The following is a 72089-nucleotide window of genomic DNA, read 5'->3' as shown; positions in this document are numbered from 1 at the left end:
TTCCTTAATGTCACTAACCGTCGGCACGTACAGACGCCCTTGATAAAGGAGGCCACCTTCTGCTGACACAGAGAATACGCTATCATGGCCTGACTCCACTCTACGAACTCTCTCCTCCAAATAAGGGTCATCTCGCTACGCATCAATAATCTTCTGCCTTAGGCTTGGTTGCACCGACAACTATGCTAACTTTGCCACGACCTATTTTTTTGTATATACTAGAGTCAACTTAATTTTAGGACAAGTCACCTTATGAAATATTTCTAGAAGTTAGTGGTTTGCTAGCTTTCTTTCAAACTGACCCTTTACCAAACTTCCTAAGAACATTGCATGACTTCTTTCAGTCTTTTGGCAATGGGGACATTGCCGTATTTTAAATTTGGGGGTGATGTATTTATTTTTGTCCTTGCTATTTTTAGCTTTATCTAAAAAAAAAGAGGAAAATTTTGAGAATAACAACTCCACTGTCAATGCTATGGGGAAACCCATGTTGATAAGAGTTAAGATGTGAAGGGCACTTACCCATAGTTGGATGTCCGCATGACACACGTGGGGGCAAGCCAAAACGAAAGTAAGTCACCAAGATCAATGCATAAATAAATGACCGCAACTCCGCTGCCAAGTAGGTATGAGTTTAGTCTGAGAAAGAGTGTCTGGCTCGTAGTTGGATGTCTGCATGACACACGTGGGGGCAGGCTAAAACGAAGGCAAGGCACTTGGATTAGTGCAAGGTCAGAAAAAAATAATAATGTAAAAAATATGCAAGTATAAAAATCATTTGATACACCGGTGGAAAAGTTTTTTGAAATAAATCATGCGATGTCCCGAAATTTAGTAAAGCCCTTTTGAAGGTTAAACTTGCGGTCCCTAGGTTTTAGAAATATTTTAAGAAGAGGCTTGAATAAAAATTAAGGAAATTTTGGTGTATAAGATTTGAATGAAATATCCTTGAGAAATCTAGGAAAAGAAATTTGTGGTCGACTTGCTAAAGGAAATCTTTAGCTTATGCTTGAGGACAAGTATTGTTAACATTTGGGGGTGTGATAACGGGCAGAAATGCACGTTATTACAGTGCTAAGTTATTAAACAATGAAGGTTTGCGTTGATAAAATATGTTAGATTGCGTCCAAAAAGCATTAAGTTCATAACATTGCGGTTACATGCGTTCATCGCATAGAAACAGTTATTTTTTTTAATTTTTATGTAGAATATGCGTTGATGCAAGGCGAAAAGCGCGATCACAAGAAATCAAGGGTCGAGCGCAGCATTACTGCAAGGCTTTTCAGTGATTTGTGCTTGCAAACATCTGCTCAAGAAGGATTGCCGCATAGAGCCGGCGCAACTTGGTGGATGCATCTGGGTGAAAGGCATAATTAATCACGATGGGACAGAAAGCTGATGACGGTTAAATCCGAATTAAGTTGACAAGTCGCTAACGATAACAAGTACATTCAGCTTTTTGGTGACAAATATTCGGCGCATCAGTCAGAGAATTAAAGTCATCCCACCTGTGCAATCATAAGAGAGAAGCCATTTTTCACTCCGAAGCTCTATAAATACCGAAGGAAACCTTTAGAAAAGGGATTCAGCTGGTTCAGCAAGTTCGAAGAGTTAGAGAGTTTTGCCTTAGATAGATTAGCTTTGTTCTTAGATTTTCTTTTATTTTAAGGTGGAAGCGAGAGAAGAAGATTGTGCCGATAGATCGTTTCGGTGAACTTGGGAGAGTGCCGGAAGCTTCAAGATCAGAAAGAGAGCCAGCTCCTGCGGAAGCAGAAATATCTTTTGAACCGAATAGAGTTGACAGTGTAAAAGCCTTGGGAAGCAAAGGATTGCTACCAGGCTCTTTATCCTTATCTTCCATTGTTGTTTTGTACTCAAACTCATTTATAGAAATGGAATTTACTTCTCTATATCTGTTCACTCTCTGTTTATTACGCATGAGTAGCTAAATCTGTTGAATGGGCTGAGAAGCACTTAGCTAGCATAATGATAACGGGCATAAATACATATTATCATAGTACTAAGTTCTTAAACAATGTTCGCCTACGTTGATAAAACATGTTAAATTGCGTCCAAAAAGCATTAAGTTTATTATATTGTGGTCGCATGCGTTCATTGCATAGGAATAGTTGATTTTTTTATTTTTATGCAGAATATGCATTGACGCAAGGTGGAAATTGTGATCATAGGAAATCATTGGTCGAGCGCAGCATTACCGCAAGGCTTTGCGGTGATCGTGTTCGCAAATATTTGCCCGAGAAGGATTGCCGCAACTTGGTCAGCACAACATGGTGGGAGCATCTGGGTGAAAGGCTAATTAAACGCGATAGGACAGAAAGCTGATGATAGTCGAATCTGAATTAAGTTGACAGCCAATAACGATCACAAGTACATTCAGTTTTTCAGTGACAAATATTCGACGTATCAGTTAGGAATTAAAGCTGCCCCATCTGTACAATCATGAGAGAGAAACCGCCTTTCACCCTGGATGTTCTATAAATACCAAGGGCATCCTTCAGAAAAGGGGTTGACCAGTTAATCAGTTCACCAGTTTATGAATTTGAGAGCTCAGCTCATCTTTTTCTTACTTTTCCTTTCATTTTAAGGCGAAGAAGAGAAAAGTGGTGATGCCGGAGATCGCTCAGGGAAACTCGAGAGAGAACCTTGAGGCGTAGAAGCAGAGAGCGGGCTGACTCTCGCGAGAGCAAGATTATATTTTGAACACGAGTAGAAAAATAGTGTAAAAGCCTGGGCAGCAAGAGATTGCTACCAGGCCCTTTATTCTATACTTGCATTGTTATTTTGTACTTCATCTTTATATTTATACAATGAAAGTTCTATTTCTACATCTTTTCACTCTCTTAGCACGTATGAGTAGCTAAACTAGTCGAATGGGTTGAGAAGAACTAAGCTAACATGACCTAGGAAGTTCATTGCTTGCGATTGTCTTGTTTTATGTCGTGTCAAATACCTTTAGAGGTACTTGAGAGAGAGTCTAAAGAAAGAACCTAATGACTCAAGAGAGCTAGGTTAGAATCTGGACTCGAGAGAGAAAGATTAGAACTGCATAAACAAGAGATAGGGACTTAGAGATAAGCTCTGTTTGTTAACCTGCATCGCATGCATCTTAGAGATGGGAATGATATTATGTAGTCGCCTTATTTTTATGTGTGTCATTTTATCATCGCATAAATAAGAATAGAGGCTTATATATAGGTCCTATAGACTTAGCGCATATATTGCATGCGTTCTAGCTTTAGAAGCTGTGGCATTCGCACCGAGAGGTGGTTTACTATTATATGCATGTTGCATGGTCGCATAGCATGAACGCATCCTAGGAAGTGTTAGCCAAAACTTTTCTCAACTCGTTCACTGCATACTCATCACATTTCTCGTTTAATCAGGGGTATCCTATACAAAGAGTTTGTATAAGTCCGTACCACGAGATGATTCGTCTTTATATATAACACCGTTGATACTAGAGACTTACATCTCACCTAAACAACCATAGGTGACATGACCTCAATCCTGATTGTTTTGGGAACTCTTGCCTTTGAGGGCGGTCCTTTGATTAGTGTAAGGTGATGAAATGATGATTCGTTCTTTGATTGTGTGAATAGTCAAACAACTTATGAGGTTGCGGACGTATGCGCTTTGCAATAATGATAATATGCGATACTACGTTCTAAATGATGTATGTGGTGATGCTTGGATGCTTTCGTAGTATGCGTTCGTTTAGTGTGCGCATGTCACAAGTTTTCTTACACTGGAACCAAGTATATTCCAACGCAAGTTTCTCAGAGTGATCTGAGGTCGAACATAGGGATTACGGTGATTAGTGCGATACTAATGTGATATATGCGACTGGGAAAACAAAAAAGAATAATAAATTGGATTTAAAAAGTAAAATGCGATGAAAAGTAAAACGCGATAATAAAAGTAAATGCGATGATGAAATAAAAAGTGATGATAAAATAAATTGCGGTGATAAGTAAATTGCGGTGATAAATAATGTGCGATAATAAACAAATGAATAAACAAATAAGTATACAATTTGAGGACTAGCTGTGAAGATATGCAAAAGTATCTGATGAATGCGGTGGCAAGTCTTGTGAAATGAGTCAGAAAGAGAATGGGTTGAGGGAAGGGACATCGCAAGTTCGTTAATCTTGTGGAGGATGCAACTAAGGTTCCGCTTTCCATTGGTTTACACCTTTCAGTGATCAGCCACGTTCCCATATGTCTATGGTGAAACAGAGATGAACATGGTGAACACAAGGTTGTTTCCATCTCTGGAAATACTTCTCGGTTTAGTTAACGCATTCTTCCAACTTTCTTTCGAGAGGCAGAATAACATCTTCACTTCTGCTCTCATAGGTGAAGATGCCGTTGAGCATGCTTTAGCTAAACTCAGTCGATTTCTTCAACAACGATTAACTTACTCGCTTAATCCTTCCCCCTTACCCCGAGGGATTAGTTACACATGGTGAAGGAAATGGATGATGAATGTATGGTGAAGAATAGAGAGATGATGATGAATACGATAATGATATTAAAATCTAGATAAGCGTTTGTTACAAATTAGAGATGAACACAGTTGATGAATAGAATAGAAAGTAAGAATAGATAAGGAAAGCATGTCAATGTCTTGACACGGATCCCGATCGGAGATGATGTACTTTCCGGCGTGTGGGAGGAATGGAGTGGAGAACTTCCCTCTCAGGCTTGTTTTCCAGGTAGAAGTGATCTTTGCACAGAGCTTCTTCTTCGGGAATGGGAAAGAATTGCTTGCTCTAGAGACTTACCTTTCGGTCTTGTCTCATCTTTCTCCCCATATTTTCTCTAAGTTTTCTCTTCAAACCAGCCTTGTTTCTTTGAATTTGATGTAGCTATTTATAGACCTTGGCATCTTCTGCATCAGTGGTCCTGCTCTGAAAAGCTGATTTTTCCTGCCATGGCTTTGGAAACGTCCGCTCTGCTCCACATTTAATTTGTCAGAATCATACAACAGAAAAGCTGTACAATTTCAAAAGTCCTTGCGAATGCAGCGCTCTTTCCATCTACGATCGATCGTCGCATGTGGTGTAATTTCTTTGATCATTCTATCGATTGCTGCATGTGGTATAAATGTGTTGATCATTTACGTCCATGATCGATCGCTGCATGTAATGCAAATGTGTTGTTCTTTTTGTCCTCGAGCGATTATCGCATGCTATGACCTGTTTCCTGCAAAACAAAGACTTGGACATTCCATTTTGCCATCGCAATGGGGTTAGTGGGTGTGCTTACGATACTTTACAATTTTCCGTTTTTAAGCCAATTCTATACGGTCGACGCTACTTTTCCTTCTTTTTGTTGCATAATCTAAATAAAATAGTATAAATAACCTGTATTTCTACAAGTTATCAATTAGTATGGGTGAGAATGGCCAGATTGTCAACTCAACATACTACCTTTTTGGGGACTTGTCCGATTTGGGAGCTGGGAACTCAGTTACACAAGATGGAATCCACTTTTTCCCTGAAGTAGGGGTAAGCAGATAGATTGCTTCCTTAAGGGCTGATTTCGGGGCTTGAACATAGTGGCCACAACTTCTTTTTGGAAGAGAGGACTCAGTCATAATAGGACTATGACTTATGTTCATTAGAGGGATCCGTGGTACTTAAAGAGTTAGATATAATTACAAGGGCATAACGGATATTGGCTGAACTGTACTTACGAGCGATCTGTAAAAGGTTGTCGCACTGTTGATTGGTTAAGATGGAGACATAATATATCTGTAGTAAGAAGAGTTCAGCTGTCGGTCTTTAGTGGAGTGCCTGATAGTTAACAGATGGTGGATCTCGTGACTAAAGAGTTTAGTCAGTTATTCACGTACCATTGGAGCTTTAAGCTACAGGTCCATAAGGTCCCTTTGGTAGCTCAATGGATTCAAGTTGAGAATCAGTTCTTGGTGTTGATTTGAATTGTTCAAATTGACAAGAGATAATTTATTTATATATGATATGATCGGTATGGTGTATGAGATACATCAAGTGGAGGGTTAATGTAAATGAGATTTACATTAAGTACCATGGAATAGAAAAAGAGCTATGGTTTGTAGGTTTCATGAGATGAAATATTAAAACTATAGGTTATAAATATAGTATGATAAGTTGGTTATCATTTGTATTTATAATAATATTAATTATTGGATAATTATCTCTTTTTCTCTAATAATCAATTGAGTGAGAGGTTATTGGTAGTTTCATGGTAACCGTGAGATAAAAAGAAAAATGTTTTCCTAATTTTAGTAAGATTTGCAAAAATTGTTAATTTGAGATTTCCAATCTTAGAAAGTTCTCACGGAAAAGACTGTCAAGTAAATCAGATTTACTAAACAACAGATTGAAGAGACTAGATGATCGTGGAGTGTTCCTACATGATAGACACTCAACTAGACGATTAGTTAAACGATCGCATAGCTTTTGATAAATGATTGGGCATTGACCTATACGATAGGCTTTATCATCTCCCACTTGCTCAATCGTTTACACGATTGTTCTCCTCCGGTCTCATCCTCTAACCAAGTCCATACAGAGCCTATACTCTAGATTCTCACATCGAGAATACCAAGGTAACCTTTTTTGGTGGTGTCATACTCAACTCGACATAGTCGACGTTCTATGGAGGCCGTTTGTGGTGTTCGGAGTGTTTGTGACCTTGGTGATCGCTTTGTTCGAGTTTGATGTGATTGTGCAGTATAGCGATCATGTTGTACGAGCATTCAAGTGTTGCAGTGTTGTCGATTGTTCAAGCGTTCGTGATCGAGGGATCTTGAAAATGAGTCTTCAAAGGTATGTGAATTCTTCCCTTGATCGTGTAGTAAAGCATGTTGTAATTTCTGTTTTGCGCATAGCCTGTTGTTTCCGTTTGAGATTGTAATTGTGTATGTTCATATACGATTGAAATTTAGAACGATCATTCCGTTGCTCATTAAAATTCTCATGTCCGATTTCCTTCACAGCCCCACCAAAGGAAAAAAAATAACGAAACAGAAGGAAAGTAGGGTACAACTTCCTTTGGACAGACCAACAATTAAGTACCCTCTCTCTGGAATACATACGACATTATTTAGAGCGACGATCCAATACAACTTAGCACATGAGGTTCCACCTGCCATCTTTACAGAAATGGTGAATTTTATTTTCAATAAGAATACAGATCATGAGGTTTGGGGAAATGCACTTAGGCCATTATTCAAGTCATTTTTTCAAAAATTGATTGAACCTAGTTCATGGGTTGAGTGCGATGTAAGTTTAGATTCCTTGTTTTCTTACAATTGGATATAATGAAATCCTCTCTCCTAACTTTTACCATATTCTGGATGCAGACCATAAATATTTTGTCTCAGTTCATAAAAAATAAATTTTATAGCCGAACGGACATGTGCATGAATAAGCTCACCATCCTGCCAATTGGAATAACAGTAACTATTTACTACACTAGTGAAAAGGACTATGTTGGTTGTTTATTATGTGCTATTAATATTAAATTCGTTGTGTAGAGCCACCTTAATGCTCGAGATGGTTAAACGAATTAAAAACAAGTCGACGCTGCACGTTAAATCTTTTATTGGATAGTTAAATCTTTTATAATAATATTAATTATTCTATAATTAATTTTTTTCTCTAATAACCAATTGAGTAGGAGGTTATTGGTGGTTTCATGGTAACCGTGAGATAAAAGGAAATTTTTTTTCCTAATTTTAGAAAGTTTTGCAAAAGTGAATTTGAGATTTTCTCTCTCGGAAAAAGAATCTCACGGAAGTTGTCAAGCAAATAAGATTTACTAAGCGACAGCTTGACTAAAGTAAACGATCGTGTAGTGTTTTGTAAGCGACAGACACGGAACTAAGCGATGAGCTAAACGATCGCTTAGCTTTTGCTAGACGATCGCTTAGCTTTTGCTATACGATTGGGCATCGACCTATACGATAGGTTTCAGCCATCTCCCACTTGCTTAATCGTTTACACGATTATTGTATCCTCCGTCTTCTGCCTCAAACGAAGTCCACATAGAGCCCACCCTCTGGATTCTCACACCGATACCAAGGTAGCCTTCTTGGTGGTGTCATACTCAATGTGACATCGTCGCGGTTCTGTGGAGGTTCTTCGTGCTGTTGGGGTGTTCGTGACCGAGGCGATCACTGAGTTTGGGTGCGCGATGTTCGTGCTATGTAGCGGTCGTGTTGTTCAAGCGTTCGAGGTTGCTGTGTTCGAGCGGTTGTGATCAAGGAGCATTGGCGATGAGTCTACCAATGTGTGTAGATTTCTCCTTGATTTTTGTTTTATCATGATGTAATCTCTGTAATGAATGCATAACCATTTGTATCTATTTATGACTATAATTTGTAAAGTTCATACATGATTGTAATTTGGAATGATCTTTCCACGGTTCATGGAAATCCTCGTGATCGATTTCCTTCAATTGATATCAGAGCTAGGTTGTTCTGATATTCCAAATTACAAGTCTGTTTTGAACTTCATTTTATAGTCGTGGTGGGTTTCTGCGTTTGTGTTTAACTGTTAAGTGCATTTGTGGATGAAGTTGATGAATGTTTTGGGTTTAATTGCCTTTAGTTAAAGCTTTCTTCAATTACAAAATGTTCATTTGTAAGGGCCCCTGTGTTTTTTGGCGTAATTAATTTGAAATCGAGTATGTAATTCAAAGTGTTTGAGTCAGTCGAGTCATTCGTGATGAAGTTTCGAAGCTGGAGATGCGGTTCTCAACGAGGAAGAAGACCAAGTGTTGGTCGTATCATGTAGCCTAAAGTAAACGATCGTTGGGATTTAACTAAGTGATTGTTTAGATTTTTCTAAACGATCGTGTAGTATTTACTAAATGATCGTTTAGCTAATGCTAAGTGTTGGGGTGAATCGTTTACTCTATCGCATAATGTTGGTTTCCCGATCGCGTAGGCGTTGGAGGTAGACGAACGTAGTGGGAGCATGTGATGATCATGGTCTGTCTCTTATACACATCTAGATGTGTATAAGAGACAGAACGTAGTGGGAGCATGTGATGCTCATCGTTTAGTAAAAGGTGAACGCTAGACGGTCGTGTAGTTAGCAAGCCTCATCGCTTAATTACTACCTACACGATTGCGCGTATACAATACGGAGGCACTAGTTAAGCGATCACTTAGGCGATGGTGCTTTGCAGCATTGTAGTTGTTTAGACAATCACGGAAGGCAGGTGTTGTACGGAGCACGCTAAGCGATCATGTACCTCAAGCTTCATCGCTTAGTAAAAGGTACACAATCATATAGTATTTGCTAAACGATAGTTTAGCTCTGGGAGCATCGGTAAGCGATAGAATGAAACATTTGTTTTATCGTGTAGACGATCGCGGGGAGTTTGGTACACGATGGTTGGAGACGCATTGCTTTGCCTGAGCGGTTCAAGACCCAGTTCACCTGCTTGAACTTGAGACTCCTCATCTTTGTAATAGTTAGCTTTAATTTTGTGTTTTTAAGACAATTTTACCTGGTTCATCAACTTTTGTTGCTTATACATGTGATGTATGGTACTTATATGCCAAAATGTTTGACATACAGTTTAAAACCCACCTTAGGTTGTGCAATTATTCATACATCATGTATTATAATTGTTATAATCGAGCATGAAGAAGTTACTTGAAAGCATTCATATGCATCATGAAATATAAGAATTATATTTTGCATGTAATGAGCATTATCATGCATCATCTTTTTATTATAAGTGTTATAGTCTAAGGGTAAATGGAAGCATGTTTTGCTTGTTTCATTGCTGTTTTTGTATAAGTGTTATATAAAAGAAGTAGCAATGAATGGAAAATGCATTGAGCATGACACTTAGGCTGTTTATAAACGTTATGAATGCCTTGTATGTGTTAGCTTAGCATTGTGGTTATGGTTGTTTCCGTTTATAAGTTTTATAAAGGAAATTAGACCTAAAATCTATAATTCAGAGTTGCATGCGGACTTAGGGTGAACTTAAGTTTTTTAAAAGGGTTTTAAAATTGGATTGAGATAGATCTAAGTTCAAGTGGTGCTAAAGTGTTTAGCAACCTAGGTTAATCTTTTAAAATCGGTTTAATAGGATTAAATTGGTTGGCATAAAAGATTAAATTTGTTTTAAATCTATCTATAAGGGGCCTTTTGTCTAAGGTGGGTTCTGGCTAGGCTAGCGTTCTTAAGTTGATAGAAACATAACACCCCTACCTGGGAATCTACCTGGAAAGGTGAATTAGATAGATTTTCAACAAGCATGCAACAATTTGATCAAAGACTCTATTAAAGAGTTTAATGGATGATGATCAAAAGTTGTTTCACTATCCAAGGTAAAAGTTACTCTTAGGCAAACCTAGAAGTCACTTAGTTAAAATCCTTAGTCGTGTTTTTTTCTAAGTAAGCTAAACCCTAGGTTATAAAATACTCAGTGGGAGGAATAGATGTATCTGATATATCTATGATTCCACTCATGTTTCTCCCTGTATGGGTTTTATGCAGTTGGTCAAGATCAAGGTGAACTCCAGAAATGGATAGGGTTGCTTTAGGTTTTTCCCCAATCGGATTTTTCCCTTCGGATTGGATTTTTGGGGCGGACCTCTAGGGCCTAAAATGGCAGGTTACACTTACGGGAGATTGTTAAGTAAGTTAATGATCTCTTGGTCAAATCAATGATGACTAATGATTATAGGAGCAAGAGTTTTTCTAGTATTAATTACTGGTTGAGAACTTCTCAGTTCAGAGGAGGGATAACTGACCTCCCTTCGACGGCTTTTGTCCTAAACCTTTGAAGCGTCATTGCGAAACTAAATGTCACATGGGGTTCATATTAGTTTTGCTAAAGCTTTATTGGATGTTGTTTTGTTTTACAACGAGTATTTGCTTAAAACCTAATGTAGGTCAATGTGTTTTTTCTTTTTAACAACTCGTTAGTATTTCTATTTATTACTTTTAATATAACAGACTACATATAGTGGAAAGAATCGTGCAAAACATATTTCGTGGCAAACGACCTCAATCTCACTACTCTTCAAAAGAGGAAACAAGACAGTAAATCTGATTTATTGGTCTTGGAGACGTGTTTGGTAGAGAATGATGATTCTGCCTGGATCCTTGATTCGGGTGCTACCAATCATGTCAGTTCCTCTTACCAAGGATTCAGTTCCTGGAAAACGTTGCTACAAGGAGAGATGACTCTATGAGTCGGTACTAGTGAGGTTGTTTCAGCTGTTGCTGTAGGCAAGCTAAAGTTATTTGTTGACAAGAAATGTTATTTGTTACTGGATAATATTTTTATAGTTCTTCATATTAAGAGGAACTTAATCTTAGTTTCTTGTCTCATTGAACAAGGCTATTTCGTCTCATTTTCTGAGAATAAAGTGTTTATTTTCAAGAATGGAATGGAGATTGGTTATGGTTCAATGGAAAATAACTTATATGTACTAAGGCCGTTAGTCATAAAAGCCTTATTTAACACTGAAATGTTCAGTACGGCAACAACAACTAAAAGGCAAAAGGTTTCTCCTAAAGATAACGCTCATTTTTGGCATCCAAGGTTAGGTCATATCAACCTCAATAGGATTGAGAAGTTGGGAAAAAGTGGACTTTTAAAGAGTTTAAAAGAAAACTCCTTGCCGGCATGTGAATCATGCCTCGAAGGTAAGATGACTAAACGACCTTTTACTAAAAAAGGTTACAGAGCCAAGGAAGCCTTGGAGCTTGTACATTCAGACCTTCGTGGTTCGATGAATGTTAGAGCTCGAAATGGGTATGGATATTTCATCTCTTTCATAGATGATTATTCAAGGTTCAGGTATCTCTACCTAATGTAACGTCTGAAGCCCTTGACAGGTTCAAGGAGTATAAGGCTGAAGTTGAAAACTTGTTAGGTAAAAAGATAAAAACACTACGATCTGATAGTGGTGGAGAGTATATGGACCTCCAATTCCAGAACTATATGATAGAACATGGGATTGCGTCCCAACTTTCAGCCCCTGGTACACCTGAGCAGAATGGTGTATCAGAAAGGAGAAATAGAACCTTGTTGGACATGGTTCGGTCTATGATGAGTTATGCTCATCTTTTAGACTTGTTTTGGGGTTTTGCAGTGGAGACTGCATGTTATATCTTGAACAACGTTCCCTCAAAAAGTGTTTCTGAAACACCTTTTGAGTTATGGAGAGGCCGTAAAGGTAGTTTACACCACTTTAGGATTTGGGGCATTCCGGCACATGACCCAAAGAAGTTGGAACCGCGTTCGAAGGTTTACCTATTTGTAGGCCACCCCAAGGAAACGAGAGGTGGATATTTCTATGATCCGAGTGAGAATAAAGTGTTTTTTTTCTACAAATGCTATCTTATTGGAAGAAGACCACATGAGAGATCATAAGCCATGGAGTAAGCTCGTTTTGCGTGAGATCTCTAATGAGACTGAGACTGTTGAGGGTTCAACAAGAGTTGTTGAATAGGCTGACAGATCAACAAGAGTTGTTGAGGTCGGAACATCTAGTCAACCAGCTCAAGAGTTAAGACTACCTTGACGTAGTGAGAGGGTTATGAACCCACCAGATCGCTACATGGGTTTGACTGAAGCCCAAAACTTCATTACGAATGATGGGGTTGAGGATTTGTTGTCTTTTAAGAAAGTAATGGAAGATGTTGACAATGATGAATGGGTTAAGGCCATGAACCAGGAAATGGAGTCTATGTAGTTTAATAACATCTGAGAGCTTGTTAATTCCCCTGATGGGGTAAGACCTATTGGGTGTAAGTGGATCTTTAAGCGAAAGAGAGGTGTAGATGGAAAGGTGCAAACCTTTAAGGCTAGACTCGTGGCAAAGGGTTATATCCAGGTTGAGGGAGTTGACTATGAGAAAACTTTCTCACCTGTTGTCATGTTCAACTCTATCCGGATTTTCTTGTCCATAACCTCATTTTATGATTATGATTAATGGAAAATGGATGTCAAGACTGCCTTTTTTAATGGTAATCTTGAGGAGACCATCTATATGACTCAACCAGAGGGGTTCATAGTTCCAGATCAAGAGCAAAGAGTTTGCAAGCTTAATAGGTCCATTTATGGGCTCAAACAAGCATCTAGATCTTGGAACATCATATTTGACATTGCTGTTAAGTCGTTTGGCTTTGATTATAACGTTGGTGAGTCTTGTGTATACAAGAAGATCATCAACAGCTTAGTATCTTTCCTGGTAATGTATGTGGATGATATCCTACTTATTGGGAATGATGTAGGGTATCTGACTGACATTAAGAAATGGCTAGCTGCCTAGTTCCAAATGAAAGATTTGGGTGAGGTACAGTATGTTCTAGGGATTGAGATCATTCAGGATTGTAAGAACAAACGGTTAAACCTGTCTCAGGCATCGTACATTGATAAAATATTAATCAGGTACAGGATGTAGGATTCCAAGAGGGGTTTGTTACCCTTCCGGCATGGAATCGTTTTGTCTAAGGATCAATGTCCTAAGACACCTCAAGAGGTTGAGGAAATGAGACGGATTCCCTATGCTTCTGCTGTAGAAAGCTTGATGTATGCAATGTTGTGTACCAGACCCGACATTTTCTATGCAATAGGGATTGTCGGTCGGTATCAGTCCAATCCAGGATTTGATCACTGAAAGGCGGTCAAGACGATACTCAAGTATCTTTGAAGAACGAAGGACTACATGCTCGTGTATGGAGATAAGAATCTGATCCTTATAGGATACATGGACTCTAACTTTCAGACCGATAGAGATTCTCAAAAATCGACATCGGAGTCAGTGTCTACTTTGAATGGAGGGGTTGTAGTCTTGCGAAGCATCAAGCAAGGATGCATCGCTGACTCCACTATGGAAGTCGGATACGTAGCCGCTTGTGAAGCAGCTAAGAAGGCTATTTGGCTAAGAAAATTCCTTTCAGATTTGGAAGTTGTTCCAAATATGAATTTACTATCACTCTGTATTGTGATAACAGCGGGGCTATGGGAAATTCAAAGGAGCCTCGGAGTCATCGTCGGGGTAAGTATATCGAACGAAAATATCATCTGATTAGGGAGATTATGCATTGTGGTGATGTGATAGTCACGAAGATCGCGTCAAAGCACAACATTACTGATCATTTACAAAGGCCCTCACGGCTAAAGTGTTCGAGGGTCACCTGGAGAGTCTGGGTTTGCAGGACATGCGACATCTTGTCTAGGGTAAGTGAGAGATGATACTGGGGTATGCCCTAGTTTATTATATATTGTACATTAGTCTCCAGAGTTATTAGGATAAGTGGGAGATTGTTGGGATTGGTGTCCTAATTCTCCCGAAGTCTCGTTGTTTGTAATGATACACATTATTTGATGAATAAAATAAATGTTATTTCATTCTGGCATTTACTCATATCCAATAAACAAAGTTCCTTGGTTATCTTATATGAACTTAAGTATGTATATGTGATATACAAGTAGATCATGCCTTAAGTGATAACCTAAATAGGTATGTAGTATAAGGATTAAGGTGGGATGCCTGATCCTGGTGACACTACAGATACGGCTTGTTTTGTAGAGGTTTGTAAGTGTTGTAAACTACTACAAATGGTAGATCTTGACCATTCATGTGGAGACGTGCGAGCGGGGGTGTCCTATACAAAGAGTTTGTATAAGACCGGACCACGAGATGACTAAACTCTATATATAACGCTGTTGATACTAGAGACTTACATCTCACCTAAACGACCATAGGTGACACGACCTCAATCCTGAGTGTTTTGGGAACTCTTACCTTTGAGGGTGGTTCTTTGATTAGTATGAGTAAGAGTGGCCAAATTGCCAACTCAACATGCTTACCTTTTTTGGGACTTGTCTGATTTGGGAGTTATGAACTCAATCCACAAGATAGAATTCACTCCTTCCCAAAGCAGGGATAAGTAGAGAGATTGCTCCCTTGAGGGCACATGTAACGACTCGACTCTCTAGGACTCGAGCTAGGCCGTTACTATACACATGCATGCATAGAATTTAAAATGATACATTTTCACAACAAAATAAATGCTAAATAAATAAAGTCAAATAAAATACTTTCATTAAAACTAAATAAAAGTCAAATAACAGGGTACCCATAAATCATAATTAGAAATTTAATGAGTGTAGAAAACTGTAAAAGTTTGGAAACGAATACTAATCAGTAAGTTTCAAACATGAAGACTGAAAGTGGAAAAACATGAAAGGAATCTAAACATCATGAGCAGAAGCATAAAACTGGTCCTAGTGGCTCGATCATGGATTCCACTTGTCATTCACCAGAGCGTCCCTACTCTTACCTGAAACATAAACATGAGAAAGGGTGAGTATAAAAATACTCAGTAAGTAACCCCACTACTAGGGTTAGGCTAGACATCTATGTCCTCTAGATGCCTACCTCTAGTGGAACATATAAACTGCTCTAGTCCTCATGGGACACATACATACATGAAAAACTTATTTCTATCCTACTGTAGTTAAGTATGCCCACTACCTCTAATAAGCCCCATAGGACCCACAACCTCTAGTGAATCCCGAAGGAAACACACCCTCTGGTGAATCCCGAAGGAAACACAATCTCTTACGTACGCATAGTTATGCATGCACCTCTTTCGTATACACATAGCCCATTTTATGTGTACCTCTTTCGTACACATGGTTACATATACACATATCCCACTGAATGTGTACCTCTTTCGTACACCTGGTTAAGTATACACCTAACCCACTAAGTATGTACCTCTTTCGTACACCTAGTTATGTATACACCTCTTTCGTATACACATAACCCATTGAGTATGTACCTCTTTCGTACACCTGGTTATGTATACACCTCTTTCATATACACATAACCCACTGAGTATGTACCTCTTTCGTACACCTGGTTATGTATACACCTCTTTCGTATACACATAACCCACTGAGTATGTACCTCTTTCGTACAACCCAGATCCTCTCTATAAATGTAGGTATGCGTACCTCTTTCATACACATGGTTATGTATACACCTCTTTCGTATACACATAACCCACTGAGCGTGCACCTCTTACGTACACCCCAGTACCCTCTAGGTACATATCACTTTCATACACACCAGCCCTAGTACATCTCTTTCATGTACTAGCGCCCTTGGACGTGCATCACTTTCATGCAGTCACATAGTCTGGAAAGGAAAAGAGATTGCATCTAATTTCATATTACATATAACATTCACATAATCATGAGTCCTCTAAAATATCCTGATCAAGGTCATGTTAATTAACCTCAACATACGTAATTAATCTAGTGTTAATGATCTACACTAGTACATCACTTTCACGCACTAAACTATGTAAACAATCAAGTATTCGAGATTTCATAATATATAGTACGATTTACACATTCTCATAATAAATCGCATAACTATATGAATCAGCAAATGTCGAATCCTCATCTAAACAGTCCATTAATCTCATAACGGTTGAAATTATCCTTGTAACTAGTCTTAAAATCCTCAAAATAAATCATAAATTTATCTCCCGATACAAAGGCGATTCCAGTAGTAAGATTAGTCGAAATCCCACAACTAAATCAAGAAACCAAACACCAATAGCAACTTGAAGCAATTCCCATAATCACAGAAACACAACCTTCAAATTCAAAGCAAAAACATCGATTTTTAAATCTTTAGGCTTAATTCCAAAACACCCAATTTACATCAACCTTTGAGTTTTCCAAATAAATTTCAAACATCCATTTACTCACTTGAATAAACCACACACACCATCAGTTAGTGGGTATTCCAAAATCCTTAAGAAACTGCAACAACACTACTCAAATCTTACCTCAACCAATCAATCTATCCAAATCCGACAACCAAGACAACAGTGGCTATGAAAACGGACTGGGCTTGCACAGAACCGGTGATGCACTGCAACTCCAGCCGAGCGGATACGGCCGATCTGGGACCTGCGGCAGCGGCTCGTCGAATGGAAGCTGCTGGCCTTCGAATCCGTGCTCGATGCGAAGAACGGCGGCGTGCAGGTGAGGGGGTGCGAGGGACGGCAGACGCTCGAGACTGGAAAGGGGCGGTTGGTGGCTTTGGTCAACGGTAGTGGACATATGGTGCGGCTGGGAGAGACGACCGACGCGAGGGCAAGTGAGCAATCAGCTGGATGGCGATGGTCTGGACGAGCGGCTGGCGATGGGTGATGGCGGTGGGAAGGGAAGTTTTTTAGGGGGGCAGACGCGATGAAGGAGAGGGAAATTAGGTTTTATTTTATATAATAATAATAATAATAATAATAACTAAAAAGGAAATAAAATAACTATATTTTATTCTTTTCCTTATTCCACTTTATATTATTAAATTTATTCCCTTCCCAAAATGAAATTAATTTCTGCTATTAGTTTCCAAATTGAATGATTTCAACATCAACAATTAAATTCTCGCAATTACACTTGAAGTCCAAAATTCTAAAAATTCCGTCAAATAATAAAAATTACTAAAATTGTATTATTACTAAAAAAATGCGGGGTGTTACAGCACACACCAATGTGTGTAGATTTCTCCTTGATTTTTGTTTTATCATGTTGTAATCTCTGTAATGAATGCATAACCATTTGTTTCTATTTATGACTGTAATTTGTAAAGTTCATACATGATTGTAATTTGGAATGATCTTTTCACTGCTCATGGAAATCCTCGTGATCAATTTTCTTCAGGTTGTTCGTGTTCGATTCACTCCCATCCAATGGAATATTGTCCTCTTCTCGATTAAACTCATATGGCACCTCGTGTCGTCTATCTTCACCTGTATAATAATCATAACTCATATTCACATTTTCGTCATGGTTCAATTTTAGCGTTACAAATAGTTGAAATCTAGAAAGAACTTCCCTAAAAAGAAGGAAGCGAATATCACCGTCGTTCCGTATATACTATAGAGGGGTTTCATAGTCAAACTTATATTTAACTCTCATGATGACATCAAAATCTGAAGAACTTACATTTGTAACCCTGTAAATGTTAGCTTCAATGTAATAGGCACAATGATTCCTGTCAGCTCACCTCCAATGTACAACCTTTGTTTCTCATCCCAATCACCTGCATATAGAACAAGTACACTTTTCTGTCATCCTACAAAGCAAGAGAACATTTGTCATTAAGTTGTACAAGCAGATGAATATCAGTCCAATACACAATTTCAATGCTACTTCGCTCTCTCACACTCTCACCCTCACTCTCTCTCGTTGTTGCCCTTTCTCGTTGTCGCCTTTACTCACTCTCGCTCTTTCTCATTGTCGCTATAAACCCTTGGTAATGATCTCTCACTCTCACTTTCTCACTCCTTTTATTATGCTATTTACATACCTTTTTTGATAAATCACACAGCTTCAATGAAACAACATTCTAGAAAAAATTCGTTCTGGTTTGAAAAACCCCGTTCTGGAAAACCTCATTCAATAAAACTCCGTTCAACAAAACACTGTTGAAGTGAACCCCGTTCAACAAAAGCACAGTTGAAATGAAGTATAGATTTTAAAGAATTCACCATTGTATGTTTAGGGTATTAACAATTTTAGGTTTCGAACAGATTATTTCATGAAAATTGTCAAATCATTCATACACTGACAAGCAATTGAAGGAACTCTTATCAAAGAGAACCTATGAGCGGAAGCAAGATCGTACCAAATTCATGGTGAAAGAATTACAAGCATTCACAAATATACAAACGAGTGATGCATTTCAGAACAAATTACGGCATGCTTCCATAAATAAATAAAAAGGGACGAGAGATATACCTTTTGAAGAACTCTTCTTCTAACTTTCTCTCGCTCTCATGAAGCCTTGGACCAACACCTCTCGCTGTTGCTACGAACACCAACCCAATCGTCTAGTGTATCGTCGGGTCAATCACGAACAACCTTCTCCACAAACAAGAAGCCTCTCAAACACCACCACTCAACGAGTTTGGTATTCTCAGAGTGAAAATCCAGAAGGCATGGGCTATGTTGGATTTGGTAGAGGGAAGGAGGAATACACGATCGCACTATATGACCAAGCAAGTGGGAAAGGGAAAGTGTCTATCGCATAGACTTGTGCTTGATTGTTTAGTAAAGGTACACAATCGTTTAGTAAAACAGATTTGATCGTTTAGACGATTGTTTAGAGAAGCTCGCTTATGCACGCGATCGCTTAGTAAAATCTTACCCAATCGTTTAGTCAACAGCGCGTGTATACGATCGTTTAGACAAACACTTAAAGCTATCGTGTAGTCTCTCATGAGCTAAACGATAGGTTGTGTACTCAAAAGAAGCGATGCAACGATTCCATTCCAAAATGAAAATGTTTTTCATTTTATCCTTCAGTTATGAAAACTGAATAAAACCTCCCACTTTCACGCACGGTTATGGAGAAACCACCAACAATTATCTCATGATTGTTTTAATTATAAATAAATATAATAACTAACTTATCATATTATATTTATAACCTATAGTTTTAATATCACATCATATGCAACATTTAAACCATAGTTCTTTTCTCCTTTACTTGATATAAATCATATTTACATCAAATTCCTCCAATTAATGTATCTCATACATCACATCAACTATATCATATATAATTGAACCAGTTTAATCATAGCATATATAATCAAACTCCCTCTTGTCAATTTGAACACTTCAAAGTGACCCAAAAACTGATTCTCAACTAGAATCTATTGAGTTACCAAGGGGACCTTATGGACCAGTAGCTTTCAGCTCCAACGGTACATGAATAGCTGACTAAACTCTTTAGCCATGAGATCCACCATCCGTTAACTGTCGGGCACTCCACTAAAGACCGACAGCTGCACTCTTCTCACCACAGATATATTTATGTGTCCATCGGATATAACTAGTCAACAACACGATAACCCTTCACAGATGCTCGTAAGTATAGCTGGGCCAATTTACCATTTTGCCCATGTAGTTACATCTAACTCCTTAAGTACCATTGATCCCTCTAATGAACAATAAATCACAGTTCTATTATAAGTGGACACATCTCGAGCCATGAGAAGGTGCATGGTGCCACATCGTTCAAGCCCCGGAATCAACCCTTAAGAGAGCAATCTATCTACTTGCCCCTGCTTCGAGGAAGGAGTGAATTCCATCTTGTGTAGCTGAGTTTCCAGCTTCACAATCAGACGAATCCCCAAAGTGGTAAGTTTGAGTCGACAATCTGGCCACTCGCACCCATGCAAATCAAAGGATTGCCCTCAAAGGTAGGAGTTCCCAACTCACTAGGATTAAAGTTATGTTACCTATGGTCATCCTAGTGAAGTGAAGTCTCTGTTATGAATGACGTTATATAACGTGACTATACACTTCGTGGTCCGATCTTATACAAAATCCTTTGTATAGGATACCCCCGCTCGCATGTATCCACATGAATGATCAGGATTAGACCATCTGTAGCACGTCACAACATTTGTAACAATCTACAAAGCGAACTGCATCCGTAGTATCACTAGGATAAGGTATCCCTCCTATATCCATATACTATAGACCATTTTGGTTATCACTTAAGACATGATCCACTTGTATGCCTCCACATACATGCTTAAGTTACAACGACAACCAAGGATTTTAGTTTATTGATTTTGTGATAAAGCAAATAAAACATCTCATGCTTCATAGACAACAGTGAAGAAAATATCTCATATTATTACATCACAAGCATTTGTTCAATACAAGTGTTTACAAACTACAGGACCCAACGAGAGTTTAGGGCATCCCCAACAATAATCACATCAAAAAGGAAGAGCGAGAGCGAAACCATATTGTTGAAGGAGTAATATAACATGCAACGGAAGAATTTAGAATCAATAAGCACTTAAACTACACTTAATTTGAGTTTTAAACGTTCTACTCATGAGGTTTTCATAAAAGAATTTGAACAAGACAATACCTTTGTAGTTCTCTCCATGAATTCAGCAGAATTTCCACAAATTTGAGTTTGATTCTTCAGATAGACCACCAACAAGATCTTCTCCACTATGCTCAAGAAGGAATGTGTGGTGGAAACACTCTAATTAAGCTGAATTGAGGATGAACTTGAGAGGGTGTAGTAGGGTTCTTAGTTTTGTGCAACTTAGATAAAGTTCTCAGCCTTTTTTTTTCTCAATTCCATGCATGAAGCTTCATTTTATAGACTGATTTCATGCATTAAACCATGGTTGCATGTAGGGCAGCTCCTACTTAGAATTGATTGAAGATCTAATGGTGGATTTGGGTGCTTAACCACCCAATGTTAGTGGATTTTTTCAATTTTTGGGAAAATTCCACTAACTCTAATCAATTTCCATGAAATTAATTTTTCTTTTAAATAAAACTATTTTATTTAAAATTTAGTTTTATAAAATTAATTTAAATAAAACTAATTTCATTTTTTAATTAATTTAATATCTTAATATTAAATTAATAAAATACCAATTCCACCAATATGATTCAATTTCATGTAATCAATATTTAAATATTAATTGATTCTCCAATCTCATTTTAATTTCAACTAAATTAAACGTTTTAATTGCATCGTATATAATCAATTGAAAACCCTGAAATCGAATTTGATCATTTCAAATTCATAACCCTAAATTCAAAATTCATCGAATAAACACTCAATTCATTATTCCAATTTATGAGCTAGTACAGGGACCTACTGGACCTACAAATCATGAGCTCCAACGATTTGTAATCAATTGGTTAAACTCTTTAAATCGATTTAATTACTTTTCGTTAACAATCAAGGCACACTACTATAGCTCGATAGTTGCAATCTCCTCATTGTAGATGTGTTTCTGTCCATGTTAACCATAATCAGTAAGTCGATCCTTCACAGGTCGTTCGTATTTAAAACTGGATCAAAATTATCGTTTTATCCTTGTAAATACATCTTGTTCCTTAAGCTCTCATTGACCTTATAATGAACAGCTGATTTATAATACCACTTATGAATTATGTCCCTCTTTATCACAAGAGGGCAGGGCCCCGATTGTTTAAGACCAGGAATCAACACTTAAGAGAACAACCTATCTGTTAACCCTAAGACGAGTAGGAGTGAATTTCATCTCGCAAGGCTATGTCCCTAGCTATCTATCTGGTCTTATCCTCAAATGGAAGGCTTATTGAGTAGTGTTGTTGGACTACTCTCACCCATGTAGATCAAAGGATAATCCTGAATATACAGGAGTTCACAGGTAGCTCAGGATTAAGATCGAGTTATCTTAGGTTACTTTAGTATGAAATAGTCAGTTTTAACAGTAAACGGTCGTTATAAAGAAAAGTGACTATTTCGAGATCCAGTCTTTATGCAAACTCATCGCATAGGATGTCTCCACTCACATGTCTCTACATGAATGATCTGTGGATCACATCATTTGTATTACCTATATACAAAATAGGTCGTATCCAATAGTGTTACCAGGATGAGATACCCAGTTTCATCCATATACTTATAGATTATTTAAGCTATATACTATTAATTTGATCTTGTTTATGTCACCACATAGAGTTAAAGTATTCATACTATAGCCATGGATATGTTTATTGGATTTTCATAATAGAATGCAATATCAACAACTTTATCGAATAAGATACTCAATAATATGTTATTGATAAATAGAATGTACACGAAATTTACGAACTGCGAGTTCTAGGACATTTCCAACAATCGTGAGGGAAAAATTCCCGTAATCTAGTATGACGATGATGTCAGCAAAGGGTCATTTGATATATTTTTTTTTTTTTATAAAGAGGTCATTTGTTATTTTGGACCCAAATATCGGGTCATCCGTACAAATTATCCTTTTTCTTAATATCCAATATAAATGAAAGTGAATAAAATGTTTTTAAATATTAGTAAATTAATTTTTTTTAATACATAATCATATAGTAAACTGTAATTATCATAAAAAAATTATAATTATAATAAAAAGAATTGTAACTATAGTGGTTTTATTATTATTATTATTTTGTCTATTTCAAAATTACTTAATTAGTTGGCCTACACTCTTTTTATTGATATTAGAAGTTCGGTCTCACAACTCTAACCCCCATTCTCAATCTCTACTGTTATCATGCTAAAAAAATCTAGAAAAATTATTTAAATGATAAAATTATTGAAAATATTTACACATAATAGCAAAATATCACTGTCTATCTGCGATTGTACGTGATAGACTACTATTTGTGTATATCACGACACAGATAGACACAGACAATAGTCTATCGTGATCAATCTTAGATAGATAGTGAAATTTTGTAATATTTATAAATATTTTAATTCATTTTTCTATTTTAAAAATAGTCTTAAAAAATTATTAATATATATCATCCATTGGCGATTATACGATATCAATAGCTACGTGGAAAAAAGGATAAATAATTCTACTTGATTACTTTTCTCTTAAATGAAATTAACACGTCAAACTAATTAACAATTTACAGCTGACGTGGGGACTAACTATTGCTGACTAAGAATACAACTCGGACTTAGACTTTTTAAGGGAAATATTTCATTCAAATATCCAAAATTAATAAATTAGAGTTAAGTAGCAATCATCCAACTCTTCCTTTGTCATTTTTCCCCTTCTAGTAACTTTTATTTTTTATTATTTTTTTATAAAATACGTGAGATGAGAGGATCAAACCTTTCTAATCTTGAGGTCGTACAAGTTTTATGTCAATTGAGTTATCTTTGTGTTGGCTTCTATTGAACAACTTTGCTAGATTAAAGATTTGAACATTCGACTCAAGAAAACAAAAGTCGACAGAAATGTTGAGAACTCAATACATAAATGTCGATAATATCAATAAAATATCAATGTCGATGAAAAGTTATGAAAGAAAAAATATAAAATTAATTAATAAATAGGAAAATTATTTCAAACGGTAAAACTATTGAAAATATTTACAAAATATAGCAAATTTTTCGAATTATCAATGATAGACGTTGATAGACAATGATAGACTTCTATCTGTGTCTATCAATATCACTGATAGACACTAATAGAAGTCTATCAGTGTCTATCAACGTTTATCATTAATAGTTCTAGAATTTTGTCATATTTAATAAATATTTTAGTTTATTTTTCTATATTTAACAATAGCCCTAATAAATAAACATATTACATTTTTTAAATAAGTTAAATATCTATTAGTTATATTTTATAATTTGCAAAAATGACATTTTTGTTTCTTAGATGTTTTTAAAAATATAACGAAAATATTGATTAACTTTTTATGTTGATATCGAACTTATAAGTATGTAAAAATATCGATAAAAATGTTGACATGTTGATGAAAAATTTAATACCATAATTCTAATTGAGTCTTGTACTTTCAAATATCTAAATTAAATTCATATACTAATTGCAAAAGCTAGTTCCTCCCATTACTTAATCTTAACTTTTTAAAATAAAAGAAAAATTTATTAATCTGTTTATAAATTTTAAGAACATGTGTCAAACAAACCATTTTTTAGATTGGAAAATTAAATAAAAATTAATCTCAAACAAACCATTTTCTAGATTAAAAAGAAAAAGCAGATTAATAATAAGAACTTTTGTTAGTACAATAATAAGAACTTGTATTAATATTTATTGAACTTACGAAAATTATTTTTAAACATTTAGTTACGAAGATAATATTTTATGCCATTTTTATTTAATGGCTATCGTAGAATAAATATATAAATATATGTGTTTCTCAACTAAATAATAATAATAATAATAATAATAATAATAATTTTTTATTATGGCACGTGGTTCACAATCACGTGGGGACCATCGGTCGAGTCCCATTGAAATTGGAATGTCTTAACTATTTAATTAATCATTTCGATATTATGGTTGATTTAATTTCCATAGTCCATGCATGATTTATTTGACGATTTCCAACCCCTATTATTATTATTAGTATTATTACTATTATTTTCTTCTTCTTCTTCTTTTCTTTTTCGCCATATAATATAATCCAACGTCTAAACAAAAGCATCCATTTCTTGAAAGTTTAAATCGTCATTCTACATTTCTCAATTCATTTCCTATTATTTTAATTCTTTAAAATTTTTTCTTTACTAATAATTAATATTTGTATTGTTTGGTGATTATTCTATGCGATATAGTTTTTAGTGAAATATCGTAAATTTTTTAATTGTGTGATTATTAATTTTAGTTTAATAATATATTGTGGTGAAAATTTGAACATCTGACATTTTGATTGGGGTTATCAATAATGTATTTATCAATTAATCTTAATATTTAATTATTTTATCATGTAGTTAAAATTTACAATGATTTAAGACATATCATGTAAACTCTTATTAAGGTTTAAGAAAACACAACACACATCTACTAAAATGAGTATAGCTCAACTACTATACGAATATATTAACTACCAAAATGTTTGAAGTTCAAATCCTCCTATCTCTTATTGTACTAAAAAAACATAAATACATCTATGTGATAAAAAGACAACATTTAAAAAAAAAAAAACTTCATCCTCAAGAAAATTGCATAAATGACCTATTTTAGAGGCCCAACATGAAAAATGACCCACTTTTTTTTAAAAACAATGTTAATCAATCTTCTGCGGATGTGATAGACAAGTGAAGATACGAATTTGTTATTTCTTCAAAATTTCTATCCTTTTTTCTTTTCTATTTCCTTCTTTTCCTTCTTGAATGCGGTCAATTTCGGCAAAACCAAGCACCAATTCCGATAAATCCACATGAATAGTTCTGATCATGGGAGAGGACAATAATTCAACCAATTCCGACGTAACTAGAGTGCAAGAGCGAGAGTGAGACAACGAGAGAAAAGAGAGTGATATGTGAGTGAAGAAAGGAAGCAATAGAGGAAAGAGAATGAGAGTGAGATGCTTTTAGCTTGGTCAACAAAAGGTTAAAATAAAATCATTTTCAAAAAACAGGCAAACCACATTTTTCTCCCAAAATTTGGATCATACTGAAAAAAAAAAAACTAATTTGAAAATTTGAAAGATCAATTTCAAGCTAAATCAGGCAACTAATTTAAAATTTAATGAAATGTAAAAGAGCTAAAGTACATATTAAAAAATATATATAGAAAAAAGGACGGCAGAAGATAGAACTTAGAAGTCAGTCATCACTGAATTAAAAAACAAATGGAGGGAAGAAAGTCAGAAATCTGTAACTTGCAGCGGAAGGAATTAAGTGTAATTGTTTCAACTCTTTTTTTCTATAAATTCAATTGCTTCTCGAAGTATAAACGATCTTGCATTTGGTTAGTTTTCAATCTCTGTTTTATTGTTGTTTTTCGTTCAAGAATTAAGTTTCAAGTAAGTAGCACGATTCTTTAATTTTCTTCGCAATTTTGATCGATACATTTCTTGTTTGATCGTTTGCATTTGATAGTTTTTACCTAATTCTTGTTTTTGTTTTCAGTAGAGTTCAGTACAATGTCTCAGGGAAACAATGACGAAGTTGCTGCTTCTGAATTTGATGATGGATTTCGACCACTTTTGGTTGTTGCTAGAACCTCCTCTACCCAATCATTCACAGCTGTTGAAATAAATGAGGAAGATGAAAGGGAAATGAAGAAGCAGAGACTTAAGTGGATTGTTAAACATAAGGATTTTAAGGCACTATGCGATTTTGGCGGTCTTCACGAGGCGGAGGCCACATTTTTGCCTTCCGAGTCCCAGGTAACTTTGATCAATATCTTGTTCCTGCTTCTTGTTCTCAATTACGATTGCTTGGAATTTGAAGTTTGTTTCTCGTGATTAAAGGGTTCTGTAATTGTAAATGGTAGTGAAGTTGTGAAGTTGTGATTTGTGATTTATATTCATGTGTTTTTGGAATTCAATTTTGTTTCTCATGATTTAAGGGTACTGTGATTGTAAATGATAGTGAAATTGTGACGTGTATTTTTGGACCCAGGCTTTGTTTGGAATTTGAATTATAATTCTTGTGATTAATTTGAATTAAGTTGGTTGCCGGTGGTCGCTAGAGTCGATCATTGGAGGTGGCCGTGAAATTGGAGTGATGGTTGTCGGAGTTGGCCTTTGGTGGTGGCCACTAGTGATGGTCACCAAAGTTGGTCATGTAGGTGACCACCAAAATTGGTGGTGGTCGTCATCAGAGGCCATCAGTGGTGTCCATTTGTTATGGTTGTCAAAATTTTGCTGGACTAGGTTGCCAATGGTGTTCATTGGTGGTGCTTCTTGTAGTTGGCGTCGGTGGTGGCCACTGGTGATGGTCAGTGGAGGTGGATGTCGTTGGAGATGATTGTCTGGAATAGGTTTTCGATGGTGGCTGGTGGAGGGAGGTGCTAAAACACTTCTAAAAATTGATTTCAAGTATTTCTCTTTTTTTAAAAAAAACTACTTTAAATGGTTGTCATATTGTAACTTTTTCCAAACATACAATTGTGGTTTGTGATTTTTGATTCAGTGTTTTTGGAATGAGGCTTTGGCATTTGAATTATGCTTCTCCTAATTAAAGGTTCTTTAATCTAATTGTAAATGATACTGAAATTGTGATTTGTGATTATGTGTTTTGGAGTTTGAATTTAGTTACTTGCGTCTATAGGGAACAGCAAATGATGGCTTAATGGAACTATTAGTTGCCTCAGCTCCTGATCGACGCTTTTGGGATTCTATATTTTTATTTTCAAACGAGTTCTGGCACTCTTTATGGCTGTCCCTGAACAGCTATAGCATAATGCTGCTATTAGTCGCTGCTGGTTTGACTCTTGCAATTGAGTCATTGGAACAAGGTAAACATGGATGGCATGATGGTTTGGGGATACTCATTGCAGTTTTCCTACTTATATTTTTCCCTTCGGTTTTCGACTTTTACCGGGGAAGAGTAGAGGAGAAGGCGCAAAAGATTAAGAGCAAGTTGGAAGTGATTGTGGAAAGAGGCGATTTAAGACATAATGTCTCTGTTTCTGATATCAAGGAGGGAGACATAATACATCTGAAGAAGGGTGATCGTATTCCTGCAGATGGGTTGATGATAAGAGGCAAATATCTGCTCGTAGATGATTTTATAAACCAAAAAATTGACCCTAATCAAAATCCATTCCTATTTTGCGGTTCTGTGGTTGAATATGGTCATGGGGTCATGATTGCTGTATCTACTGGTGCTGATATAGCTTTTGGAAAGGCGTTGATCGATGCGACTTCGCATCCTTCAGAGGAAACGTTCTTTCAATCTCTTATTAACAAACCATATGAATTTGTAGGAATGTTCTCTCTTATGTTGTCTGTAACTATTCTCATTGTAACTCTTTCACGTCTTTTATCTGGAAAACATGACAAATACTACAATGATAAGGTTGCAACCAAGGGGAAAGTCACAGTGGGAATCATAGAGAATGTTTTAGAAGGAATGTTTCTTAAGTTTAGGTGGGAAGTTTCTTTCTTGTTAACGGCTCTCTTGGCCATGGTAATAGGAATACAACATGGGATACCTTTTTCAATCTCAGTTTCCCTCTTTTGGTGGGGAGAAAAGATTAGAAGATCTTATGGAGGGAGGTCTCAGAATCTGTCAGCTTGTGGAACTTTGGGCCTTGTTTCAGTAGTTTGTATTGACATCACTAGTGCTGGTGGGCTATCATGTGACGAGATAGAGGTTGATGAGTTTTGGATTGGGGAAGAAAAGATCTATCCTGGTATGGAATTTCATCCTGATTTTCTTGAAGTTTTTGAGCTAGCAGCCAGAGTTTTACGTTTTTATTCCAACATTTCTGTTGATTTATGGAGTAATCTGGTCTGTTTCTGGGATTATTCAGGATTGAAAATCAATATACAATCTCTTGATCAGAATCTTGACATTGTTGATCCTAAATTTTTCAGTTCAAAAAAGAGTATTGGAGTGTTGATGAGAAAAAGTGGGAACTTTGAAGCAAATCTTCATTTGCACTTCAATGGGGATGCACCAACTGTTTTGAATATGTGTTCTCAGTACTATGATATCAGTGGGAGAATACATGACATGGAAAATCAGAGAGATTTCTTTGTGAAAGTGATCAGTGATATGAAGACTAAAGGATTAAGGCCTATTGCCTTTGCTTGTAAACAGACAACTCACCACCAGCATTTTGAAGGAGGGTTGAAGTTGCTGGGATTTGTGGGTCTCAAGTACTCACTTCAAAAAATAAAAATGACTTTGAAAGATCTCAAAGATGTTGGTGTAAGGATCATATTAACATCAGAAGGTGAACTTTCTGCAGCAACAGCCATGGCAGTTGATTTTGGAATTCAGTGTGGTTCCCACCAGGTGATTGAAGGTGAGGAATTTAGGAAAACAATGAACAGTACTGAAATAGAGAAAGATGAGCTGATAAAATCAATAACTCTCATGGGGAAGGCCACTCCTGAAGACAAGCTTCTCTTACTACAAGAATTGAAAGCTAGTGGTCATGTTGTTGCTTTCTTAGGAGGTTGGACAACAAGTGATGCTCCAACTTTGAGGGAAGCTGATGTAGGGATCACAGATGAAAATTGGAGCACTGAAGTATGTCGAACAGCTTCCGATATCACTATTGCGCCGACTCCATCCTTGAACGAAATACTGAAATGTGGTAGATGCATTTACCTTAATATTAGAAAATTCTACCAGATTCAGTTTACTACCTCAGTCTCTGGGCTGCTAATACTCTTGGTCTGCAACATAGTTTCTGGAAAATCTCCCATAACTGCAATACACCTTATATGGGTGACTTTTATTATATGCCTTCTTGGCAGCCTGATGATGGTAATGAAATTGAATGATGAGGAAGTCCGAAACCGTGTTCGAGGTCGCGATAGGAACCAATCTCTGATATCTAGATTCATTCTGAAGAAGATTGCGATTCATGTCCTATGTCAAGCTCTTGTTTTCTTGGTGCTAGAGTATTTAGGACAGAAGATAATGCCCCAAATGGAGGAGGATGTGAGGCATACAATGATTTTTAATACTTTCATTCTTTGGCAGATCTTCAATTTGATGGCTGCAATGGGATTGGTAACAAAGTGGGTAGAAGTGTTTAAGGCTATGCTGCAAAGCCAATGGTTTGGGATTTCTTTGGTGGGTGTATTGACTGTGCAAGTGATGGTGATTGAGTTTGCTGGAAAGATTGTCAATGGTGTTAAACTAAATGCTGTTAATTGGGGCATTTGTTGCATTTTTGCATCACTGCCTTTGACAGTTGAATGGGCCAAGAACAAATTCTTGCCAGTACTTGCCACTTTGCTCACTGAATTTGAGTATGTTGATTTCAACATTACACTGTTGTTCTTTGCAGCTTTGATGTTTGTATTCTCAATTTCATTTGGTTTCCATTTGTTTTTATAGCATTCAGAAGAAACTGTGCAGTTCAGTTTTTAGTGCAATATGCATAGTTTATGTTTTTTGAGTTGTAAGTTTCATATTTTCATTCCTTTTCCCATTTGTAATGTACAAGAATAATGATCTGTTTTAGCTTAGAAAAACAGAAAAACACCCTTGTACCATCATTTTATTTAATATCCATTTATTCTTTTGTAGTAATAGAAATATTATAATTTATCCGAATCTAAGCTATTTACTACTTTGAGTTCGAAAGTAAAATAGTAAAATAAACCTTTTTTTATACCTTTAATTTGAAGTTGATATTTATTTAGTTTTTAAAATTTCAAAATAAACACTTTTGAGTCTTAAAATAAATAAAATGATTCTAAAAGATTCTTGAAGCCAGTTAACTAATGGGTGTGAAATGATTATTTATTATTGTTATTATTATTATTATTAAATATTGGAGAAAAGAAAAAGATTTATGGAGCATTAATCAACTAACCACACGGACTATTTGCAACTATTTTTAAAACTTTAGAGGCAGAAAATGTCTAAAATTATTTTTTTATGTTTAGAATTACTTCGAAACGAGCATTTAATCACTCAAAATCAATTCAATATTTAATTTTACACTTCCAAATGTATCTTTCATACACTCAAATTGATTTTAAACAATTAAACTCATTTTGAAAATGACAAATATGATTTTAACTATTTTATAATAATTTCTTTTAACCTACCTTAAAATTCTGCCCCACTATCAATTTCACAAAACACAACAATATTTATAGACCACAATCAAATCTGTCCAAAAAAAAATATATATATTACCAAAATTTGCATTAATTACATGCCATATTTAAAATGTCAATGCTGATGTGGATAAATATATCGTGGTCTTAATTTTTATGGAAATCTTGATGGAAATATCAATAAGATATTGATTTTTATGAATATTTTTGGAAAAATTATAAAAAAAACAAATTTAAATTAATAAATAAACATTATATAATTTTCAAATAAGTTAATATATCTATTATTTATATTATATTTATATTTATGGTATTTTGATGATTATTTTTTATGTTTCATGGGTTTTTCTACGATATAATAAAAATATCAATTTATACCTAATGTCGATGTCGAACCCATAGAAATGTAGAAATATCGACATTTCGACGAAAATTTAATACTATGATTATATGAAGGGTTGATTGTTCCATTTATTGGGACTTTAAACTATGAGAAATAACGGGAATGTATATGACCTACATCTACATAGAATTATATAACTTTATCATGAACTCACCAACAATTAGAGAATTTCATCAGCTAGTTAATTATAAAAACTAGTCTATAATCAAGGTTTAAAATGTCGATTTCAATGAAAATATCGAGGTCATAATTTTACAGAAATTTCGATGAAAATATTGATAAAATGACGATGTCAATGGATATTTTAAGAAAAATTATATAAAAAAATTTTTAAAAATGAATTTAAATTAGTAAATAAATATTTTATGATTTTTAAACAAGTTAACATGTCTATTATTTATGTAACGATCCAAATTTTTAGTATGTTTCTAGGACGCATAGGCTTGGCAATACATTTTCTCAAAGAATAAATTAAAAAAATAAAAGAGATAAAATTTTTATTTAATTAAGTTATGCTCAAATAAGCAAAGAAGAGAAAACCTAAAAAAATACTGTCCGGGATACCCCTAATCCAACTTTAAAATAAATAACAATTAAATAAATTAATAAATAAAATCAATGAATATTTCATAAGATTGTAAAATGTCTGACTCCTAAACCAGATTCTAGTACATGAAACCTAAGTGCGGAAGCAATAATCCATCCAAATGACCAGGTCACGGTCATCCAGTCTTTATCCTGAAAAACATGAAAGGAAAATATGAATATAGTCTATTGGGCCCACTCAGTCCTTTCTATTGGGATAGAAGTGCACAAAGGCATCATAGACATAGGCATAGGCATAAGAGGCGAACCCAAAGACATGCTGTCATAAGTAAATGAATCATTTGCAAATGTATTTTACATGATTAAAAAATAAAGTATTGTTTGGTAATCATTTGATTTTTTTATTTTTATTTTTAAAAATTAAGATTACAGACATTACTTATTCCTTTAAATTTCTTCCATAGTTATCTACTTTTTACTATTAGTTTAAAAAGCAAGCCAATATTTGAAAAAAAGACTTTTAAAAACTTATTTTTTATTTTTGAAATTTGGTTGAGAATTCAAAAGAAATAAAAAAAATTTATAATTTTGAAAAATAAAAATAAAAATAAAAATAAAAAAACGAAAACGTAAATAAATAAAAACTATAGTTGGATAAATAATGGTTAAAAAAAAAAAAAAGTGTGGAACCCATAGAGTAAAAGCGTGCTGTCACTGTCACGTGGCTGTGTGTTTTCTCTCTGATCTCGATCTCTCCTCGTGTCCCTTTCGGAAGAGGAAAATTGAAAAATTGAAAAATTAAAAAATTAAAAGAGGAGAGAAAATATCGAAAAAAAGGGGGGCGGGGTGGGGTGGAAAAAGAAAAAAAGAAAAAGAGGACTAAGCGCTGGTTTGCAAGTTACTCGGTTAGTGGGAACTTTTCTCCTTCTCCGCCCACAAATATATATATATTCCAAAATCCCCTCATTGCTTATTATTTATTTTTAAATCAAAAATAAAAAAGAATAAGACGGATTTTATCTTACATCTTTAGAACGTCACAATTTATATTATATCTACATTAATGACATTTTTTTTGCTTAATTTTTTATATTTCACGAATTTTTCTACGATGCAATAGAAATATCGATTCACTCACATGTCGATGTCAAATTTATAGGAACATAAAAATCTCGACGTATCAATAAAAATTTAATACTATAAAGAAAGTTATGGGTGGAGAATTTTCATCATTCTATTTTACCTTTCATTTTCAAAGGCATTCCTATTATAGTCTCACTTTAATGGTTAGTTATTAGTTATTAATGGTTCTATTTAAAGGCAACCAATGAATGAAACCTTTTTTTTTTTTTTTTTTTGAGAATTGAGTTTATCAATTTATTAATAACTTTTTTTTTTTTTTAAAAAAAAGCATACTATTAAATTTAATATACAATTTTTTAAAAGTGAAATTAATATACAATTGTTTTGAAACCTTTTATAAGAATAAAAAAGAGAAAAATATTTTGGTACTTGGGTTTATCTATTTATTAATAACTTTTTATAAGAAAACATACTATTAAATTTAATATACAATTTTTTAAAAGTGAAATTCATATACAATTATTTTGAGGGACCTGTTTCAATATAAAAAATATTTAACATTTTATAGTAAAAAATTCCAAAAGTATAAAATACTTTTAGAACTTTTTGCTATAAAGTGTAAATATTTTTTTTTTATTTTTCTATTTATAAAAATTTCTCTTATTTTTTAAAACCTTTTATAAGAATAAAATTAAAAAATATATTTTTTTTGATACTTGAATTTTAAATAATAGGTATATTTAATCCTTTATATTTTAAATTAGTCAATTTAGTTGTTCTCGATTTTTTAGAACGAGTTTAAAAGGTCATTCCATTGAAAAAAGATCATTAAATTTTAAAAAAAAATGATTAAATGGTGAGGTGACAAGATAAATTAGAAAATAAATTATTTAAAAATATTTTTCTTATCTCTTCTTTCTCTCCCCTCAATTAAGGAGTGTGATTCTAGAGAGAGAAAGAAAAGTGAATTGTGAATTGTTTTCTTTCTGTCTACATTGAAGTAGAGCAAACAATGGAAAAAGAAATACAAATACCTTTTTTTTACTTCTAAAGACATTCCATAAAATATTTATAAATGGTATAGATTTTATAAAAATTTGAAAGATGTTCCTTTCTTTTTTCCAGGTTTTCTATTTAAAAAAAAAACTTTTAATTCTAATAAAAGACAGAAAGAGGGGAACTATTTGAGGGGAGAGGGAGGAGAGAGAATAGAGATGAGAAAAATATTTTTAAGGGAAATTGCACTGTATGATAAATACATTTTAAAAATTTTTGACTTCAACTTTTTTGTAATTACAGGTGTGACAATCACATAGAAATAAGATAACAATAAAATTTTCAAGTAAAAGATTTTTGACATGTTTGTAAAAAAACAAAACCTAGGGATACGTGCTCGATTTTCAATTTTTTTTTTAATTAAAATTGTAATTGTCCCTATTTTAAAATATTTTTTTTTAACTCATCTTGCGAACTCACTATTTAATCAATTTTTTATTTAAATTTAATAATTTTTTAAAATAACGAGGCCTCTTAAATTCATTCTTAAAAATTAAAGGATTAAATTGGTCTATCTAAAATGAATAATTAAATGCACCTATTCTTTAAAATTTATGAAAAAAAAAAGTGGTTTAAAAAAAAAAAAAACCTCGTTTTTTAAATTTATTGGGACAGGAGGAAAAAAAATGATTTTATGTTTGGTGGATGAGGTGTGATTTTCTTTGTTTTGACTAGTGAGTGTCCCTCAAGTCCTTAAGGCGCATTGGCCGTTTTACTTCTCTCACACTTTTTTTTTTTTTTTAATGTTGCTATTTTTTCGTTTCGTTTTGTTTTGTTTTGTTTTTTTTTTTTTTTTTTTTTACATTTTCAAAATAGCATGATTATAATATTTTAATTCTTTTGAAAAGTTGTTATATTGTAATTTATTATAAATAGTTCGAGGAACGCCTATAAATATATTCTTCCATTCGTGAGATTTTCCAGTAGAATCAAAACAATGTTTCAAGGAACTGATGATGGTGGTGCTCAGCCGCTTCTGGTTGTTTCCGACGTCGGCACTTCATACAAACCGGCCGGCGTCAAGTTCAGGCAACTTGTTTTAAGCATACGCTTCGTACTCTGCCTCAACAGAACCAGATCCCCGGCGTCACTTCATACGGTCATTAACATAATCTCTTCAGAATCCGAAAGCGAAATTAAGAAGCAGCGTCTTAAGCGGCTTGTTAAAGAGAAGAATTTAGAAGCACTAAACGATTTCGGCGGTGTACAGGAGGCTGTCTCATTTCTGCAGTCGGAATCGGAACCACCGGTAACCAATTTCTTTTCTTGGAAATTTTTGTACGAATACCCAAACTTTTTGTGACAAAATGAAATTTGATAGTCTTTTCAAAACAAAGCTTTCTAATCTGAACTTGGGTCGTACGACATCTGAAAGAATACCGAGCGTTACCTGAGGAAGAAGAAACAACTCCACTAGATGTGGCCGTTATCATCGCAGAAAGGGGAGGAAGAAAGAGTTGAGAGAGGGGGAAGAAAAGTAAATATTAAACTAAAGTTTGAATAGGGTTATAAAACTTATTTTAAAAACGAGATCAAATATTATTTTGGCTGAATTTTTTAGGTCAATCTATCAAAGTAATCGTTTCTTTTTGCTGCTTTTGTTTGGTTTGGTGATTGAATTTAGTTTCTCTTTAATACAGATTGGTGTGGTTGGGGATTTAGCACAAACAGTTCATGGGCTGGGATTCTGGGGCTCATTCATCCTGTTTGTAAAAGGATTTTGGTCTTGTTTGTACAACTCCTTAAACAGCTGCACAATCTTGGTCTTGGTAATTGCTGCTGATTTGTCTTTTGCCATTGGATCTTTAGAACAGGGACTTGAACATGGATGGCACGATGGTGTTGGGATACTCCTTGCAGTTTTCCTACTTGTAATTGTCCCTTCGGTGTCAAGCTTTTACCAGAAAAAAAGACAGGAGAAGAAGCTTTTGAAGATTAAGAACAACGTGGAAGTGACCGTGAAAAGACATGAAATACTCCAAGGGGTCTCGGTATTTGATGTTAAGGAGGGAGAGATTATCCATTTGAAGAAAGGTGATCGTGTTCCTGCAGATGGGTTGCTAATAAAAGGTGAAAATCTGATTCTGGATGAAGCTATCAACTCCCACATTGACCCTCATCGAAATCCATTTCTGTTTTCTGGTTCTGTGGTTGAATATGGCAAAGGAGAGATGATTGCGGTGTCTATCGATCACGACACGGCTTTTCGAAAAGGGCTGCTTGATGTGATTGTTCATCCTTCACAGGAGACGTTGTTCCAATCTAGGATCAACAAACCGTATGAATTTATTGAAAAGTTCTCTCTTGTAGTGTCTTTGATGCTGCTGCTTGTTGTTCTAACCCGTCTCCTATGTGAAAAGCATAAGCATGATGATTACTACAATGATAAGCCTGAAAGTAAGGGGAAATTAACGGTGGGCTTTGTAGCAAATGCCTTTGAAAGGATGTCCTTTGAGTTTGGGAAGTTCAGAGTTTCCTTAGTGGCAACTGTTCTCTTAACCATGATAATAGGAATACAGCATGGGATGCCTCTTGCAATCACTATTTCCCTCTCTTTATGGAGAGAAAGGATGAGAAGATCTCACAAAGTAAAATGTAGGAATCTCTCAGCTTGTGGAACTTTAGGCCTTGTTTCTGTAATCTGTATTGACGTCACTGCTGAGTTTTCGTTTCACGAGGTAGAGGTTAGAGAGCTTTTTGTTGGAGAAGAGAAGATCAACCCTGGTATGGAATTTCATCCTGATATTCATCAAGGCTTTGAGGTAGCAGCCAGAGTTTTATGCCTTGATCCCAACACTTCTGTTCTTTTAAGGAATAATCTGCTCAATTTCTGGGAAAAATCAGGATTGAAAATCAATAAAGAATCTCCTGATCAGAGGTTTGACTTTATTGATCATAAATTTTTGAGCTCAGAAAAGGGCATTGGAGTGTTGAGGAACAAAAGTATAGGAGATACTGAAGCAAATCTTTTTCATGACCATTTTTATGGGAATGCATCAACTCTTCTGAATATGTGCTCAAATTACTATGATATCAGAGGCAGAATTCATGACATAGAAAACAGAAAAGATGTCTTTCAAAAAATGGTCAGAGAAATGGAAGAAAGGGGTTTAAGACCCATTGCATTTGCTTGTAAACAGACAAATGATCACCAGGTGTTTGAAGGGGAGTTAAAGCTGCTTGGGTTAATGGGTCTTAAGTTCTCGCATGAAAAAATACTACTTGCCTTGAAAGATCTTGAAAATATTGGTGTAAGAATCATATTAACATCAGAAGATGAGCTTTCTGTGGCCATAAACATGACTGATGGTCTTGGAGTTCAATATGACCCCAACAAACAGGAGATTGAAGGTGAAAGATTTAGGGAAATAATGAAGATTGATGGAATGGAGAAAAATGAGCTAATGAAGTCAATTACTGTTATGGGGAAGGCAACCTCTGAAGACAAGCTTCTCTTAGTAAAAGAATTGAAAGCTAAGGGAGAAACTGTTGCTTTATTAGGAGGTTTGACATCAGGAGATGTTCCAACTTTAATAGAAGCTGATATTGGGATTGTACAAGAAAACAGAAGTACTAAAGTATCTAGACTGGTTTCTGATCTCAGTTGTGAAGATGTTACATCCTTGAACCATACACTAAAATATGGCAGAAGCTATTACCTCAACATTCAAAAATTCTATCAAGTTCAACTCACTGCTCTAATCTCTGGGCTTCTAATAAATTTGATCTGCACCATGGTCTCTGGAAAATCTCCCATAACCACATTTCACCTTATATGGGTGACTTTGATTATGTGTCTTCTTGGTAGCCTGATGATGGTAATGGAATTGAATGATGCGGAAGTTCGAAACCGAGTTGGAGGCAGCGATAGGGAGCAATCTTTGATAACTAGAGTTATTCTGAAGAAGATTGTGATCCATGTTCTATGTCAAGCTCTTGTTTTCTTGATGCTGGAGTATTTGGGACAGAAGATTATGCCTCATATGGAGGAAGATGTGAGAAATACAATGATTTTCAATACTTTCATTCTTTGCCAAATAGCAAATCTTCTTGGTGCTATCACTATGGGATTGGTAACAAATGAAGTAGCTGTTTTTCATGTTGTGCTGCACATTCTTTGGGTTATGATTTCTGTGGTGAGTGTATTGGCTGTGCAGGTGATGGTTATTGAGTTTGATGGAACCATTGTTAATGGTGTGAAACTAAGTGCAGTGCAATGGATTATTTGTTTCCTTTTAGCATTGGCACTTGGATGGGCTTCTTACATATTCTTTCACTTTGTCCTTCATTGAACATTATGATGGTTTTGTGTTGTTTTGTTTACCTAGGTTAGTTAAACAAGAGTAGGGTGAGGGATTCTGACAGAAGTCAAGTTGCCATGCTCATGCTGGCCTGTAAATGGAGGGTTTATTTCTTGTATTTTTACACTCTTGAATAAATAAAATAAATTCTTTGGTGTATTTGATGATTTTTTCTTGATGTAGCCTATCTATTTTCACCATGAATTTTCTGTTTCATATAATTGTATTTTATAATTCAATTAGTGGAAGAATTGCAAACCTTATTGGATAAGTTTTGCAATTCATTCACTAATTTTCACAAAAAGTAATGTAGAACTCTATTAAATCAAATTGCTAATATCTAGCTTTAATCTCATTTTTATTTGAAACCCATGTTAATTTTACATTACAATTTTATAATTCATTGAACACGCATCTTTTTCCTTTTTTTTTTTTTTTTTTTTTTTTTTTTTTTTTTTTAAATTCATAAGAAACAAAAAACTATGGTACAAAAGGTAGACATTTTAATAGTTATTTAAGTTTTCTGTAAATTTTAGAACATTTATCCAAGTATAAGATCAAATTACATGAGATTAACGCGCTATTACAAAAACCATATTATTCTAATAGTATAATTTTAATAAATTAAAAAAAAAAGCTTGACAAGCAAATCGTGTCAAGTATTCTTTAAGTTTGCTAGTTTTTAGGTGTTAAAAATAAATTACATTTGACAAGTAAAGACTATCAAGTTATGAAAAACTTGGACCATAATAAATGTCAATAAATGTCAAGAATTTAGATACTCAACACTTAAAATAAATCAAGAACTCCCATATACTTGACGATATCAAGTAAATTACAGCTTGATACTTTTAGCCAATAAAAAAATTTCTCTTATTTTTGACACTGGATTAGTTGACATTTTTAAAAACGTCAAGTAACACTAATACTTGACTATGAAAAAACGTCAAGTAATACAATTTTTGTAGTAGCGTCAAATCACATTTGCATTTTTTCTCACTATGAAAGCTAAAGATTTGTTTAGTTGGCAATCTAGATTTTCTTTTATGTTTTCAGATTCATTAAACTCAACAAATATGTGTTTGGCAAATTTTTTAATAATTGTTCTCGAATTTTGTGACTAAAACAGTACTAATCATTTTCATGTTTTCGTTGTATCCAAATTTTGAAGTTTAAATTTTAAAATACATAATTATATTAAATAACATAAGAACATTTAGAAATACATTATCATATTATAAACTCGATTCATTTTTAAAATTAAAATATATATTCTGCAATGTATTGTAAATTATATAATATTACAAAATAATAATTATCTAAATTTTTTAATATAAAATATGTTCATAAATAAATTAATAATAGTTTATCGTCGACTAATATTTAATGGATAATTGTAACTAATTTTATGATTTATAAATATAATATTAAACGTATTTTAGACCATTGTTTAAATTAAAATCCAATTTTTAAATCTACTACCAAATACATGTATGAAAACATGAAATACAACATTATTTTCTATTTTCAGAATTTTGTAAATCATAAAAATATAAATCAAACAGGCCTTAGATATTTGTTTCTCAATATATAAAACATATTTAAAAGTAATTTTGGAAGAGTTAAAATTACTTATGTATTTACATTACAAAAATATGATAGAATTGTAATTACATGTAACAGAAAGTCTAAAGGTCAGTTGGCCCATTTCAACAGAGTATTGGGCTTTCAAGTCTCATTGGTTCACTCGGCCCATTAAGAGTAGCTGATTTAGTACAACAGAAACTTGTGGCTATGTGGATGACCCCACCAATATCTTGGATGCCACGTGGCTTAACAATAGGCCATAAATAATCTGCATGAAAATCTGGGTTTAAGCAGAAGGACCAATAGGATGCTGCTGACTTGTAGCAATCCTAATCCATTATATCATTCCATCCCCAATATAACCTCCATTTCCACTACTATCATCCTCGTCTAAAACCAGACTTCAGCCCTCTCCTTTGACATTGCATCAAACTTCTAAGAAAGCTTCACACACTTATGGCCACCTCTGCCATCCAACAGTCCGCCTTCACTGGCCAGGCTGCCTTGAAGCAATCCAATGAGCTTGTCCGAAGGGTCGGTGCTGTCGGTGGCGGCCGCTTCACCATGCGGCGGACAGTCAAGAGTGCTCCACAAAGCATATGGTAATGTTCCTTCCATTTTCCCTATAGCAGTTAATTGTGGCTGTTTGTATAGGTCTCTTCTCTGTATCAGGATCAAAGGAAGTTTAGAACTGTTAAAAAATTAGTACCTTGATGGTTTCTTCTGCATTTTCATGCTCTAGGTTGTCTCTTGGACCATTTTTACCTTGTGCAGTAATTGTCTGGTGTTTTCCTGTAGTGGGCATGATGAGTTAAAATAAAAAAGATCAGTTCATTCAGCACAGTCCATTAAAAAGTTGTTTAAACATTTACTGAATCGAATTGTGAGCACATTTAAGTAGGAAGATTCATCCAATTGGGAAGTAAATTTTCATGTATTAGTGATTCTAAGAACACATATTTTAAGTTTCATTTCAAATTGAAATCGCATGTTTTCTTGACATATCAGGTACGGACCAGATCGCCCAAAATACTTGGGACCATTCTCTGAACAAACACCATCTTACCTGACTGGAGAGTTCCCTGGTGACTATGGATGGGACACAGCCGGTCTATCAGCAGATCCCGAGACTTTTGCGAAGAACCGTGAGCTTGAGGTGATCCACTCCCGATGGGCGATGCTTGGTGCATTAGGTTGTGTCTTCCCAGAAATCCTTGCAAAGAATGGCGTCCAGTTTGGTGAATCGGTTTGGTTCAAGGCTGGTTCTCAGATCTTCTCTGAGGGTGGTCTAGATTACCTTGGCAACCCAAACCTCATCCATGCTCAGAGTATCCTTGCAATCTGGGCATGCCAGGTTGTGCTCATGGGCTTTGTTGAAGGTTACCGGGTTGGTGGTGGTCCCCTTGGTGAAGGACTGGACCCAATTTACCCAGGAGGTGCCTTTGACCCACTCGGATTGGCAGATGACCCAGATGCATTTGCTGAGTTGAAGGTGAAGGAACTAAAGAATGGAAGGCTGGCAATGTTCTCCATGTTCGGATTCTTTGTCCAGGCTATCGTCACTGGAAAGGGTCCTATTGAGAATCTCTTTGACCATGTTGCAGATCCTGTTGCCAACAATGCATGGGCTTACGCCACCAACTTCGTCCCCGGAAAATGAAGAAACCTGTAGGAAACAACTCTCTGTTTTACCACACTTAAGCATCTCACTCTTCCTGAAAATCTCATGTTGATGTAATTTCTCTAGTAGAAACTTCCTACAATTAAATTTGTATCATTAAAGTTCAAAGTTCTCTGTGCTTTGTTGTTGTTTTCACATATAGAATTCAGCATGCGTCTCGGCAGATGGCACATACTATTTACAGGTTTCAAAAAATATACAAATTGATTGATCCATAGGAAAGATAAGAGGTTGACGAAGAGTTTCAAAATCACAAGGAAGGATTTTCCTTTGTTTTGTTTGAGACATAAAGAAACTAAAACTATGAAACTTCTATACCAAACTGATAACCTCGTATAGCTTCCAAGAAATATCTACTTGCAATGGTAGAATTTACCTGGAATCATGAGGACAAGGATTAGATGAACACGATGCTAGTTGCTCAAGCAGGAAGAAAAGATTTACCAGCAACTAAGAAGAGATGAAGTCACCAAAAATCTTTACAAGAACAAGATCCACTTTTAAAGTGATGGAATCGACTACCATCTCTGATAATGATCTCACGGTTATAAATATGAGAAACAAGTTTAGTCACAGCATGGCAATCGTTGCAAATACGAAGATTCTTTATGATGCGAATAGGACTTCCATGATTGATATTAAGAAGACCAAAAGCTATAGCCAACCTCTCACTATGGGTTTCAAGTTCTGCTTCTTTCTTATTATCCTCTTCAAGGCATAACAGAACTTGAGTAGTGTCGGGAACATGTCCCGCTGAACTTAATTTCTCTTTCATCTCACACAGTTTGATGTATATCTCTTTGGTTTGAGGATGCGACTTATCTCCCACAATGAATTCATGAACTGAACCTTGATGCTCAATGGAACTGCATCCTGGATCCTTTCTGATTCCTTTTTTCTTCATCATTTCTCTTACTTGACAAACTTTTTCCCACAAGCCAGCTGCGGCATACATGTTCGAAAGAATAACATAACATCCAGTAGTATCCGGTGCTAAATCAATCAGATGATGAGCTGCATATTCCCCCATTCTTATGTTTCCGTGTTTCCTTGAACCACTTAGTAGACTCATCCAAATTACTTTGTTTGCTTTCATGGGCATTCTCTCAATGGTATCCTTTGCCTCTTCAAGATATCCAGCTCGACACAGAACATCGATCAAGCAACCATAGTGTTCGATAGAAGGCTTGATTCCATAATCATCCGTCATCATTTTAAAGTACCGGTGTGCATCTTCTGCAAATCCTGCATGACTGCAAGCATTCAACACTCCAATAAAAGTAATAGCATGAGGCTGCAATCCAGTTCTGCACATTTCATCAAATAGCTCAAGAGTTTGCTCTACCAACCCATGCATTCCCAAGCCTACAATTATAGCCGTCCAATGCCCTAATTTCTTTTCAGGTATAGACTGAAAAACTCCGAGGGCACTCCTAACGCTGCCACACTTGGAGTACATTTCTATCAGCGACGTGCCGAGCACACCCTCTGTTCTGAAACCATTTTTCACTATATAGGAATGAACCCATCTTCCCTTACCAAGACTGACCAATCCTGAAGCTGCAGAGAGAGCTCCGAGGATAGTAACATAATTGGGTGATATATCTTCTCTCAACATGGCCTCCAACAGCTTCAAGGCTTGTGTAAACTGCTTGTTCAGCTCATATCCCGAGATCATTGAATTCCATGTAACGAGGTTTCTCTCTGGCATCTGATCGAATAATTCCCGTGCGGTGTTAAACTCCCCAGCTTTCATGTAGCCATTAATCATAGCATTCCAAGATACAGAATTTCGAGTAGGCATTTGATCAAACACGTCTCTAGCAGCCTCGAGCTTCCCGCTTTTCGAAAGACCATCAACCAGAATAGTCCATGAAATAGAATCTTTCTCTGGCATTTCTTCAATCAACTTCAGTGCCAGTTCAATTTCACCACATCTAGCATATCCATCAATCAAAGAATTCCATGATACTATATCTCTATCTTCCATTCGATCAAACACTTTCCTACACAGCTCAATCTCACCACATTTAGCATACATACTAACTAAACTACTCAAAACAAACTTATCCACACCAAACCCAATTTTCAATACCAACCCATGAATCTGTTTCCCTTCCTGTAGTGCACCCAATCGAGAACAACCCTTTAGGACGCAAGGCAATGTAAAAGAATCAGGCAAGAACTCACAGAGAAATTTGCAGAACAACGCAATGGCATCATTTGAACGTTGGTCCTCGATGTAGCACTTGATGAGCAAATTCCAAGAAACCAAAGTGGGTTTTTGAATCCAGTCGAAAAGGGACTGAGCATATTCGAGATTGTTGATTCTGGGATCTGCATAGAGAGCCAAAAGACGAGAAGATACTGAAGGGTGATTCAAAGAGCCTGCTTTGAGCGAGAGAGCGTGGAGTTGCTTTGCTTCTCGTTCAGTTTCGCAGTTTTGAAGAGGAAAATGAAGGTTGCGAGGGATAAATGGTTGGAGAGAATGTGAAAGTGTAAGAGTTAGCATCAGATTTCGATAGAATCGAACCAGAAATCAAAGAATGGAGTTCGGTTGTGATTTGAGAATACCCAATTGAGATATTGATGAATGAAGTGCTAGATAAGGATCAATGTAAATTAGATTCAACGTTTTATCAAATCCCTTCCAATAATTTGCAGAGCTCTGCTAATCAAGATTCAACTCGCGTTTACGAAGAAAAGAAGACTAAAACAAACAAACGTTTAAAAATGTGAACTTCATGGGGAAATTTATATGGATAATCCAATTTCTGGGTCCAAAATGTCAAACATCCATTTTTTAAAAAATAATGTCAATTGACCCTTTGCTTACGTCATCATGGGATGAGATTACAGAAATTGCCCCTGATAACCGTCTCGCTCTCACTTCTCTAATCTCGCTCTCTCTATCTGTTCATCTTCCATCGTGATGTAATTGTTTGTCACTGTACGATTAATTTGACAATTTTCACGAAATTTTTCTACAACTTAAACACATAGCAAAATGGTGTATTCTTTAAAATTTAAACTTTATTTGAACTGTCATTTTGTTGAACGGAGATTTATTGAACGAGGTTTTCCAGAACGGAGTTTTTCGGAACCAAACGGAGTTTTCAGAACGGGTTTTTCAGAACGGAACATACTTTTCTTAAACTTGGTCTCATTAGTGTTTATAGAAACGTGGTCTCAAAACAGGTACGCAAATAGACATTGTAAAATAGCATAATGAAAGGAGTGTGAGAAAGAGGGACAAAGAGAAAGGTGGAGAGAGCGACATTGAGCGACAGCGAGAGGCACGAGAGCGAGAGCACGTGGGAGCGACAGCGAGAGAGATCCATGTGTATTACTATCTGCTTAATAAAAAATTTTCTATTGCTTTGTAGGATGACACAATGTGTACTAATTCGATACGGAGGTCATTAGGATGAGAACCGAAATTTGTATGTTGGAAGCGAGCTAACAGGAATCGTTGTGCCTATTACCTTGAAGTACGAAGAACTTAAAGCTCAAATTTACAAGATTGAAAATGTAAGTTGCTCAGAGTTTGATGTTGTTATGAGAGTTAAATATAAGCTTGACTTTGAAGCTCCTCCATAGTACATACGGAATGACGGTGATGTTTACTTCCTTCTTTGCCAAGACGATCTTTCTACAGTTCAACTATATGTAACACTAAATCATACCACGACGAAAATGTGAATATGAGTGATGATGGTATAGGTGTAGACAGATAATACGAGGCATCATATGAGCTTAATCGAAAAGAGGGTGATATTCTATTGTCTATGAACACTCAACCATCAATATTATCAATAGACAATGACAGCATTCGTGCAGTAGACTTGGAAAGAGAAACTCAATGTAATAGACTTGTGCCTGGTAATGAGAGATCAGCAGGTTTGAATTTTATGGATTGTGGTCCTTCAGAAGAGCATGATCCTTTCGTGATCGATAATGAAAGATCAGTAGGATTAAATTCTATGGACTGTGGTCCTTCAGAGGTGCATAGACCTGCAGTGACTGTTACTAAGAGATCAGCAAGATTAAATTCTATGTCTTCATGTTGTAGAGGGGAATTGATTATGCCTAACACCTCTTCATCTGAGACAGATGTTGAAATTGGTTAAATTTTTTTGAGTAAGAGTGATTTAAAAATGAGATTGTCTATTTTGTGCATAAACAATAATTTTGAATATAAAGTAAGGAAGTTAACTAAGTCTTTGTTTACTGTTAAATGTATAGAGGATAATTGTAAGTGGAGCCTTCGTGCAGTTAAAATTCCAGGGTGTGACATATTTAAGATCATAAAGTATATGCGGTCGCACACATGTTCTATTGAAATTTTAATCATGACCATAGACAAGCAACAACTACGGTAGTTGATGAACTAATCAAAGACAAGTTTACAGGCATAGGACATGTTTATAAACCTTGTCACATCGTCGAGGATATGAGAAAAGAGTACGGCGTAAACATAAGTTATGATAAGGCGTGGCGTGCAAGGGAAACTACTTATGCTCTAGCCAAGGGTACTTCAGAAGAGTCGTATGCTGTTTTAAATACATATGGTGAAGCGTTAAAGATGGAGAATCTAGGTACAAGGTTTGAAATCGAACTTGAAAATAATGTCCATTTCAAGTACATGTTTATGGCATTAGGACCTTGTATTAGAGGTTTTTCAAGTTGTCGGCCTGAGATAATTGTTGATGGATCGCATCTGAAAGGAAAATACAAAGGGACCATGTTGGTCGGTGTTTCCATGGATGGCAACAACCAAGTTTATCACCAGCATATGCCATAGTGGACAATGAAACTGATCGAGCTTGGAAGTGGTTTATGTCGAACTTGAAGTGTGCCATTGGAGAACCCCCTAACTTGGTGTTTGTATTCGATCGATTGGTATCTATTGACAATGTCATTCGTGCAGTTTTTCCCACAACATTTCATGAATTGTGCACCTACCACTTAGAAAATAATATTCTTTCCAACTTTAAAGATAGCACGATTATTGGGATATTCAAAAATGCAGCCAGGGCATTTCGCATGTCAGATTCCAAGCACACTGGGACCAACTACGTACTTTTCAAAATGGTGCAGTATCGAAATATTTAGAGGATATTGGTCTTGAAAGGTGGGCGCGTGTTTACCAAACAGAACGAAGATACAATAACATGGCGTCCAATAGTGCAGAGTGTTTCAATTCATTGACCAAAGAATATCGACAATTGCCCATAATGTGCTTGTTGGAACACATTCGAGGCCTCATCCAGTCATGGTTTTATGAACGGAGAAATTATTGGGCATCTCGAACGACGTCACACTCGGACTACTGTGAAAACTGATTAGCAATTGAGTGTGACAAAGGCAGACGATATCGAGTTGAGTCGATTGACTGTTATAGGATCCATGTGTGGGACAATCAATTGGACGATATTGTAAACCTCCATACGAAGGAATGCACATGCAAAGAATTTGACTCACTCAGTATCCCATGTTCGCATGTGATTGTGGCTGCGCGAGAACGAAATATCCCCATCCATGGTTTATGCAGTCCATTCTATAGCGTTGACATCCTCATGGCTTCTTATGCAGATCCTGTAAATCCACTTGGACACATATCTGAATAGAAGAGACCTCCGGAATATGTGAAAAAGCATATTGCACCTCCTAGAAGAGTGGTACAGGTCGGGCGACGAAGAGTACAAAGAATACCATCAAGAGGAGAACAACGCGGTAGGTATGGGAACTATGGGCATAATTGGCAAAACTGTAGTGAACTGCTGACGTCTAGGCGACCTATTGATTCTAATACAAATTATTCAAATGTCGGTCGATTGTAATTGTCTATGTGCCACTTGTCTTTGTAATTGTCTATGTGCCACTTGTCTATGTAATTGTCTATGTGCCACTTGTCTATTCACGTATCCTCAAAACTATAACATTCTATGTGTCACTTTAATCCTCAAAATTATAATTTTCTATGTGCCACTTGTCTATTCACATCTCTCTTCAAATGTTAATTAAATTGTTGGCTATTCATGAACCATTCAGGAAACGTCTCGCTCTCGCTAATCTTGCTATCACTTGTAATCGCTTTTAAAATATCTCGCTTATAAGTTTAATTACTAGAGTTTGTCTATTCTTGAATCTCTTCAAATATCTCGCTCTCCCTTTTATAAATGTTATTAAATTATTGGCTATTTGTGAACCATTCTGGAAACGTCTCGCTCTCGCGTATCTCGTTCTCGCCCATCTCGCTCTCCCTTTTATAAGTGTAATTAATGATTATCGTTTACTTCTTCTAAGCGATCGTGTAGCGGAGCCCTGTGATCGTGTAGTAGTTGGTAAGTGATTGTGTTGTAATCTGTAAGCGTAGAAAATTAACCAAACATGTTAAAAATTGAACTCTTATACTTATATAAACAAAATAAATATTTTTGAAAGTTAATTGGCTTAAATTATAATTTTTATGTTTAAAATTTAGAGCCTAAAATAGATTTTTTAAAAAGAAGTTCCGAATCAAAATTGAGTGATTGTAAAAATAAAATAAAATTAGCATTTTTATTTGGATAAAAAAGCTCATCTCACGTATCTCGCTCTCCCTTTTATAAGCGTAATTAATGATTATCATTTACTTCTTTTAAGCAATTGTGTAGCAGAGCCCTGTGATTGTGTAGTAGTTGATAAGCGATCGTGTTGTAATCTGTAAGCGATCGTATTGTAATCTGTAAGCGATCATGTAATAAAGTATAATCGATCGTGTAGGAGTTTGTAAGCGATCGCGAATTACTTTGTAAGCCCATCTCGCGTATCTCGCTCTCCCTTTTATAAGTGTAATTAATGATTATCGTTTACTTCTTCTAAGCGATCGTATAGCGGAGCCCTGTAATCATGCAGTAGTTGGTAAGCGATCATGTTGTAACCTATAAGCGATCGTGTAATAAATTATAAGCGATCGTGTAGGAGTTCGTAAGCGATCACAAAGTATTTTGTAAGCCCATCTCGCGTATCTCGCTCTCGTGTATCTCGCTCTTCCTTTTATAAGTGTAATTAATAATTATCATTTACTTCTTTTAAGCGATCGTGTAGCAGAGCCCTGTGATCGTGTTGTAATCTATAAGTGATTGTGTTGTAATCTGTAAGTGATCGTGTAATAAATTATAAGTGATCGTGTAGGAGTTTGTAAGCGATCGTCTAGTATTTGTTAGCGATCGTGTAAAACTTATAAATGATCATTTAGCATTTGATAAACAATTGTGTAGTGTGCCGCTCATCGTCTACTTCTACTAAGCGATCGTGTAGCAGAGTTAAGTGATAGTATAGATTTTGGTAAGCGATCGTGTAGTAGTTAGTAAGCGATCATGTAGTATCTTGTAAGGGATCGCGGGGTGTTTGTGAGCAATCGTCTATTGTTACTAAGCGAACGTGTAGAGACTATAAACGATCGTCTAGTTTGTTTATTCATGAATCCTTTCAGATGTCTCGCTTATCTCACTCTTCCTTTTATAAGTTTAATTTAACTTGTTGGCTATTCATGAATGAATCTTCTATATTCATGGTAGTTCTACACTAACAATTTAAATAACATGTTAGTAAAATTGCATCAATAATATATACAACATACATAATATACATGTACGTCAATAATATGGAGTGTTCGTCCACAATTGACATGCCAATTGCATCCTATAGTCAGTCATCTTATCCTGAGTTATTACAAATGGGGCACTACCAGTCACTGAATGTTCTAAGAATTTTACAACAAATATTCCATAATCTAACGACCCGTGCTGTGTATTCGTAGAGGTAGGTCGGGATAACTTCCAATGAGACGTTTCAATGTCCGACTTCCAACGTTTCAAGTCACAGTAGTGAAGAAGCGATGGTAGGGTGTAAGTCAACAGTTCAAGGATGTCAGAGTGTGCTTGTCTTACGGTCCGTCTATCAATTAAGGTGTCCAGAAACTCCTTCTCAGCACCAGGCATGACAAAACCCTCTTTGACTTTTGTCTGCATTAAGGAACCCAGTAAGATAGTTAGTATACATTTAACTACCGAATAAACATACTGTGGCTACATAGATTACACTTACATTTTGAGACTAACAAATGTCTCTCTCGAATTCTTTGAATGACACTGAGTGGGAGCACGACTACCATAATATACGAAGAATGGCTACCTTACTCTTTCGAGTGGCAACGTTCCCTGCAATTGATGAAAGGATCTTGTACGTCCACCCCTAAATCCAAACAACTCAAATTTATAATTATGTTAATGTTAAACCAAAGATAAAGTTAAGTTAAGGAACATCTACCTGAAATGCTTGGGAAAATCCACGAAGCGAGTACTTCACAACATAATTTTTATTTCCCCTCACCCTCTCTTGTATGAACCAACCTTGTCGTTAAGTGTGGTCTTCAGGGCGTCGAGTGTCCTCTGCCAAATAATTGTACCCCAATCAAGATTGTTGTAGTAGTCTATGTCTTCAATATCGTCAAATAGAGTACGATCTACAACATTCTTTTACTTGTTTTTACCCATCATTGCAACCTCTATGTAATATACTAGGGTAATTTTTACAGCATCATCGTCATTTTCAAATACCAATTTTTTGTATTCTTCTTCAAGCAAATTCAAGTGGAATGCGTCTGAGGTCGACCGACTACCAAAGTACCTCGTAAAAAGTTCTTGTGAGGACTCCTCACTCCGTCCAACTCGCGTAGGAGACTACCACAAACCAGTGATCAATAAAAAGTCGTCCTTCGAAAATGTGACGACCTTTCCTCTGACAAAGAAACTAATGAGTCCATTCCTGACTTCTTCACTTCCCTCAATAACATATGGTGGATTAGTGGGCTATTGAATACAAGTTCAATGTCTAGAAAGCGACCAAAAACTATTTTCTTGAACATCTCTAACTGCCTTCCAGTAAGCTTTTGCTTTACAATCTTGTTGGCATTCACAACGTGGGCCATGCAAGTTACTTGCCCAGAAACCTATCAACTTCATGAATTTTCAAAGATTTTGACATCTTAAATTACTCCTGTATTGTATGAACATTCAATTTATCAGTTAATAGGTTCGTACTAAAAAATCACTAACAAAACATACTATTAAAGTCTTGCTAATCTCGCTCTCGCTAGCTCTCGCCCATCTCGCTTTCGCTCATCTCACTCTAGCCCATCTCGCTTTCGCTTGAATTGCTCTATCCCATCTCGCTCTCGCAAAACTCGTCCACTACCTTGTCTGACTCTAACTATATCTTCTTTGTCCTCAACCAATGCAAAACACATCGAAACCCAAAATAAAAAACAGACGTGACCGATTAAACCCCGAAACCAGTTATGAACGTGACAACCAATCAAACGAAACCAACCCAAACAGATGCAACACAACATGGAAGACAAAAATTAAATTCACTAACCCAGTAGAAAACTTCGATTACGACAGTAGAGAACTTCGATTACGGCAGTAGATGGACGATGGTTTTGTCGAGCGAGGTTGAATGACACTTGCACGATAATTTTAAGCAGAGTGGGACAACCGTTGAGTTTGAGCACACTTGTATAGACTAGAGGGGCATTTTTGTAATCTCATCCCGTGATGACGTAAGCAGAGGGTTGATTGACATTATTTTTTAAAAATGTGTCATTTGACATTTTGGACCCAAAAATTGGGTCATCCATACAAATTTCCCTTCATGCAAGACATATCCTACTTATCACTTTGTCTAGCAAGTTAATCCACTCAAAATTCTACATAATTTCTACATTGCCCAATTTGTATAGTTTTACTTATTTTATAATTTTAGTTTATTATTATATCATGTTATACTTTATATTTATTTATTATATTTAAGTATATATTATTATATTATATTCTCCATATTCATTATGCTCCTCAATTTCACTGCACGTTATCAACACGAGCTCTTGTTGCTTCCATCGCTGAAGGTAGGTCGGTTTTTTCTCTTTATTATAATTAGTAAATTAAATGTTATTTTGCATATTTAGTACATATTAATTTTCTATTATAAATACAATATTTTGTGATAGTGTTGTCATGACAATCTGTACAAAATTTGAATTTGTAGTCCTTGACATTAATGACAATAATTATTTGTCATGGTCGTTCGATGTCGAAATTCACCTGGATGTTATGAACTTGGGAGAAACAATTAAAGAAGAAAATACAACATCTAGTCAAGAAAAAGAAAATTCACCTGGATGTTATGAACTTGGGAGTATCTTACAATAAAAAATCTCCGTATCTTGTGGAAAAATTTGAAAGAAAGGTATGATCATAAAAAACAGTTATTCTTCCTAAAGTTCGTTACGAGTGGATGCATTTAAGGCTATAAGATTTTAAGTCAGTAAGTGATTACAATTCCGCATTATTTAAAATCAGTTCAATAATGTTGTCATGCAGAGAGAAAATTACTGATGTTGATATGTTAGAAAAGACATTTTCTACATTTCATGTCTCAAATATGCTCCTGCAGCAGCAATATCAAGAAAAATGTTTTAAACAATATTCTAAACTAATTTCATGTCTTCTCATGGCCGAACAAATTAACGAGTTATTGATGAAGAACCATGAATCTCGACTAACTGGAACAATATTAGTCCCTGAAGTGAATGTTATGAATGTTAACAATCGTGGTCGAGGTCGAGGTCGTGATCGTGGCAGAGGAAGAAATTATTATTATTTTCATGGTAGTCGTTCTAATCATTCAAATTTCAAAAGAACCACACAAAAGAATTATCACAAAGGAAAAACTCTACAAAAGAGTATTGAAAATAAATGCTTCAATGTAGAATGTATGGGCATTGGTCATGTAGGAACTTGTGAAGGCCCTGAGCGGAAACATGAATCGTCCCAAATTTTTTATTTTCATAGAACATAAATTACAGAAAGATGATTATGCTGTTGGGGTTTGTGCCCTAAAGTCTCGTGTCCTGTAGTTTGTAAACAACTTTGTACGAACACTTGTGATATATAATATAAATGATATTTACTTCACTACTTGACTTTGCACATTTAGATATATTTTTTTTTAATTTTACCACAAACCAATAAACTTAATATCCCTGGTTGTCTTTATGTAACTTAAGCATGTATGTAGTGAAATACAAGTGGATCATGTCTTAAGTGACAATAAAAATAGTCTGTAGTATATGGATATAGGAGGGAAACCTTATCCTGGTAACACTACGAACGCGGTCCGGTTTGTGGAATTGTTACAAATGTTGTGACTTATCACAGAAGGTCTGATCCTAATCATTCGTTTAGGGGCGTCCTATACAAAGAGTTTGTATAAGACTTGACCTCGAAGTGTTAATGTCTTGTCATATAACACCGTTCATGACTGAGACTTTACTTCATTAGGATGACCATAGGTATCATGACCTCAATCCTGAGTGAGTTGGGAACTCCTGCCATTAAGGGCGGTCCTTTGATTTGCATGGGTACGAGTGGCTATAACGCCGACTCAAACCTACCATTTTGGGGATTCGTCTGATTTGGGAGTTGGGAACTCAGCTTCACAAGATGGAGTTTACTCCTTCCCTAAAGTAGGGGTAAGTAGATAGATTGCTCTCTTAAGGGCTGATCCCGAAACTTGAACGATATTGCGCCACGCATCTTCTCATGGCTGGAGAGGTGTTCACAAAGAGTTGGACTATGTTTTAATGTTCATTAGAGGGATCAGTGGTACTTAAGAAGGAAGATGTAAGTACAGGGGCAAAAAATTAAATTGGCTTGCTGTAATTATGAGCATCTGTGAAGAGTCATCGTATTGATGATTGGTTATATCCAATGGACATAAAAATATATCTATGGCAAGAAGAGTTCAACTGTCAGTCTTTAGTGGAATGTCTGGCAGTTAACGGATGGTAGATATCGTGACTAAAGAGTTTAGTCAGCTATTCACGTACCATTGGTGCTTTGAGCCATAGGTCTATAAGGTCCCTAGTAGCTTGGATACAAGTTAAGAATCAGTTTTTGGGTCAGTTTGAAATGTTCAAATTGACAAGAGGGAGTTCGATTATATGTGATATAATTGAACGAGTTAATTAAATATGATATAATTAACTTTATGTATGAGACACATTAATTTGGAGGAAATTAGATATAAATATGATTTATATCTTGTAGAGGAAAATATTATAATTAATATATGATATTAATTTATATGTTATGAATATGATAAGATCACTTTCATTGAATGGGTATAAGGGAAATGGGACAGCGTCTCTTCTGTTCAAAATAATGGATGAGTGCATTATAAATAGCTGACGGTGTGCAGGAGTTATAGGTACAGACGTTGTGTTAAAGAGAGTGTCATCGTTTAGAAAATCAATGCCTATACGATAGTGCCTGCACGATCGCTTACATATACGATATTACTAAGCGATCGCTTACCGATTACACCTTCGCGCACTATTTTCTAAACGATCATTACCTTTTTCCTAAGCGATCGTTTAGCTCCCGGTATTTACTAAATGATTGTATAGACGATCACTTAGCTTTTCCTACGCGGTCATTTGGACGACCGCTCACCCTTTTCCTACGCCATCGTTTGGATGATTGCTTACCTTTTCCTACACGATCATTTAGACGATCGCTTACTTTTTTCTACACGATCGTATACTTCACCTAAATGATCAAGCATCTTGTCTATGCGATAGACGATCTCATCTCCCACTTAATTGTTGTGTACGGTCTCTCTTACTCCTTCCCTCTACCAAATCCGAACAAAAGCCCACACTTTGGATTCTCACTCCAAGAATACTGAGGGCTTTAAGTGGTGTTGTCTTCTCCGTTTCCTTCTATCCGAGTGGTGATTTTCGAGGTAGACAGTTGGGTTTTTAGACTCATTGTGAAGAAGAAATCTTCATCTAGTACGATCTCTTGATCTCTTTAGCATTATGAATGCATATTTTGATGTTGAATGTATACATGGTAATCCTGTCACAATGAATTGGAAAGATCTGCTTCGCTCGTAGGTACTCTTGAATAAGAGTTCCTTCATATGCAAAAAAACACAAAAATTACAGCGTGCAAAAATAAATTAAAGAAAGAGGAGAATATGGTTTGAGAAACCCTTACTTTTGAAGAACAAACTTCTTTAAGAAAATTCCTTCTTCCGGATTGTTACAAACAGAACATGATCAATCTCCAAATGGTCACCAGACGAAAATTTTCTCTATATTCTCTAGGATGAAAATCCAAAGAGTTATGTGGGCTTTTTGGAATTTTGGGAGAGAGAGAGATTGATATTTGAGAGGGAAAGGAGGTTTGGGAGAAAAACACAAAGAACCCAATTGTTTTCTTAATTCTTTTGTTAAAAAGATCAAGCAAAAAAATCGGTGTCCCAAACTCCCTATCATGTATGAAAAAGAGAGAAAAGAGGGGAGAGAGTTACAACTCTAATAATTAAATTCAAATTTTAATATTAATAAAATATAATAAAATATAAGATATATTTATATAATAACTACTTTATCATATAATATATACATTAAACTATATGTTATATTGCATATAATACATAACCTATAGTTTTTATATTGTATCAAATACAATATATCCTATAATTTTTAATTCTCTCATTAATACATGATATTTAATATAAATCCCATTTATATTAAAATTAATTATATGAATCCAATTCACATAATTAATATTTGAATCAAATTCAAATATTTATATCCTTTCAAATAAATTTTATATTATAATGTATCAAATACATTATAGTAATTATATCATATATAATTAAATTAAATTAATTATATCACATATAATTAATTACCTCAATTAATTTGAACAATTCAAATTAATTCAAAATTGATTCTCAATTAATCCCTGTTGAGCTACAAAGGGGACCTTATGGACCTGTAGCTCAAAGCTCCAATGGTACTTGAATAATTAATTAAACTCCTTTAATTAAATTATTCAACATCCATTAACTATCAGACACTCCATTAAAGACCATAGTTGTACTATTCACACTACAAATATATTTCTGTGTCCATTGAATATAACCAGTCAACATCGCGATGACCCTTAACAAATTGCTCGTAAGTACAGCTAGACCAAAATTACCTTTTGCCCCTATAGTTACATCTAATTCCTTAAGTACCACTGATCCCTCTAATGAACAATAAATCATAGTCCAACTATGACCAAACTTCTCTCGAGACAGGAGAGAGTGTGGCGCCACATTGTTCAAGCCCCAGAATCAGCACTTAAAAGAGTAATTTATCTACTTTCCCGGACATTGGAAAAAGAGTGAATTCCGTCTTGTGTAGCTGTGTTCCCAACTCCTCAATCAAATGAATCTACAAAATGTTAGGCTTATTGAGTCGGCGATCTGGCTACTCTCACCTATACAAATCAAATGATCGTTTTCATAGACAGGAGTTCACAACTCACTCAGAATTTAGGTCATGTCACCTATGGTCATCCTGGTGAAATGTAAGTCTCTACTATGAATGACGTTATATAATGAGACTAGTCATTTCGTGGTTTGGTCTTATACATTCCTTTATATAGAATACCTCCATCATATGTCTCCACATGAATGATCGGGAACAGATCCTTTGTAGCACTTTATAACAATTGTAACATCTACAAAGTGGGTTGTATTCGTAGTGTCACCAAGATAAGATATCCAACCTTATTCATCTACTACATACCATTTAGGTTATCACTTAAACATGATCCACATGTATGTCTCTACATACATATTTAAGCTACAGATGATAACTTTGGATGTTGGTTTATTGGTTTATGGGTTTAATGCTGCTAAATGTCAAATAAAATATCTCATATTTTATCAAATAAATAAAATATTTGTACAATAAAATTACAAACTACAGGACCTTACGAGATTTAGGGCATCAACCCCAACAAGTCACCTACCTATCGTACATCAAGCCTTCCTGAAGGAAAAAGAAAAAAATATGGAAGCAAATTTTACATACCAGAATAATAACATATTTGACCCATCCCATATGACAAATTTGGATGTGGCAGACTTCTTTGAATCTCCCAAAGAGAAGATTAGCATAGCTGATGGAACTTTAAGTGTTTCTTTTGATTTTAAGAATATCTAGAATTAATGTTGTTGTTGTTTTTTTTTTTTTTAAATCTATCTTCATATTTTTTAAGTAACTTTTGTATATTTTAAGTGTTGTTTTTCTTATTGTAATTAGTTTCTTTTAATAAAGAAACATGGATCATTTTCATATGTTGGGTGATTAAAAAATGAGCAAAGAACATCTATGTCTAGCAGATAGTGAAACTACACATGCAATACTTACAAATAAAAAATACTTTTCCCAATTGACAATGCTGAAAGAAAAAGTAAATACAATATCATGTTCTGCAAACTTGATCGAATATTTTGGATAATATATATATATATATACTATCTCTACTATCTCAAAAACATATATTGAAAAAGTTGTCTGCTTTATCTTCTGGATTGTATTATACTCATATACGAGTAATTGAAACATATGCAACAATGAACCTGAAGTTCATGAATCCAGATATATTTGCTATTTGGCATGATAGATTGGGTCATCCAGAGTCTATAATAATGAGAATAATTATTGAGAATTCAAATGGACACCCATTGAAGATCCAGAAGATTCTTCAATCTAATGAATTATCATGTGATGCTTGCTCTCAAGAAAAATCAATAATTAGACCATCACCAGCTCAAGCGGGAATTGAATCATCTGCATTTTTAGAACGAATTCATGGTGATATATGTGGACCTATTAACCCATCAAGTGGATCATTTAGATATTTTATGGTATTAATAGATGCATCTAGTAGATGGTCGCATGTGTGCTTATTATCATGTTGAAATCTTGCATTTGCAAGATTACTTGCTCAAGTGATTAAGTTAAGAGCACAATTTCCTGATTATACAATTAAGACTATTCTTCTTGATAATGTTGATAAATTTTACATCCCAGACTTTTGATAATTATTGTATGTCAATTGGGATAAGTGTTGAACATCCTATAACTCATGTTCATACACAAAATAGTTTAGCAGAATCATTTATAAAACGTTTTCAATTAATTGCAAAACCATTACTTATGAGAGCTAAGTTTCCTTCATTTGTATGGAGACATGCTATTTTACATACAGCGTCACTTGTACGCATTAGGCCAGTAACTTATCATAAGTACTCGCCATTACAATTAGTTTATGGTCATGAGCTAAATATTTTCCATCTGAGAATTTTTGGATGTGTAGTATATGTTCCAATTGCTCCACCGCAGCACACTAAGATGGATCTGTTGGCTTTTTGGTTCTTAATCTCAAATTAATTAATTTTAATTATTTAATTAATCAATGTTTTGATGACTCAATTTTTAATTACTGAAAATCTTAGTGTTTTAATATGTCCATAGCGTAGAGCTCGGAACAATGATTCCAACTCCTCTTGAATCACTCAAATCGGAGCGATATGACCGAAACAAGTCTATAGAGAAAATACTGTGGTGGATGACGTGGCATAACCAGACCATTGATTTTTGATTAAGAGATTAACATATGATGGACTTTTGATTTTTGGATTGATTTAAAATTAAAAAAAATTGAAATTAAAAAGAAATTTAAAAGGAAAATAAATTTAATATTATTTTATGTTTGTGTCTAACGGCTAGTTTTTTATACATGGTATGTTTTTTATTTTTGGATTGACTTTAAAGAGAATGAATTTAAAAAGAAAATTAATTAAAAGGAAAATGAATTTAATATTATTTTATGTTTGTGTCTAACGGCTTGTTTTTTACACATGGTATGTTTTTTTTTGGATTAATTTTAAAAAGAAAAGGAATTTAATATTATATTTTTTTTGTATCTAACGACTAATTTAGTTTAAAATCTCCACCATTGATTTTTTTTTTTCAAAATTTAATAGTCCAAATTAATTGTGGTTTCTAAAAATTTTTTCATCTCTATATAAACCATCTTCCTCTCCAAATTTTAAACCAATAAATTTTACATTTCATAATCCTCCAAAACTCAAAAGTTCCATTGTTGCTCTCTCTAAATTCCTATTTTTTTTTTCATCTTATTCTTGAGAGAGTGTTATTGTATTGTGAGGATAAATTTGTTGAGTGCTTAAACTTGTAAATCCAATCTAGTGAGAGTTGTAACATTTGTAACGGTTTGATCCTAAACTGTGGAAATGATCGGGTTTGTTCTTGAACCTGTAAAAGAAGCGGTGCTGTAACGGTTGGGCTCTAATCTGTGGAAAGAGTCAGAAAGATTTTATTCAAATTCCCAAGAGACACTTAGGGATTGGAGTAGGTCGAGTTTGACGGAACCACTATAAAAATTACGGTGTCTTCTTCTCTAACTCTTTCCTTTTTATTTTTGCAATTAATTTAAGCAATTTATTGTATGTTTTAGTTTGTTCTTCTTTATTTGTTAAAATTTGATAGAATTAAATTATCACATTTTTTGTCATCTTATTTGTTGCATAATTTGAATTTTTCTTATTATTTATAAACAGTGTATTAATTAGTTTAATTGGGTTAATTTAGAAAAAAAATTAATTAATTAAACCCTATTCACCCCCCTCTAGGGTTATCATATCGATCCAATAGGATCCTCAAAAGAGGTTAGGAATATACATGGATATGATTTCTTATCAGCTATTAAATATCTTGAACCCCTAAGGAGTGATGATTTATTACACGAATTGCTGATTTATTACACGATTTTCTGATTGTCATTTTAATGAGACAAATTGGTTGGAGTTGATGCCCTAAAGTCTCGTGTCCTGTAGTTTGTAAACAGTATACGAACACTTGTATTGTTAATATATGATATTTACCTCACATTTTGTATTTTGCTCGGTTATTTGTTTTGTTTGCTTTACCACAAACCAATAAACATAAAATCCCTGGTTATCTGTATGTGACTCAAGTATATATGTGGTGACATACAAGTGGATCATGTCTTGAGTGATAACCAAAATGGTCTGTAGTATATGGATATAGGAGGAAAACCTTATCCTGGTAACGCTATGAACGTGGCCCGCTTTGTGGAATGGTCACAAGTGTTGTGACTTGTCACAGATGGTCTGATCCTGATCATTCGTGTTAGGGACATGTAAGGGGGGCATCCTATACAAAGAGTTTGTATAAGACCTGACCACGAAGTGTTAACGTCTCGTTATATAACACCGTTCATGATAGAGAATTCACTTCACTAGGATGACCATAGGTAACATGACCTCAATCCTGAGTGAGTTGGGAACTTCTGCCATGAGGGCAGTCCTTTTATTTGTATAGGTGCAGTGGTCAGGTCGCCGATTCAAACCTACCATTTTGGTGATTCGTCTGATTTGGGAGCTGGGAACTCAACTACACAAGATGAAATTCACTCCTTCCCCGAGGCAAGGGTAAATAGATAGATGGCTTCTTTAAGGGCTGATTTCGGGGCTTGAACGATGTAGTGTCACACACCTTCTCTTGGTCCGAGAGGTGTTCACACATAGTTGGACTATGTTGTATTGTTCATTAGAGGAATCAGTTGTACTTAAGAAGTGAGATGTAACTACAGGGGCAAAACGATAAATTGGCCTAGCTGTACTTACGAGCATCTGTGAAGGGTCATCGTACTCATGATTGGTTATATCCGATGGACACAGAAATACATCCTTGGTAAGAAGAGTTTAGTCAGCTATTCACGTACCATTGAAGCTTCGAGTTACAAGTCCATTAGGTCACTTGGGTATCTCGGATAAAGTCAAGAACCAGTGTTTGGGTTAATTTGAAATGTTCAAATTGACAAGAGGAAGTTCAATTATATATGATATAATTGGACTGGTTAATTATATATGATATAATTGGCTAAATGTATGAGATACATTAATTTTGAAGAAATTAGATATAAATATGATTTATATCAAGTAGAGGAGAAAATACTATAGTAGATATGTGATATCAAACTATAGGATATAAATATAATATGATTATATTTATTAATTAAATTAATTGATTAATTATTTGATAACTAACTAATTTGTCCACGTTCGAACGTGAGAAGTGGGCTGCATTGGTTATGGTAATCAGCGGATTAAAAATGAAAATCGTTTTCATTTTTCAGATCGAGCATTCAAATTTTTGAGCGCCCAAAAAGATTCATGAAAGCGATCGCGAGAGCCTATACGATAGAAGCTCGTCCGTCTAAACGATCGTCTACCACACGTTTTTCTCAAAACGATCGTATACATTTTTCCTAAATGGTCATTCAGCTTTTCTTACACGATCGTGTAGCTCTACTATACGATAATCACTTCTACTATACGATAGCACAGTGTTATCTCCCACTTGCTTGTCGTCTGCACGACGCGTTGTCCTCCGTCCTCTACCAAACTCACCAAAGCCCACTCTTTAGGTTTTCACTCCGAGGATACCTGGGTTTCACTAGTGGTGGTTTCGTCCCCGCTGCAGTGTTCGTGTTTATACTGATCGTGATATTGCAATCGACATATAGCCGTGTATTGGTAGAACCGTTGGAGGGTTTCCGTTGCTTAGGGTTCAGACGTTCGAAGAGAGTCTTCAACTGGTATGAACCCTTTCCCTGTTATTTATTGTATTCTGAGCATGTCCAAAATTAGGTTTAATGTGCATAACTGAATGTGTTGAATTTATGTCTTTCGTGTTTCAGTCATTGTGAAATCGGAGCGATTTGAACCCACTCATGGAACTCTCGGTATGAGATCCTTCAATTGGTATTAAAGCCAGGTTTCTGATACTCTGATTTCATCTGTTGCAACGAAATGAAATATATATTCATGGTGGGTGCATTTCTACATTGTTTTATTTGTGAAATCTGCTGTGGATATGCCGGATTAATGGATGTTTTCGGGATGAATAGCCTCGATTTGTTTAAATCCTTTTACATTTGCGGTTGTTTGTAAAGGCCCCTACGTTTTTGGGCATTAATAATCGTTATCGACTCTGTATTCAAAATTTGTTTGAAGTTTTGAGTCGTTCATCGAAGTTCTAGGCAAAGGTTGTGGCTCTTCGAGGAAGGAAACGATCTATGGTTGATCGCATCGTGCAGAAGAAGTTCTATGCAATCGCTGTCCATCGCATCGTAAAGATGAAGGAGTATGCAATCGTGGTTGAACGCATCGGTTAAACGATGGAATATGCGATCAAGAGTTGGTCGTATCGGGTTGACGATCGGGACGTAACGCTGAGTATCATTTCATGCTCGCGCGCTAGACGATCGTTTAGGCCAGCAAGCTTCATTGCTTAGTAACTGAATAAACGATCACTTAGCATCGCAAGGTAAATCATTTACCAAGTTGCACGCATTGGTTAGACGATGAGACGCTCGCGTATCATTTAAAGTGTGCTAGACGATCGTTTAGGTCAGCAAGCTTCATCGCTTAGTAACTGACTAAACGATCGCTTAGTAACTCAAGGTAAATCGTTTACTTATCGTCGTGCTATAGATCGCATGGACGATCAGGCTTCTGATGACATGTAGAAATGCATGTCATCTTAGGCCTTTTACTTAGAATTATGAAGGTTGTTAAGCAGAATGTGCGGCCATTGTGCTAGGCATTCACGAGAAAGTGAGTTTGCGTCGATCAGCATGATGAATCTCGACTAACCCGTTATTGTGCATTATTATGTGTTCAATGTTCTATTTTTGTAGCTAAAATAGGAAGTGGAAGCAAATGTGGAAACTGGACCATCAGACGACCGCATGCAGAGAAACTCTCCATTGCAAAGGCGAACACGTTGATCAACGCATGGATGTTGCGGTAACCAGCCGTATGCGTCCATTGCATGAGAGTTGCGCTCGTCAAGCAATTGCGAACATCGTGTAGAGTTGTGGTATTAAGCGAATGAGGTCATTGAATGATTGCAGCTATGCGATAATGCATACTAATGGGATCAACGCAAGGTTGGTGGAATGAACACATCAACGCATCTACCTTGAGAAAATCAAAAGTTGATGTTGACATTTCACCTACCACGCCGTTAGTGGCAGAGGTTCAGAAAAGGAATAACGTGTCGAATGTCAGACTCAGAGCAGTCCATTAATTCTATTGGCGACCTAATCTCTATAAATAGAAGCCGATGAGCAAAAATTCAAGTAATCCAGGGTTTTCGCCCAAGGTTGAATTCAAGATTTTCGCCTGAGGTTTGCCTAGGGCGGATCCTTGTGATCCAGAAAAAATGCGTTAGAGGACGCTTAAGAGTTCTTCACCTCCTTCATCTATTCCGAGTGACGACCGGAGTGTCACACCCCATACCAGATTATCCTCCTAACCTGGATGGAATGGTGAATGCAGCATTACCAACCCTTTTACTGGCACTTACTGCCTATCTTACCTGTTAAATCTTGCTCAAACCATGAATACATACATAATAACTCAGAACTTAACACATTTACATTTACAGGGTTTCGCAGCATTGTTTACATAGATAATACAACCTAGTGAGCCCCATCAAGAATACTAGTCACTAGACAGACACATGTGTACTAACTAATACAGGTCCTCAATTACGCTACCTTCAACCTATGTCTTGAATGGAAGAGCGACAGCAGAATAGTCTTTTGGGAACTGACTGCTACCTGGAAGAAAACATTTGAAAACGTGAGCTAGAAGCCCAGTGAGTGACTTGATAAAACGTAAATCTCATGCTTAAGCTGAAAGCTTGAAAACATAATATTGGGACTTAAAATATACCAAGCAAACGTGTACATAAATCATTTAAACTAATGTATCTGAAACCTGAATCTTAGTTGAGAATGAACATTCACAGCTCTAATTCCCAACGTCAAGCCAAGGCCAGATGAGACCTCTACTTATCCTGTTCACATTAAACTGTTGCTAGAAGAGATCCCTACGTTGATCTCTTTAAATATATCGATGGCATCTCAAGCAACATCCTTAAAACATAAACACTGATAACAACTCTTAAACATCAATAATCATCATTATTCCCTAGTTGAGAACGAGCATACAATGCTCTAGCTCCCAGCGTCTATTATCGGCCAAAAGACCCATACCTCGGCCTCTCACCCAGACCTACTTACATACACATGAAGTTTACTATGTACTGTCAACACCTTAGGTACATTTATTCAGATACCTTCCCTACCTTCAGTATCCCTATCCATTATGTTTAGAAATACCAATGCATGTACTATGGTAACCTGAGGTATTTAAAACATAGTACGTCAAGCTTCATTCAATCTTAGCTTTAAACCTAACACATGTTTCAAACTTTGTGAAATAAATTGGCTTAAAACATATTGAACTAGCATGTAAAACCACTAGCATGCATTAGACATGGAAAACATACTTGGAAAACTCATACATTAGTAAACATCATGTGTTGATAAACATTCATAAGTATTAGAAATTTCAAACTATCCTTCTAGCCTAGAAGAATATACGACTGCCTTTATCCTTAGTTGAGAGTGAACTACTAGTTCTAACCCTCAACATCAACCTTAGTCGGGGAGAACCCCTTTTGCTCAATTCCTCGACGTTGTATTTCCTACGTGTACGTGGTTATAACTGAGTACCGTCGTACCTTATGTACCTGACTAGAATACCTTCTCATTGTCCTTCAGTATCCTTAAGTACTTCTGCTCAGATACCTTCTCAAACATTCTTCAGTATCGAGCTGCTAAGATACCTTCTCAAATGTCCTTCGGTATCAAATTGGTCCAATACCTTCTCGAATGTCCTTCGGTACCAAGTTGGTCAGATACCTTCTCAAATGTCCTTGGCATCTGGTTGGGCATCCACCTTCTCAAATGTTCTTTGGTATCGCGTTTTAAGTAAAACTAGTCATAAACATTTAGTTGAACACTAAGGCTTAGTGCTCAAATCATCATATTAGTTCATCCATCATACTAGTTCATCATAAAAATGAAGTTACTTAAACATGCTGAAAGTATTTGGACAAAATAACATATTTAAATCATATCAATTCCATGGAAAACATACTTTACTTAGCATGAGAATCAGTTTCACAAACACGTTGCTCGGCACTTCATTTAAACACTTAGCATGAGAAATAAATTCAAAGATATCATAGTTTCTAACACTTAGCATGAGAAATAACTTCAAGGAAATCATGGTTTCTAAATCGTTAAAACATCAATTCATCACATAGTTACTCACAGCTCGATGGTCTCTTAACGGATTATACGCTTCTTCTAGCTCTTCTTTGCTTGAAAGAACATAATTCTCGGTTAAACTACTTAGAATTCTTAGCAAAATACCTCAAATAGTTCATTTACTAACAAAAATTTCATCATCAGAGATAACTTTACTAGCGAGATTCTCCTCATGAAGAGATCAAGTTTTTCCTAGCGATACTCCCTTACCAGCGATACCAGTAAGATTCAGCCCAATTTCTAACGAGATTTAGCCCAATTTCTAACGAGATTCCCGTCATAAGCGAGATCCTCTTTCTCCATATGAGTAGTTTCCTTGTTCTTCCCAAGCAGTTGTCTACTTATGCACAAATCCTCTGTTACAAACATGTTTAAAATTGAGTTAGCAACATTACCTTAAAATTTCAACTCAAAATTCCCCGTCGTTTAATCTGGAGATTTAAAACTTCATCATTGGCTCCAATTCAAGTAGTTGCCTACTTGTTCAATAATTTCCAATTCAAAATTCAAAATTATATAACTCGATTTCTAGGCCTCATCTTAAAAAATTTAATTCTACAAAGTTGTTTATAACTTAGTTAACAATATTACCTCGAATTTTTAGCTCAAAATGCTTCGTAATTAATCTTGGAGCTTCAATTCTTCACTGATGGCCTAGATTCACCCGGGAAACAAACCCTTCATCTTCATTTTGCCTCTTCGGCCTTATTCCGATGAGTTTTCCTTTCAGAAGCCCAGCCATAGAAAATAGACTCACAGCGCTTTCGAATGCCACTGAAATTACACAAATAGCCTAAGTAATTTGTCCAAACCGACCCAATGAATTCAACCTTCTTGCTTATATTACTACCCAAAATCCAACATAAACACTCCTTGTGCCATCTGGCCCACTATTGGTGATTAAGGGCTAAGATTTACCAAATTTCCTTTTGCTAACTTCACTCACAATATTACTTCAGCACTACACCTCATTAAATAGTATGATCTCATTCATATGCTTATTATGCATTCCATCATCAAACATGACCTTCCTTAGCCTAGCCGAGTTTTGTCCTACTTTTACACTTAGCTACCCAAGAGCTTATTTCTTCTTACTTCCATCTCCTATCCTTCCTAAGACAAGGCTTCATTTAGCTCATTAGGAAAAATCTCAGTACTTACTCTTACTTAACGTAATAAGGATTCGGGTTTTACAAATTCTTCCCCCCTAAAAGAAATTTTGTCCTCGAAATTTGCTCGGACTTATTTATAACTAGTTTCATAACATCCTTTGATCGTAAACTTTACAACCTTCTTCTTTTCTTTCTTCTTGTCTCCTTTTTACTACACTTCCGCTGCGCTACTATGATATTAACTCTGTTCATATTAAGTAATACTAATATGTATGAACAACTTGGTCACCATAGTTCACTGTATTTATCACACCCTCTGGTGACTCTTCCATTCTCCACTGAGTCATAATATTCATTTATTACTAGGGTGGTCCTTTCCCATTTCCCAGCAATACCACTGGAATATTCTTTTCCAGTTGTCACACACCTTTGAATTGATTGCTAGTTCTAAAATCAATATTTGTGTTAACTAGACTTTTCGACCTGACCGAGAGCACTCTTCTTAGGATGTCCTTTCTATTCATACTTGGGAGAAGACATTCTTTGTACTATTACATTTCCCAAACTATGGCTTACCATACAGTATACATAAGGTTTCCTTAACTGTACCAGTCCCTAGCTCAGTTACAATTCAAACTTTGAGCTATTATACATAAGGTTTCCTTAACTGTATACATAAGGTTTTCTTAACTGTCGGTAATCAATACATAATCTTAGTGTACCATGCTTCTTCTTCACGAATAATACTGGAGCACCCCATAGAGAAACACTGGGTCTAATGTAACCTTTATCCACCAGTTCCTACAGCTAAGTTTTCAACTCTTTCAATTCTGTCGGTGCCATTCTATACGGTATTTAGGAGATCGAAGCTGTTCCAGGCACTAAATTAATAACAAACTCTATCTCTTTATCAGGTGGTAATCCTGACAGATCGTCTGGAAAAACATCTTGGAATTCTTGCACCACTGGTATATCTTCTAATTTCAACTTCTTATCAATTTGTTTATCTATCACATGAGCCAGATAAGCAACACAACCCTTTCTTAACATCTTACCTGCCTTTAGTACAAAAATCACACATGCAGGTAGGATTCGTCTATCGCCTTTAAAATTCACTTCGACTTTTCCTGATTGTTTAAACACTACCTCCTTTCGATGACAATCTAAAGAGGCATGATATTTCAACAAGAAATACTTCCCTAGAATTATATCAAATTCCTGGATATCTAGGGGTATGATGTCAGTAGACAATTCACTTCCATTAACACGTATTGTACATTCTTTATATACATCTTTAGCCACAAATGTTTCACCCAATGGCGTCTAATTAATAACTCTTCTGGCAAACATTCTAACTTTTTATTAATACCCACAACAAACACACATGACACAAAAGAATGCGTAGCACCAGGGTCAATCAATACATGAGCAGGTTTATCAAAAATAATTAACGTACTAGTCACGATATCTGGTGTTTCATCAGCTTCTTGTTAGGTCATCACAAAAATTTTCCCTTGAGCACGGGAGCGACTTACTGGTGCCTTTTGCTTAGCACCGCTCGAACCCTAGCCTTTGGAAACTGTTGGCATAGTTAGCTGATCAACTATTTGAAGAAGTGGTTCTTTGAGTAGTATTGCCCTCTCCTCACAACTTAGGACACTTTCTACGAAAATGCAGGTTGTCCACAGTTGAAGCATACATCATTCTTTCCAAATCATGGACCCCAGTGACCTCTGTCACATTCTGCATAAATAGGTCTCCTCTCAACATCTGTAGAAGCACCATTGGTTGGTCTCACATGTGAACCTTATGTGGACTCAAATGGTCGTTTTGAATTGTTAACAGACGAAAATCCTCCTCCTCTACCTAATTTAGAACTGAAAGAACCACTGTATCCTGATTTAAAGCTTCCTTGTTTGAAACTCCCAGGGTAAACCTCCTACTGAATCTGTCACGTTGTTGGCTCGAGGAGGTACCTGCGTGAGCATTTTTTGCAGCTTCTCGCTCTATCCTCTTCTCAGAGATACTCCTCTTAACTCTCATTGCTGTTTCAACTAATCGAGCAAAGTCATTCCACTAAGCACTTGCAGTAATGGGTGTACGAATATCTTCCTTCAAGCCATCCTCAAATCTTCTCCATCTGTCCCTCTCATCCTCAATTACTGATATAGCATATTTGGATAGTTCTGTATATTTTTTCTCATATTCTGCCACTAACATCGTTCCCTGCACTAACTTCAAAAATTCATTCCGTTTCATATTGCGAAATGACCTTGGATAGAACTTGTCATAGAAGAAGCTTTTGAATTCCTCCTAGCTGATCTGTCTATCTCCGTGGCGTAACTAAGTCATACGCCACCAGTCATTTACCACTTCTTGAAGTAAGAAGGTGGCAAGTCCCACCTTTCTGTCATCTGGGCATCTCATCACACCAAAACACTTTTCTACCATTTCCATCCATTTCTCAGCATCTGCAGGATCAGCTGTCCCTGAAAATGTTGTGGCACCTAAGGCCTTCAAACGTTCTATCCCATAGTTCTTCTTAGGGTTATCTTGCACGGCCCTCACACTGGCTGCAAGTTCCTAAGCAAACCTAGCCATCATCTGTTCCCCAAAATTCATCCCTGCTTGGGGTTGATTAGTTCCAGATTCTGATTCCTCAGTTCTACTTATAGCACCACCAGGAGCTTTACTAGTTTCGTCAACTGGTTGTTTCTTCCTCCTGTCACGACGAGTCATAATCCCTAAATTACAATATGTGACATCATATTCAGTAAAAATCATGAATATCCTGCTACATGCAAGCCTAAGACATGCTGACTCTCTAACACATAACCCTCAGGTCTCCCAAAACCATGCTCTAATACCAAGCTTTCACACCCCTTCCCAGATTACCCACCTAATCTAGAAAGAGGTGTGCAGATGCTAAACATCACCTCCCCCGATGACATTTAGAATCTTACTAACTAACTTTACCTGTGCTTAAATTTGAACAGTTACACAATAATCCTTTAGTACATTTAATTTCCATTCAACATATTCCATATTACGATATCCATAAGCAAGTTTCATAAACTTTCTATCTCCTGTTATATACAAACCATGAACAAAGTTTAGACACAACAGAAACACTTTCAGACATTGCACAACAAAACAACTCCTCTTGTCCCATAATCCAGAAATCATGACACGTAGGGTTCATGATATGTAATCTATTTACAATAGTGCAAGGCCTAAAATGTAGTAGGAGACTCTTGTCGTGTGGCAATAAACAGCTCAGTGTTTTCCAAAACTTTAACGCTACCTGGGGGGAAAAACATAAAATATCGAAAGCATGAGCTAATGCCCAGTGAGTGGTAATCGAATATAAACATAAGTTATCGCTTTTTAAATCATCAATAAAAGTAATTAAATTGTTCAATAAAACATTGGCCAAGTATAAAAGATTCAATAGCATCTAAAACACGTGCTAGTAAAACAGTGGCATGATCAACTCTCATAAGCACATTTTAAAGCATTCAATCGTTATTAGAAAACCACACCAACTCTGTATCCAAATACTCGTTTACAACGATGGGTTACTCTGGACAAAGAATTCCCTCCGCGTGTAAACCAAATCACAAGGTCATACGTGCACGCAGAGCTGTCCCAAAGCTAAGTATATATACACACCACAGGCCCAGGTTACTCTGGACTCTCTGGTATACTCTGGCCACATCTGACCCCGGTGGTAGCCCCCTGATAGCCTGGGTGGCGCTACAGGCGTAGGTTCCTCTAGACTTCCCGGGATACTCTGGCCACATCTGACCCCGGTAGCCCCCTGATTACCTGAGTGATGCTACTAAAACACATTCAAGTAGCACAGGAAAATAACCATCTCTCGGGTACAAGAATCAGTAGTTTGAAACCATTTCCACAACCATTCAATAACCATCAAGAGGTTTTCATAAAAACCATACAAATCACAAGTATGTAAACTCTGATTTCAAACTACATTTTGATAAATCAAGATTGTATAAAACCATCGAGAGTTTAGAAATCATGCTTTAAACATTTTTGAAATATCAGCCAAGTAAAACATATCATGTCATCACATTTCATAAATCATAACTTACTATAATATATAATTAGTTTCTATATCAAAACATTCGAAAGTAAACCACTCACTATCACTGGCGCGAGCTCCTTTGGTTGTAAGCCTTTCCAAACTCAATTTGGCCTGAAATAAAGTCCCAAGGTTACTAGACACTCACAAGAGGTCAAATCAACCCTAAACAGCCCATATGATTCAATGTAACCACTTAAACTCATTTTAACACCTAAACATTCACATTTTGCTCCTTAAGTCCACTTTCCTCACATTACCCAAAATGGCCCAAAAATCAGTTTTGAACCCAAAAGTATTCATTCTAGGGTCAAAATATCAAGAAAATATTAATTGGGATCCAAAAATGCTCACCAACACCCAAAATGCTAAAAAACCAAGCAATTGGGCACTAGAAATGGGCATGGGCGCAGGCTGTGGGCGTGGGTCGGCGAGGCTGGCCGTGGGTGGGTAGGGCTGGACGGGGTGAGGCATGCTGAGGGGCGCTGGCATGGAAGGAGGCATGCCCTATTCGAGAAAATACTGGTTTCATTTTAACCAACTTTTAACCTAACTTAAAGCAAAAATTTACACATACTTCCTTCATGAAATATGTTAAGAAACCTTTAAGCTAACTAACCTCAAAATTACAACTCTTAACTCGTATTCCATAGCTCAAAATCTCTCTTGGACTATACCTTACTCGGATTTTCCAGTTTTCTAGGCAACCTTCACTTTCTTCACGATTTCTTCAGTTTTCCTATCCCAAATCTCTCAAGCAACCATAGAATATACTAAAAAAACAATAAGCTTTAATCTGGTTTAAATATGGAAGCTTTTGCACGAGTATTTTGGGAGAACCATCACATTATTCATAACTTAAATTTCTGGCCGAAGCTGCACACTTTTTCCTCTAATCAAAGTCCTCTACCCAGCTGCTTGTTTTCCCTAATACGTGGATTTTTATTTATTTTCCTTATCCTTTTTAGCCTTACAAGACTTATCTAGTTAAATTAATTTTAGATTTTAGCAAATTAATCCAAGAATTTTTTTTTTTTTTTTTTTTTTAAAAAACACTTCAATACCCCTATTGGCCAACTTGCATTTCCTACAAATTTTGTTCTTTCTTTCCTTGTAACCCTTAGCAAATAACAAATCATGTTCACTATACAAGTGCCCAATCATGAAAAAATTGTTCCAATAATAACATGTATTAGTACATTTCTAAAAAAACTTGCATTTATTAAGTAATTTCCAACTTTAATTCCAACACATAGAATTAGAACTTTCTTAGGTCATACAATCCAAGTTATTCATTTAAGTACATAAGCTCACTTATCTAGGTTGATGCTAAGCATAAACAAGAGAAAAAAGAACAAAGGCTTACATGAGTAATCATGCCGGCCTCTGTCTTCCAGATTTCACTTGTTGACAAGTCAACATCACGTAGTGCTTTTCCTATTTTACTAGACTATGTCAGTCTATTAGTCTAGAGTGGCCGTTTTGCTCACTCCTTATCATTCTTTATTGCGTTACTACTTAACTGGGAAGGAACTCTTCTTGTTCTCTTCCTACAATCATAACTTGCATTCTTAGACTCAATCCCTTAACATCAATTCATGGCTAAAATGGAGTGTTCTCGACACTATCAATCACAACTTTTCCCTTAATTGTACAATTCTAGTTCAAGTACCATCATATCTTAGGTACTACTGCCCATATACCTTCTCCGTGTACTTCACTATCGGGCTGCTCATACTCAATTTGCATATTCTTATCTCTCAATGACTTAGTTGCCCAAGAATAATCCTTACTAACGCATCCTCATAGTCATTATAAAACATAGCATAAATACAACTTTAATGTAAGGTGTGTTGTTTGGTAACTATTTGAGAATAGTTATCATAAATAGCTTT

General features: G+C 35.7%; 4 protein-coding genes and 1 long non-coding RNA gene across 5 annotated transcripts; 3 read left to right on the top strand and 2 right to left on the bottom strand.

Moving 5' to 3' along the window:
- Window positions 1-15081: 15081 nt before the first annotated feature.
- Window positions 15082-17290, bottom strand: LOC120078126. The gene is made up of 2 exons (XR_005481926.1): window positions 16863-17290; window positions 15082-15338 (listed from the first exon to the last, which is right to left on the bottom strand). It is a non-coding gene; the product is annotated as an uncharacterized LOC120078126 (long non-coding RNA).
- Window positions 17291-26337: 9047 nt separating this feature from the next.
- LOC120078490 (calcium-transporting ATPase 12, plasma membrane-type-like) lies at window positions 26338-30520 on the top strand. Its single transcript, XM_039032762.1, has 3 exons — window positions 26338-26385; window positions 26495-26751; window positions 27638-30520. The coding sequence occupies exons 2-3, from the start codon at window positions 26506-26508 to the stop codon at window positions 30386-30388; spliced, it is 2997 nt and encodes a 998-aa protein (XP_038888690.1). The 5' UTR covers window positions 26338-26385; window positions 26495-26505; the 3' UTR covers window positions 30389-30520.
- Window positions 30521-35088: 4568 nt separating this feature from the next.
- LOC120078491 (calcium-transporting ATPase 12, plasma membrane-type-like) lies at window positions 35089-38678 on the top strand. The gene is made up of 2 exons (XM_039032763.1): window positions 35089-35456; window positions 35848-38678. The coding sequence occupies exons 1-2, from the start codon at window positions 35145-35147 to the stop codon at window positions 38497-38499; spliced, it is 2964 nt and encodes a 987-aa protein (XP_038888691.1). The 5' UTR covers window positions 35089-35144; the 3' UTR covers window positions 38500-38678.
- A 1793-nt stretch (window positions 38679-40471) lies between these two features.
- On the top strand, window positions 40472-41894 carry LOC120077838 (chlorophyll a-b binding protein 151, chloroplastic). The gene is made up of 2 exons (XM_039031904.1): window positions 40472-40697; window positions 41104-41894. Exons 1-2 carry the CDS (start codon window positions 40552-40554, stop codon window positions 41753-41755), a joined length of 798 nt encoding a protein of 265 aa, XP_038887832.1. The 5' UTR covers window positions 40472-40551; the 3' UTR covers window positions 41756-41894.
- LOC120077836 (pentatricopeptide repeat-containing protein At5g48910-like) lies at window positions 41465-44586 on the bottom strand. The gene has a single exon (XM_039031903.1). The coding sequence runs from the start codon at window positions 44286-44288 to the stop codon at window positions 42243-42245; it is 2046 nt and encodes a 681-aa protein (XP_038887831.1). The 5' UTR covers window positions 44289-44586; the 3' UTR covers window positions 41465-42242.
- Between the last annotated feature and the right edge of the window lie 27503 nt (window positions 44587-72089).

Source organism: Benincasa hispida, chromosome 5 (genome assembly GCF_009727055.1).
Source record: "Benincasa hispida cultivar B227 chromosome 5, ASM972705v1, whole genome shotgun sequence".
Classification (NCBI taxonomy): domain Eukaryota; kingdom Viridiplantae; phylum Streptophyta; class Magnoliopsida; order Cucurbitales; family Cucurbitaceae; genus Benincasa; species Benincasa hispida.
The sequence above is the reverse complement of the archived record's forward strand: the minus strand, read 5'-3'. Positions and strand labels throughout refer to the sequence as shown.

Coding starts and splice junctions, on each gene's coding strand:
- LOC120077838 (XM_039031904.1), top strand. CDS start 40,552: ATGGCCACCTCTGCCATCCAACAGTCCGCCTTCACTGGCCAGGCTGCC. Junction 40,698..41,103: donor AGTGCTCCACAAAGCATATG/GTAATGTTCCTT, acceptor TTGACATATCAG/GTACGGACCAGATCGCCCAA.
- LOC120077836 (XM_039031903.1), bottom strand. CDS start 44,288: ATGCTAACTCTTACACTTTCACATTCTCTCCAACCATTTATCCCTCGC.
- LOC120078491 (XM_039032763.1), top strand. CDS start 35,145: ATGTTTCAAGGAACTGATGATGGTGGTGCTCAGCCGCTTCTGGTTGTT. Junction 35,457..35,847: donor AGTCGGAATCGGAACCACCG/GTAACCAATTTC, acceptor TCTTTAATACAG/ATTGGTGTGGTTGGGGATTT.
- LOC120078490 (XM_039032762.1), top strand. CDS start 26,506: ATGTCTCAGGGAAACAATGACGAAGTTGCTGCTTCTGAATTTGATGAT. Junction 26,752..27,637: donor TTTTGCCTTCCGAGTCCCAG/GTAACTTTGATC, acceptor TTGCGTCTATAG/GGAACAGCAAATGATGGCTT.